Source organism: Calonectris borealis, chromosome 1, assembly GCF_964195595.1.
Source record: "Calonectris borealis chromosome 1, bCalBor7.hap1.2, whole genome shotgun sequence".
NCBI classification, from domain to species: Eukaryota; Metazoa; Chordata; class Aves; order Procellariiformes; family Procellariidae; genus Calonectris; species Calonectris borealis.
In genome coordinates this window covers 83914176-83975123 of record NC_134312.1, presented here as the reverse complement: position 1 = coordinate 83975123, position 60948 = coordinate 83914176, and the positions used below count along the sequence as shown (strand labels likewise).

General features: G+C 43.4%; 2 protein-coding genes and 1 long non-coding RNA gene across 4 annotated transcripts in view; 1 reads left to right on the top strand and 2 right to left on the bottom strand.

Moving 5' to 3' along the window:
* Positions 1-21666: 21666 nt before the first annotated feature.
* On the bottom strand, positions 21667-32310 carry LOC142089879 (uncharacterized). The gene is made up of 4 exons (XR_012676346.1): positions 32217-32310; positions 26650-26730; positions 23510-23653; positions 21667-22683 (listed from the first exon to the last, which is right to left on the bottom strand). It is a non-coding gene; the product is annotated as an uncharacterized LOC142089879 (long non-coding RNA).
* A 10684-nt stretch (positions 32311-42994) lies between these two features.
* Positions 42995-50908, bottom strand: LOC142088079 (C-type lectin domain family 2 member B-like). 2 transcript variants are annotated; one of them, XM_075163024.1, is made up of 5 exons: positions 50674-50908; positions 50215-50304; positions 49237-49400; positions 47557-47660; positions 42995-46624 (listed from the first exon to the last, which is right to left on the bottom strand). In XM_075163024.1, the coding sequence occupies exons 1-5, from the start codon at positions 50906-50908 to the stop codon at positions 46492-46494; spliced, it is 726 nt and encodes a 241-aa protein (XP_075019125.1). In that variant the 3' UTR covers positions 42995-46491. The 2 variants fall into 2 exon arrangements, with proteins under 2 accessions (XP_075019125.1, XP_075019133.1); XM_075163032.1 differs by lacking the exon at positions 50674-50908 and adding an exon at positions 50432-50614.
* The window catches only part of LOC142088091 (C-type lectin domain family 2 member B-like), a 10896-nt gene continuing 685 nt past the window's right edge, over positions 50738-60948 (top strand). The window contains exons 1-5 of the mRNA XM_075163046.1: positions 50738-51022; positions 53434-53590; positions 56275-56438; positions 58524-58627; positions 59542-60948. The exon at positions 59542-60948 is cut by the window's right edge and continues 685 nt beyond it. Of these exons, the coding sequence (XP_075019147.1) occupies positions 50990-51022; positions 53434-53590; positions 56275-56438; positions 58524-58627; positions 59542-59659 (576 nt within the window). The 5' untranslated portion in view covers positions 50738-50989 and the 3' untranslated portion in view covers positions 59660-60948. The remainder of the gene's footprint in view (positions 51023-53433; positions 53591-56274; positions 56439-58523; positions 58628-59541) is intronic.

Here is a 60948-nt window from a genome sequence, read left to right as displayed (position 1 = left end):
TTTGGCAAAATTATCTCACATTCAGTAAAATCATACTTGAACTCTCTTCCCTCTACCCGATCTGTCAGTGCAGAGTTCCTCCCTCCTGGGCCTGATTCACTCACATTTAAAAAGGGCTTCCTACCACAGTTTATACACTGTAAATTGCCCAGTCTGACGTTCACGAGTGTCAGAACTCATCAGAGTTGGTTCAATGGAATCGTATTCCCTGAGATACCATTTTGCTTGTTAGTTATGTTTGGTTTCTTTGGATGACAGCATCCTTTCTATCATCAAAGAAACTGCTACAGAATCGCTTCCACTGATAAATCCTTTTGACTCTGATTTCTTCCTATCACTGTTACCTGCTAGTACCTTCTATCACTGTTACATAGCTTGTTTTATGTGGTCGCCAGAAATATTCTCTTCCTGCAACTACAGCCTCCAGGTATAGACAGGAAATAATTGACTAGTTCGCTCCCTGGTCATCTTCTGCCGGATAGACCACCTTCTTCAGGGTGGTCCCTGAACACCCCAGCCAAGAGGGATCCTCTACACTTCTCACTTCCTATCTGTGCCTTTCACTAAATCCCATTTCATACACTCTGTAGCAGCTACAGTCTCTCTGTGCTGAGCCATGCTTCTACCAACTTTCGGGTTTGGTGGCACTTACATGCTTTGGATTTTGGATGACGCACGTTTTTTCTCCTCTCAGGTAAAAGACGAAACAAGCAAAAGCAGTTAGGCCCTTCTGCAACAGGCAGGTGACAGTAAGAGGTGAAATGAAGAAGTTGAGAGTCTGGGATGTGTTAAGCGATGCACCCAGAAGAAAAGGAATGACTTCTATCACTTGTCATCCTGCTGATCCACTTTCCTAGCTACCAAACCTTCCACATCCTAGATTAAACCTTCTCAACTACTCAAACCCTACAATCTAGTCCATCCAAGCCTCTGGACTTGGATGAGTCCTGTGAGTCTCAGGAAAATTTTCTCTTATATATATCCTGCAGCCTCAGTTCATAAATTCTTTGCCTGGGAATACTCAAGAGACAATCCAATGAGATTAGTGCTTGATTCCTGTAGGGCTTGAGAGCAACCTAATAAATTTAATGATGGGCTCAGTAAAACCCTACTCCCAGGTGTATCATCAGTTTTTCTAATGACTTGTATTTGTTGTGTTTAGAGGTTATCGCTGACTACACCGTGCCAGCTGAAGAATCAAGTGTATTTGGTAAGTCTTTTTCACTTCCATTTTTTTCCCTAATCTGTTATTGCTCAGCTGCTTTCTTTTGTCTTCAGTGACTCCCACTGCTTAGAACCCATGAGAATCATAGAAACCAGAGTCAGGATCAGCCAAACATGCTGCTTACCATCTTTTTCACTTCACACGCTGCAGTCCTGACATATACAAAAGTGCCATTGGCTTAAGGGGGGTCAGACTTACCTTGTAAAATGGTGCTTCTTGGCAGAAGATTGCCAAGTATCAATTCCACCTGGTGGTCCAAATTAGAGTCATGAATTGAGATGAGAAGGGTTGATCTTATGAGAAGGTCACAAGAAGTCATATCCTTGGGAATGATTCCCAACAGTATTTTCTGTTTTAACTTTTTTTCCCCTGGAAATGAAGAGACCCAGTGGATGCAGCCATACCTCTTCTCACTGAGAAGCCATCCAGAGATTTCACTGTCAAAGCCAGCTAGAAATAGTCAAACTCCAAATAATCAGACATGTTTTCTGCATCACATGTGCTTTCTTTCCTGAGATAATAACAGCATAAAAGAATGGATGCAAAACCAACCAGTAAGCATCTGTTTCCCTTCGTTTACCCTTATTCTGAAAGCTCTGAAATGATCGTCTTTTGGGAAGCAGAAATATGAATTACTGTTTAAAGAGATTCAGTCCAGGTCACCAGCATTTCATGAAGTTCTTCGCCTTGTGATCACTTTAACAACAGGTCTCCTGGCTGCAACAGCAAAGCCTGTGTTTTGCCCTTCTTTATGGCCCCACAGAGGACATCCATGTGGCCTTCCTAACAGGTCTCCCAAAAAATCCCTCCAGGTGACAAAACCACACGTGGCATCTGAAAGGCCTCAGGAGTCTGTCTTCAACACTGGGGAGGTCCAGCACCCACTTTTCCATCCCTGCTTCTTCCACAGTCTTCCTCCTTCCTCTCTTAAATGTTCAACCACGTCCCTGGAGATGGAGACTAAGAAGGAGACTACAAGTGTTGTGCAAATGCCTACTACACAATGTGTGAAACCTTACCTTCAGTCCATAGATACAGTCTAGAAGGAGCTATATGAGAACACTCTAGAGATCAGTTTGTCCTCTTAAGCCTCACGAGGAATTAATAAGCTGCTCATTTAAAATAAAGCAGTAGATAGAAAAAAAACCCAAACTATTAAAAAGCTCTGAATTTAAAGAACATTTTCCAAGTTGTGTGTTTACATGATGTTGTGAATGAACTCACACAATGCTGGCAACAAGGTGCCAGCTTTATAGTCCCTAGAAACTCTCTTTTGCCCCAAATAATTATAGAACCATTTGCTACTCAGCCACTTCTCCCAGGGGCTGAGGGGAATTTGACCTATTTTTTCATTGCTCTTTTTTTTGACAGGCAAAGATACAGCATATAGTGGTTTTCTTCTGTAATTTAGATACCTATTTAATCAAGAGTAAAGTGAGGCTTACTGCTTCACAGCCAAAGGAACGCCAGACAGGAATTGAAAACCAAGAGCTGAAAACTTTCTAAATTTCTTAAAAAAAAAAATCATTACTGCCCTGTACTAACAAGCCTTTAGTGGTCTTACAGCTCAAATGCATCTTTATTTACATTAACTATACTTCTCAGCTCACATTAGAAATGAGGAAAAGGGTTTGCTGTCTCTAAAAGCACTCTTTCTCAGGATATGGTTTCAAACATTCAGCTGGACAAGAGGCAAGGAGAATAGCTAAGGGCAGTCTCTGAAAAACACCTTCACTTCTGTTCTTGCACTGAAACTGGTGCCTTCGGTTTCTTTGCAACTACAGTAAGGAGCCTAAATATACAGAGGTTTCAGCCAGTGGAGGCCAGCAGCAGCTGTGCCTTAACACAACAATAGTTATTTGAAAATTGGCTGAAAAATCTTTAGAATTTGCAATTCAGCCTCAGGACACTGAGAAATAGATTAGTACAGTGAATGATTATTTTAAAATCTGTTTATGTTTCTAATTTATTAACAACGATGATAGTAACAGATTTCAAGTAAAGAGAAAGACCAACCTAGCAAAAATACTAATAAAGACAAGAACCCGAGTTCCAAATAATTTTTGGCACCCGACAGAGACTTGCAATTACAATAACAAATGTCAATAATGCCATCAGGCGTGGGAGAACAGATCCAAGGCTACATCAGTGAAAAAAATATAGACATTCTGAGCAGTCTTTGACATAGCTGCATGTTGTGGTTTAACCCCAGCCAGCAACTAAGCACCACGCAGCCGCTCGCACACTCTCCCCACAATGGGATGGGGGAGAGAATCGGAACGGTAAAAGTGAGAAAACTTGTGGGTTGAGATAAAGACAGTTTAATAGGGAAAGCAAAAGCCGCGCGCGCAAGCAAAGCAAAACAAGGAATTCATTGCTTCCCATCGGCAGGCAGGTGTTCAGCCATTCCCAGGAAAGCAGGGCTCCATCACGCGTAACGGTTACTTGGGAAGACAAACACCATCACTCTGAACATCCCCCCTCCTCCTTCTTCACCCAGCTTTATATACTGAGCATGACGTCATATGGTATGGAATAGCCCATTGGCCAGCTGGGCCAGCCGTCCCAGCCATGCTCCCTCCCAGCCCCCCCGCGCACCTGGCAGGGCATGGGAAGATGAAAAGTCCTTGACTACATAAACACTACTCAGTAACAACTAAAGCATCAGTCTCTTATCACCATTATTCTCACACTACATCCGAAACACAGCACTATACCAGTTAATGGGAAGAAAATCAACTCCATCCCAGCTGAAACCAGGACACTGCAGTAAAATGCGATTCTTCAAGTACTCCCATGTCGAGTGGGTAAATGCCACAGTGGAACACAAAGCTGGGACTGATATTTCAGACACCCTAGTGGCTGCTTCTTCCAATGCATCATGGAAACCACAAGGTGGAAAAAAACATCTGCAATTTTGAGAAATGCTCAGGACATTGCTCAAACAAACTATCACCACTATCATCACTCTTCCACCAGAGTGGAAGAGCCACTCTAGAATAATGACCATAGTGTACTCAAATTCAGCATTGCTCCAAAATCCTCTACATTGATGTTAACTTTCAGGAAGAACTGCATAGAGGGGGTACAATAAAATTAACACCATCAACTAAACTGATTATATACTTCAAAAGCAGCACGGACATTGTTAAAAAGCAATCAAGGCAAGGCTCAAGGAAAATACTTCAAAAAGTAACTCCTAATTTTTTCCTTCCTAAAGTCTGGAAGGCCAAGCACCCCAGTAAAGTAGAAATAAACAATAAGCAAGAATAATGATTACAATAAAAATAATAACAACAAATCCTGTGAAAAGTTTAAAACCTGTCCAAGCAAAAAAAGTAGAAAAGAACACATACTTTGGCAAATACGTTACAAAACCCCAATTAAAATCTGGAGGGAGAAAAATTCAGGAAAACTTTCCCCATAGCCTAGGAATTACCGGATGATTTTTTCTTCAAGTTTAAAAGCCAGGAATCCTACCTGAAGGTCTGTAGGGCCAATTGATTACGCTTTTTTAAAGAAAACATTCAAAAAAAGACAAAAGTGTGGCAAAAAAAAAAGAAAAGAAACTCTTGGCCAGTACTGCAGAGAAGGTTGAGGCGGCTTCTACAGCAGAATTTTTCTTAATGAGGGAGGCAACAGGAGACCTGTCTCAAACTGAAGCATTAGTTGATGAGATTTTAATATGATGTAGGGGGAAAAGGTAACATGGACTTTTAACAAGGGCAATCATGGCTCATCAATGTGCTGGAACTCTGTATATAGGCAAGGGTGATCTGATTTACATAATATTTTTGGATGTTTTCGAATGTTTACAAGGAAATCTCTCGGAGTGCTCCAAAGAACAGAAAAATGCTAAAAAAGGGCTTTTTCTGTATTGTTGTCTAGTTAAGAAATGAAGAGGAGAAATAAATTGTTCACTTTCACAAAAGGCGAAGGTGACCATTTATGTCCTACAAGGAACTTTGCTATAGCCTGTTGTGTTTTATATACTCATGAATGATCTCGAAAAATGGGGACACATGGGGGTGCAAAATCTACTGATACTGAATTCTTTAGGACCATAAAACCAAAAGCAGACTTGTGAAAAGTTGAGAAATACTAAGTAACTAGACAATAAACCAGCAGATATTTATTAACTCTTTATTGGAAAATGCACAGATGCACATCAAGAAAAACAATCATACACTGATCAGCTCTGAACTAGCTGTGGCCAGCTGGAAAAAAGATACAGGTCTAAAACCACCTGTATTGTAGGGACAATATAGGACATTTCTGGTTAGCAATTCTAGCATATATTAATTCATCCGGTGGCAGGGCCAAAATAAACAAGAGCAGGAACTTTTCCCATGTTGTTAAATTAAATTGTCAAACACATGGTTACAGGATGTTGTACAACCCCAAAACTTACATTCACACAAGAGAATTAGATAAATTCCTGAAACTCCTTGGAGGATTAGTAGACACTAATATGCAAATCTTGATATGGAAAGTCACTAATTAACAGATTGCTGAGAGCTGGGAGGTAAGATCAGAGGCAGTATCAGTGCATAATTGCCCCATCCTTATTTTCTTCCCTCTGTACCTGCTTTTGGCCACTAAGTGAGAGAGCACACCAACAGGGTAGGTAGATGTACTATTTGCCCTTCTACACAGCCTGCTGTATAGCAAAAGTACATTACCGCTGATAGATCGAGCAGTTTGGTGACAACGCAGCCCTAAATGAGGAACATCACCAGCTCAGACCAGAAATGAGCCCCATCCAAAAGAGACTTTTTCTAACTTTTAATTAAAATCTATCCAAGTTGATGGCAGTCAATTTGTGAAGTAGTTTGACCCTCATTTTACAGAGGGACAGCAAGACCCGGAGCATATGAAAGCCTGAGTTCTAGAAATGCTTACATCACAGATTCAGGGGGCATTTTTGGTGATTTGCACATCCGAAAACAAAGCCAACAGATCTGCCACAGAACCTGTGACAGCCTTTACTCACAGCCACCAGACCACCATGTAGTGTAGCAGCATCTTGGCATCTTAAAAGATTTTACTATCTTCTTCCATACTCTATCTGCCTACCCATTCCTCTTCTGTTGCTATTCCTAAAGAGGATGAAATTCTCTCACGGCTTGACACACCTACTTTTGCAGCCTACAGCCCCAAAGGCTTTCTCTTTATCTGCGTAATCTCCTTTAATCCTTTTTGCGATCTAGAACCACAATTCAGTTCCTCCCCACATAGCTTTCAGCCTTGGATGGCGGCTAGGAATTGGTAGCAAAGAAAAGTAAGCCATACTAGAAAACCAAGTGAGATGAGGCACTGAAGAAGACAGGTCAGGCAATGCTCTTCAGGGTCCCCACACATTTAATCTGTGTCAGGAGAGCTGAAGCGATCGCTGTTTTTGGTAGTATACAAGCAGCCAGTTGTGCTGCATCAACCAGAGCTGCAGCTTTCCATGCCCATTTGTCTTTGACTTGCCAAGCCGGCCAGAAAAGGAACGTTGAGACAGACTAAAAAATGAAGCGGTATTCTGAAGGCTTTCCACAGAGCTTTCAAAAGTGATTTTTGTTTTGTTTTTGCTAGTTTATTTTATTTATATGTAGGGCTTTATATGGTCCATTTTGTTGCTCTTCAAGAATCAGCAGAAATATTTCCAGCCCACACACACTGTTATCACACCTAGCAAGGACAGAGCATCTTTTTCTGATGCAGGGAACTTGACCCCTAAGCCCAGCCAAGCAGCCAGGGTTCTCTATCTCTTGGTCCTCTTACTAAAGAATAAAATCAAGGCACTACAGCATGGCAGGGCAAACATGGATGCTGATTTATTGCAATCCAGATTCTAACAATAACACAAAGAGGATTCAAAGCAAATTTTACAAAAGGATTCCTACCCTACAAAACCAATTCTGTACTTTAGGAATCAGATGTTCCTGTGACGAAGCTGAAATCACCAGCTGATGAGCAGGTTTCTTCACTCTGTGCATCTCTTTCTATATGGGAAGAGAAGAAAAGAGTTAGGTATCAAATCATGAGGTCCTGAGGTAGCTCTCAACTGTCCCAGCATAATGGAACACTAAGGGACTGATCCATCTGTTGGGAGACACTGTAGGTATCTACTAATCCCCTTTGCCTTACTATCTCATAACACAGGTTCTTTAAAAAAATGTGCCAATAAAATGCATAGTTATCTGAGTTTGGATGCCTACAGAAAGTGTTCACTTACAAGGCTGATCTTTTCCTCTGGCATTTTCCTCGCCACAGACGGATCCCTCTGTAACAAGACATCAGAAGGGTCACGCTGCTGGACCTTACAACCCCACACCCCGTGAAGATAATACAGTCCCATGCCTTGATCTGCCAAGCAGGACCCAGTGATGCCCGAGGGGCTTGGCACACGTCAGGGTAGTCACGAGAGAACACTGAAGGGGAAGCATAAAAATAGGATGCTCTGGAAGAGCCCAGGCTGCCTTTTCAACTAAAAGGGTTTATTACCTAAAAAAGCAGCCATGCAACAAGCAATCCTAGGTAATTTTAATCCACCCAAAGACACCTCAGCTTATGCTTTTCTTTCCATCCAAAGAAATCACCCTCAGAAGCAGACATAACCCTACATTTTAAAACGAAGATTTAGAACCAGTTCCAGATCTAGACGTGTCCGATCAGATATGGCAGACTGAGCCCAATCTGTAATGAGCCAGGACCCAGATATGAACCTGAGGTAACAACTTCTGCCCTTCCTCGTGCACACACAACTTCATAAACTTGTAGCTGTGGGAGAAAGTTGCTTTTTTTTTTTTTTTAAATCGGGCAACAGAGCACTGTGTCCAGATCATGAAGATCTGGGATCTCCAGGTTGATCAAGACCCTGAAGCATACAGATTAGGTAACATCCGTATAAGAAGAAGAGCAGGATTTTTGCTGTAGAAGAGCAGAAAAAAAGAAAAAAAGGAGCAGAAAGGAAAACTCACATGGACCCCCAGTCACAGATCCTTCACTCAAACTGATGCTGCGCTCAACTGCTGGCATAAGAAAAAGATATTAAAAAAAAAAAAGACAAGCAAAAAACCCAAAGCAGTAAAGCCTTTTGTATCAGTAAAGCCTTTATCAGTAAAGCCTTTTATATTTTTTAACAACGTCCTCTACAATTCGTTTGGTCTTTTTCCTTCCCAACTTGATATGAGGAACCCAAAAGAAGGTTATCCAGAAGCCAGGCAGCATTGGCAACTGGCACACAGCATGGACCACCTGGCATTGGCATGCAGGACTTGGTGCCTCTCCAACTAGGCTGTGTTTGCAGGGAAGAAGGAAGACGCAGCTATGATGTCCTATAATGGTAAAATCAGGAATCCTAGGATTGCTGTGCATCGGCCACATCCTTTGCAACATACATTTCTTTGGAGATAACCCACACTGTAATTGTTGATGCTTTATGGATGGTTTCCTTGTCCTGAATTTAGATCAGAATCCTAGCACAGCCAGGAGATCTCCATATGTGACATTAAGACAATTGCTTATTATTTGTATTACCAGAATATCTGGGTACACTCATCATGAACCATGGGACTATTCTATTAGGCACTGTTGTTTAATGTCACAGCAAAAATACTTACCCTTACCATGTTTTCTTCAGACAAGAGTTACAGGCCTCATGCATATCTTTATCAAGTTATTGAGGCAAAACCTACTCTTGATGCTCCCTCAGTGTAAAGAAATTTCTGTAGATTTAAGAAAGTCCCCACAATCACAAGCCCCCTCTCCAGCATTTTCATGCTTATAGTTCTTTAAAATGTGCCTGAAAAAAAAAATTTTCACACAGTGTAATAAAGACAGAAACGTCACCATTTATAAGCTAAATAAAAACAAAGAGGAAACTTCTTACATGTTCTCTTCTGCACAAATTGCTCAGTGGAGATGATGCTGGGCTCACCTATAGAAAAAGAAAAATCAGTACTCTATAGAAATGTACATTTCCCATCCTTTTCAGCAAAACTCTTTCTAAATTGCCACCACGGGGTAGTGTAGGGCTGGCTGCGCTAAGCAGAGGAAGCAGAAATAGCAAGCTATCTGAATTTCCTGCACCCCTTCCCAGCAATATCAGTAACTGGTAGTTTTTCATGCAAAGCTGGCCGTTTATATCATACGTAAAACGGACTGTGCTATTTTTGCCTTCTTAAAATAAGTGCCCACAGATACTTTTTCCCTTTGCTTATGTGTTATACACATAACTTGTATCTGCTGAAGGCTTGAAGAATCTATGACAAAAATAAAAATTAGTAAAATACTGGCAATACAACTGACAAAAAATGAAAAATGTGCCAAATGAGAAGGGTATTTGGATACTGTTAAACAGGGGTTTGGGGTTCTGCTTACATTTATTTCATTTCCATAGTACATTCACAGCTGGAGAAAGGAAATGGATAAAAACTTAGCTATTTCTCCTATTTCCAGCGTAATATAGCATACTAAAAGTAACTACCTCCGCTCTGAGACCTCCAAGAAATTTTCTGACTAAACTAGGAGACCAGACATTAAATTTTTAGTCTTTTTAGAATGATGAAAAAGGCCGGAAAACAATAAAAACCTTCAGTCCTTCTGCCTCTCATTGCCAATATCCAGGCAATGACCATAAAATTTTCCTTCTTCTATCTACAGGCCATAACACACCGTAGGAACCCAAGGTGTGTGTGAGAGACGGTAACTGTGAGGCTGTTGGCTGAAGACATTTGCAGGCAGATGGGTAAAAGAAATGGTGCTCCATGTACATACCAGTCATGTAGTCTTCCTCTGTGATAGAGTCGTATTCAACTATTTAAAAAAAAAAATTATTAAAAATAATATTGGCATATTTTAAAAGGCAAAGATTTCTAAAGGCTTTAGAAAAAACCTCAGCCCATGAGAAACACATCGAGGTTCAAGAACCACTCAAGCCAGATGTAAGACAAAGATGAAGACAACAGGATCCTGATCCACCCACCTCTTCTCCCCATCATCCCAACCCCTCTTAAAATCCAGATTACCAAGGAAAGAGTATTAAGTATTTTACTTGCTACCAAGCAGATTGAAAAATAATATTGCTGGCGGGAGCTAAAACCTTCAGATTTCTCAACACTTTTGGCCAACTTCACAAGTGTTACATGACGAGACAGGGAAGCTGCGCTCCAGGTGGTCTCCTCCAGGTGCACATCCCACCAGAAGGCATTTGTTTCCCACAGCACAGAGAAGAAGCTGTGAGCATGCTGACCAACTGTGAATGTTTTGGATTTCCCCCGGACTGGGGATCCAGGACATGGAAGAAATTTTGGGGTTGTGCTACACAAGCACAAATGCAAGAGCAAGGGCAGGAGAGCCATAGTCAAGGGCTAGATGAGCAAGGTTTGGGCAGGCTGCATGAGAACGCAGATAAACATGAATTCCATGAAGCAGAAGAGCAACCACTGAAACATCAAGGTCATGGAAAAACTGAATTCAGAGCTATTTTTGTGGGCGTGGCAATTTGCCGAGTTCAATAACATGTTTGACCTATTTCATGTGGAATATTGTGTCTTCTTGGGGTGCTTTTTTAATCAGACGTTGAAAAGAAAGAAGATAACCAGTGGCAGAGGATGCCGCAGTAAGGGAGGTGTGGAGGGAGGACACAGCTGGCATGGCAAAGGGAATGCAAGTCAAAACTGGAGGGATATACTGCCAGTATTATTAAAGAAAGAAGACTTAATAGCAATAAGGCCTTCAAAATTAAGCACAGAGGACTCTGGTGGTAAAGAGAGAAAGCAATTCAAAGAGCATTAATCGGTGACTTGGGTTGAAGCTGTCTTTCCCACAATTTTCTGGTATGAAGGCAAGGCTTGGGGTCCCAAAGCAAAATCTACGCACCTTTAACAGTCTGGGTCTTACTCCCTCTGCGGCCCCTGCAACTTCCCATACAACGGGAACTACAGCCTTTCATGCAGGAATCGCAAGGATATATGTCACAGTAACAAGAGTTAGGTACTTTAAAAGTAGCAAGACTAACTTACTGTATTCACTCCTCCGACCTCTGCTTCCACTGGTGGTCCCTTCACCTGCAGCAATGAATACAAGGGAGTACATTTAGGCAGCCATGCTCTACCAGCTGCTCTCCAACACCTACAAACCCTTAGACACATGCGGCCAGCTGCTGGGCTGCGCGCCTAGGAAGCAAGGTCAAAAGGGAAAACATGACATCCAAGAGATGCTCCGCTGCATCGCTGGTATTGCAGCAGCAATGCCAGTTTGTGCAAGCTGTTACCTCTGCAGTAAGTTTTGGCTCTTTCTTGTTCTGTACCAGAAAAAGTTCACCTTTCAGTCGTGACGACTGAATTATCTGAGACACTGTGCTGTGAGCCCAGGCCAGAGAACTGATCCAAATAGGAAAAAAAAAAAACGCAAAAAGGAAAGCTGGGGTTGCAGCTGATGCTCCAATAATCAATCCAGAGCTTTAAAGAATCAGTCACAGACCATGGCTAACAGGTAGCCCCTTTCTGAAAACAGAAGGGTCTAATACAGCACACCAAAAGAAAAAATAGAACATGAAAGAAATATTTAAGTTGCAGGATATTCACTGAGCTTATCTCCATTTGGGTCAAAGGTGAGTTCAGCTAGACAAAAAGAAAACATTACAAATACATATTGCCCAGAATAACTGTTGATTACTGCTATTCTTTTATGTTGGATACCTTTTTCTTAAAAATGCTTTAAAATCATCTGCTAAGGAAGCATTTCAGTGTAACACGCCATCTCAGACTAACCTGTAACCACACCAAAAGCCAGAATGGAACAACTGCTGCAGGGTAGAAGTAAAGTGTGTCAGCACAGCAACACAAAGCATTAAAAAAAAGACCTAAAACTGCCCTGGAACATACTGAAATGTATAAATAAAGCTGTGGGGGGAGTCCTGGGCTGGGCTAGGAGTGGGGCTTCAGGGCGGGAGTGCAAAGCCCTGGCAGAGGTATGTGGAAACAAAATTAAAATAGAAATTATGTCTTATTTTAGGATCACTGGACTCGATGCATATATTCTTCACCCTTTAATACCACACTTTAAAACTGAACTAATACGCTTTAAAGTAATTTTAATTTACTCCTTAGACCACTGGCAAACAGAAGAAGGCTTACACTTTTTGAAAAAAATTCAGTTTGTCTAACTTCTAACGATTGATCAGGTAGAGATAACAGATATCAAGGTTAAGCAGGGTTTTGAAGAAAAGAAGGATGACACTAATTCACCTGTTGCCTTTCCAGCTGTCTTCATTGTGAAAGGTGATATTTAGGAAAGCTAATTAAAGCAGACAAATTAGTTACATTTCTTCTAGTCTTGCAGTCAGTACACTTGCCAGTGTTAGTCGAAGAGCAAAATATGAAAGAGACCCAGACTTCACAAAAAGACTTCTCCCTGTTGTTTTAAAGATTATTTTTAAATGCTTGCAAATATTTTTTTATATTTCCTTATTTTTTCCTGACAATTTCTCTAATGTAGTCATTGACAATGAACATAACAGATAGAGACACAGCTACAGGAAGCTGCTTTTTCTTTCCCTGTGTAGATTTAGAGAAAGTCTTTGATAAAAATTTATTTCCAAAAAAATGAGCAATGTCCCGGTGGACAGCTGAACCACAACAATGTCATCTCTAAAAGAACAAATTTCCTGACAGTACGGAAGATGCAGTGTACAGTTTGATTAAACCAAAGGAAAAAGGAATGTAATTACCTATAGCAAACCACCAGAGGGTAATGGAAAATTTTCTTAGAAAAAAAGAAGTAGAAGCAGCATTACCAGAGAAATGCATATTGCTATTAATGAATATGTTACAGGTTAGGAATTGAACTACTGCATTTTTAGAAAAGAATTAGGACAGCTCAGATATGGAGTCGCGCCTTTTTTTCTGTGCTTATTTCTTCTACAGAAGAGCTGAAATGCAGGATAAACAAAACTAGCTTTCATTAAAAACCTGTAATACATGTTGGAGAACTGGGAAAAAAGTCTTTTATTCAAAAACTCACTTCTGTAATAGTGGAAATTCATTATTCCTAAGTGCAAGATTTTAACGTTCTTTTTCCAAACAGGGAAAGGAGAAGATCCATCATTTCATAGCTGTGCTTCTCCTTTAATATCACTAACATTGGGATATTTTAGAGGCATTAGCATGCTTCCATGGGATCCCGTGTTTCTAGGAAATTAAGTAATGTTGTCATTTAGGTGGAAACTCACCAAATATCTTTGTTATTCCTTCCTCAGTAAAAGATTGGGTGAAACCTGGTGAAACAAAGAAAGACTCACCAACAGTTGGAAACATTTTAGAAAAAAATCATTAAATTTATCTTAATTACGTCTATCAGACATTTCATACTCTCGTCATGTGTGGTGAGTACTAAATGAGATGAAATGAACACAGGGAAATTTTGCCTATGAACCTATTTCTAAAGAGTTAGTTTCTAGTGACAGCATTCCTCTGGGAAGTGGTGTGATTTACATTACTCAAGTCTCTTGATCTATATTAAGTGACAGCACACCTTGTATGAATCAATCCTGCAAAGACCACAGTGGGATCAAACCATACGCAATCAAATCTCTTACATATCCAATTTCTAGAATACCGTGTTGCTTCTTTTGAGCATTTTTAAAGACTTTTAACTACACTGGATACTATAAAATGTAAACCAAAGTAAAACAAGACTCAGCATGTCTAGGATGTTGCTTCCACTATATAAGAAGAAATCCACACAGCTGCCCACTACACTCATGAGATGCAGTTGAGACCTGGAGCCAATTTCAATGTCACATAAAAGGTAGTGAAGCCCAAGCAAAATCTAGAAAGGAAAAGAAGTCAAGAAACTCCTTGGATGGGTCTAGGCATAAAGTTCCATATACTAAAGAAGTAAAACCGTATTTTATGAATTTATGTGTAACTACATATCATTATTTTCATCTTCCCCAGCAAGCTGGTTCCTTCTCTTCAGTCACAGTCTTATCTGCTGACTTCAGTAATTAATATTTATTTGTTTTAACTCCTATGGGCTTTACAGAGCAGATGGTTAGAGCCCTGGTGTAGAATCTGGAAGAAGTAAGTTCCAGTGCCCGTTTTGTCACTGAATTCCTGAGTGACTCTTGGCAAGATATAAAGCCTTTGTGTGCACGAGTACCCATGTGCAAAATGAGTGTTGATGAATATATTAAAAATTGTATGACAGTGATGCAGGGCATGTGAGTAGCCTGGATTAAAAGCAAGCAGGGCTCAGAGAGGGAGCTGCATCCCATTTTTTGAATGTTAAGAATCAGTTCTGAAGTTTCTGTCAATAATATCCATTCAAACTCATTGAAATATATGCCCTGAGGGCTGACATATGCTAGAAAGCATTCTAGTTATCAGTTGTCCCCATTTTTAGGGTTAATTTTCTCAGGAAGTTTACACTGCTTAAAGAGGGGTTTTAAGCAGTGTCATGCGAGCCAGCATGCAATGCCATACATAAACCACCCCTCTGCATGGCTTCCTAGGGGCTCCTGGTCTGGGTGTCCATTCCTTCTGTAGTTTGTTACAGGTTATGGGGAAAAAAAAACTCACCAGTAGCTACTGCAGTTGCGCCTTCCAGGTAAGAAGCTGTGATATCTGGAGACAATAATTAGGAGAAATAATTAAATATCTCCTGTACACTCAGAGGACATGAAACACTTTCTGGAAGTTTTAATCTCCACAGCAAATATCATGTATCTGAGTAACCCAGCACGCTCCACTGTCTTGAAAGACTTTCAGCTGTGGGTCCCTAAAAGCCATTTTGATCTCCAGAGGTCGCAGGCACGCACAGTGGTGAGACCCGCTGAGTACTCCATCATTGCTTCCCAACAGCATCCTGGGTCTCTGCACTGCACTTGTGTTATCATAGAATCATAGGATGGTTTGGGTTGGGAGAGACCTTTAAAGGTCATCCAGTCCAACCCCCCTGCAATAAGCAGGGACCTTTTCAACTCCATCAGGTTGCTCAGAGCCCCGTCCAGCCTGACCTTGCTCAGAGCTGCTTTCAGCACCTGGTAAGTGCACTAGAAAAAACTCCTGCGCAGATTTCATCTTAGGAAACAGGATTCAGCTTTTGCAACATTTATCTCAACTGAGGGGTGGGAGGGCAGAGCTCAGCAGGCCACAACCTGCAAGCAAAACCGTGAAGATGGAGATTCCACGGAAGAGCCCCTAGCAAAAACATGGTCTAAGGCTGTGAGCCCCCCCCCAAATACGGTTGTCTGGGGAAAGATGCTCTACCCAAACAAAACCCATCACGCTGGACGGACAGCACGCCCTTGCCTTGCTGCCTGCACACACACCGGCGAGGCTGCTGGCTACACGCCTGCCTGCCTCTACCCAAATGGCGGGCTGCCCCTCAGCTGCATGCCGGCCGGGGTCCCCCCCGCGCCACCCCGGCCCACCCGGCAGGGACGGTCCCCCGTTACCTGGTGCCGCGGTGGGGAAGGCCAGCAGCGGGGCCAGCCAGGCCAGGAGGAGCAGGGCTTCGCTCGGCATGGTCCGCGGCCTACCGGCTGCGGGAGCCCGGCAGGGGAGCGCGGCCCCGCCGCTACTTGAGGAGCAGCCGGGGGATGGGGGCGGGGGGGCGGAGGGGGGACAGGCTGAGCACGCCGGGGACACCCAGGAACGCATTCCCGCCTTCTACGGGCAGTGGAAAACTCCCGTCTTTCGCCGTTCACTGCTTTGCAAAAGCGTAGCCCGGGGCAGCGCTCCGCCCCCGCCGGCCCCACAGGCCCTCTCCCCCCGGGGTGCGGGGCCGCGCCCTTCTGAAACGGGAGGGCGGCGAGAGCCGGGTGTACCGGGCCCGGCTGGGCCTGCCCGTGGCGGGCAGCCCGCCGCCTCGGGCCGGCCCGCGGGAGCTGCTCTCGGCTGGGTCTCGGCTTTGGTGCGCCCAGCCTCTGCGCCAGGCCCGAAGAAGGGCCAGCATCCCTCAAAGCACGGATAGGGATTTTTTTGCGTGCTGTAAGCTCCTCCAGCAGAATTTAATACGTTTCTGTATAATCCCAGTTTGGGAGGACGTGTGAAGTTTTATGGACGGTTCTTTATTTTTAGTAATTCTTTTGCACATTATTATATTGGCCTGAAATCAAACTAGGGTTTTTTTTTTTGTTGTTGTTATTTTCTAGAGGAAAAGGAAGAAGTCAGCCTTCATCACACTACAATTCCAGACTTCCTTCCCATTTCTTTTAAAGAGCCTGTCTAGATCATCCAGGTTTGATCCTTCTGCCTTTACGTTCATGAGCAGCCCCATTGAATTCAGTGGAATTGCTCATAGATATTCTATGATTCTATGACTGTCTTCCCAAACTGTGAACATCTCAGGAGTCATCTGCTGCGGTGTGACTACACCCCCTATTAGACATCCGTGAATCCACACAGGTGAGCACCTTCAGAGAACTACCTTCTAATTCTCATCAGGAAGGAATTGTCTCTCTGCCTTGGGAAAAGCAACTGCTAGAAATCAAGTGACTTATCTTAATTAACAGCATAACATGCTTTTCAATGTGGCAGACTTTGCCTGCATGAGACACTATGGGTGATTAAAATGTCTTAATTAAAGGCTAGGTATTCTTTAGAAGACACCTTTTCCTGGTCTAGACAGGGTGAGGTGATAGTTGTGTGGTCATTAATACCAAACCCGGGCCCTGCAGGGTTAGGGAGCAGTTCAGAGTTGTGCACATTCTGATGAATCCACCTGGGACAGCATTTAAGCTGGTGTTTTTTTCCAGCTGTCAGAGGTCAGATAATGACTGATCTGGCATCAGGTCCTGCGGTACAAAATTAAGCCTTCAATATTTGTAAGAGGTTTCAAACAGCACAAAGTAAGGATATTTTGATGTGACACTAGAAGACCTCAGGGCAGATTTACTGTGATGCCAAAGCCTGGTTTTGGTTTCTTTGCTTACCAGAAAGCGTCTCTTCTTCATGCTCTGTAACGGACTACAAGGCCTGTTTGCTCAACTCTTAGGAAAAGAAACAAACCCCCAAAACCTGGATGCTGGATTAACCACACAGAAGTTCTGAAGCATTTTAATGGAAATCCAAAATAAGGAGACACTAGTAAACAGCAGTATCTGCAGACTATGGCTTCAAACTGGAATCTGATAGACCCTGTGCAAGCTCTGTTGTGGATACCACAGAGTGCTCAGCACAGCCTGTGTCAGAGGGGCCATGGGCTTCAGCTAGCGTGCGCCGCGGCGAATGAAAAGGTGAGCAATCTAGTGTTTCTCGGTGAGACTCTGAGCAGACATGGTGTCCTTGACCCCCAGCTTTTCTGTCATGTAACTGATGCAGTCCCAGAGGGGAAGCAGTGAAAAAAAGAAAGGAATTTCCTCTGGGGAGAAAGGAGATGAAATTATGAAGGGAGAATTAAACGGAGTGGAAATGCATGTTTATTAACCCCCAGTGTCCTTCCTCACTGAAACCACTTCTCTACTAAGCTTCTCCACTAAGGTCCCCTTTTGGTTTTCCAGATTCCAAGACACCAGATTCCCCTGGAGAAACAAAGAGGAATGCAAACATTCATGTATAAGTGCTTACAACAAACAAAATGAGGTGATATTTCTCCCCCATAACACTGTTCTCTTCTTTGATGCTTTGTTCAGCTCCTAAATCATTTGGGATTACAGAATAAAGTATATCGAAATTGTGTGATGTTCTGGTTTTCTTCATCATCCTCTAGCACACCCATGGGATCTAGTGTTGGTTTTCCTCACCCTTGTGTCAAAACCGCATTTGGAAACATTAGAGCTAAAAGCACTAGGAGACTGTCTCCCTCCTCCCACCTCCTGAGGAGTACAGTAACATGCAAGACAGTGCATGCTTTACTTGCAAACGAGGATCATCTCGAACTTGCACCCCCAGATGTAGGACTAGCTTATGCAATTAGGAAAAAGGAAAAAAAAAATCATATGGACTGTTGAAGGAGATATACACCCACAGAACTGGTCCCCAGCTTGTCCTCCGTAAAAGCAAAGGAAGCTCATCTGAATGGACCGGAACTGTAACACCGTGATGATACAGCTCAGAAAATTTCCTTTGAGTTCAAGCCCAGTCCAGACCTCAGGGGTCAGAGGTAGTTTTCTGTTCAGTACAGACAGAGGGTGACTTAGATTCACCAGAGCCATCATGAAGCAATGCAGACCAAGGTATATTTGAGACTTCAGCTATATTTCAGTGCTACCAACTTCCAGAAAGAAAACCTAGGTTTGATGAGTAAGGCATCTACGGCCTTCTGATTCTTGTCCATCATTGAGCATCTTGTACATCAACAGCCTGGTCATGCTAACAACTAACGACAATATTGCAGTCGCTGAACTTGCTGCTTTTGAATTTGCTGCTTTGGGAATGTGGACATTCTTGGCAGCTTTGAAGAAAAAAGGGTTCTAGGCGAAATCACTCCCCTGAAATGAACTTCAAAATGCGCTAAGATTACCTTGTGTTTGTATCAGAGAAGTCGTAAGGAAAACCAGCAGGATCACCACCTTTTCCAGTGTTATTGCTATCTTGAATGAAGCCCCTATCGCAGGCAGAGAATAGAGAGGATGTGTTTGAAGAAAGTTCTCCTCCCTAGTGAACCTTACTGTAGCAAAAAGAAGACTTTTCAGAATGCGCTAGTCAAGTCTTCGACATCACAGGAAGGTTGCTTATATGGACTGGAGAGCCCAGCTATGCAGATAGGTGGTTAGCTGATCTATTTCAAAGACAGTGGGCTATGGTATATCTTGGTCATTTAGGAGGAACTCTGTGAGTTTTACCATTGCAAGACACTTGAAGACCAAGAAGTGATGGAGTCTTTGGCTTATTGATGAACAGCAACACATCTCCAGCACGTGCACACCAAATACCCAGTTGCAGGCAAATAAGTCCTATGAGAAGGTACAAAATGAACCAATATAGCTCACAGAAGTTCCTCCATGTTCATGGCTTAGGGCCTAATCAGATCCTTGGTCTCCCAAGCATTTCCACTGGAAGACCTGCTGGGATGCACCATGTCTCCCTTGCTGCCCAAGCAGCCAAGGGGGGATGCACAGCTGTCTCCTATCTTCTGCCCACATGGAGGCAGGACACAACTGAGATCCGATCTCCCACCTTGAAGTTCTGCCTGTAAAGATGGCTTTGCTCTGGGACGATTTCCTACATAGGCAGGTAGAGAGCTTTTTCTAACCAACTTCTCACACTGGTGACTTGATGCTAGGTATTAGCCAGAACAGCTGTTGCTTTCCACATAAGTAGACTTTGTTACAATTTCTCTCAGAAATTAATGCAATGGTGAGAATTGCTAGGCAGAGTGAATATTGTGTGTTCTGCTAGCTCAGAATTTGGCTATCTAGGGAAGAACGTGTACAGGGTTGAAAAGATGAACCTCCTTCTGCAGATGAGCTCCTGTCCCTCCTATTCCCACACCGCAGGCTGTGCTGAATTTCCAAAGAAAATGGTTTGAAGCTATCCCTAGTTTAGGTTTTTAGTTGTTCTTTTTACAATTTTATATGCACCTTCATCAAGATCCTAAAATGTTTTCTCTAGCCTGTGCAATTTAATCAAGGCCACCCTTTTAATAGCTTGTTTGCGTTCTTTTAATTATCTCCTTCAGTCTTTACCCATGCATTGCTGTGTTCATGAATAAAAGGGATGGTGCTTATCAGCAAGGGCTGAGAGAATGGCTGAAAGGCCAGGAAAAAAAACGCCAAGCCAGAACAGCGGGAATGAGTGTCACTCATAGCTCCAGGATGTGCCTAAAGCCAGAAGGAGAGAGAATGCAATATAAGGAATTGGGGAAGCTCCAGGGAAAAGGAAGGGGACAGAAACAAAGGGGAGAGACGACTCCCTAGTGCTGGATTTAGTCACATATGATTTTTTAGATGTCATGTGTAATAAGTATAATGTCATATTTATAACCAATGACCAGGCAAACTTGTTTTAACAGTTCAGTAACAGATAGGCTATTTTCCTTTCAAGCAGTGTCTAAGAAGGATTTTGCCTTTATGTTTGAGAGCAGGAGGGTGTGAGCATGAAACAGATGGAAGGAGAGAGTAATTTTGCTTGCCCATGTCCTTAGTATTGTTAGGATGAGAAACCATCGCAAGCTGTCGCTGAGAGCAACCAGGCTGACGAAGCACAGAGCTGATCAGCTGGTGCAGCTCCACCGGCCAAGAAGTAACTAGAGCCCAGCAGGGATCTGCAAGAACTTGCTGCACACCTGCCCATCCATCATCCATAGCTTTCTGTCTGCCAAGAGCCATCAGCCGGGAAATACTTCCTGTCGACATTTCAGAGACACTAAATAGATCGTAAACATGGACAAACTCCCCCAAATTCAGTGAACACAATTATATTCTCTGCTTGCGAAGCATGAAACTCAGATTGAAGTTGTTAAACTTGCCTTAAATGCTATAGTGCATTGCCAAAACCACAGGCCAGTGTGCCAAATTCTCAGTAACCAGAAAAAAACAGTCGCTTCTGTTTTAGTTAACAAGTTCTTATTTTAGCCAGAGTACTTTCCCGCCTTCAGAGTTACCGGGCAGTATATGCATGCTTCTTAGCCAGTTGTCTACACAATGCAAATGGTTGCCTTTCAGATGCTAGGACCTGCCACTGAAATTCCTGGAGATCTGCCTGCAGCAACTGGAGACCTGGTTATCTGCGTGAGTCCCTGACGGGCTTATAATCAGTGATGATTTCTAAATGGTCCTGAAATGCCTTTCCCTTTGCTGTGTTTGCATACGCAGCATCTGGGTGGATGTGCGTTCAGCTCTTTGTTCTGAAATGAAGACTTTCTACTTGGTAGGGCATGTATGCCAGGAACTAATGACTGCTGCTGCTGCGTGTCCCTTTTCAATAACCTGCTATTATTGAACAAGTTATATATGCAAAACCACATCACTTTAGCTCTCAATGACTTCGGAATTTTTCTTGCTTCTAAAGAAAGCTGGAGCTAATTAATTTGGACTGGCAATTTCATTTGGTTGTAGGGGTTATCTGAGAGTCTGATGCAAAAGACAACTATCTTAAGAATGTTCCAGCTAAAATCAGATCAGGTTAGTGAATGATAACAACATGCAGGTCCACTTCAGGTCAAAATGTCACCTGCCACCTCTTCTTTCATTATCTCTGTTTTTTAAACATTTCATTCTCCACTGGTATTTGAAGACCTGGATTTATCCCAGAGCACCTGGCAAACAAAAGGATGATCTCAAGAAAAACGTAGCCATTTTCTTCTACTATTCCTTTGGTGCTCTGCTCTGTGGGGCAGGGATTCTGTCTTTAGACCGTACTTAGCAGAGCAGCAACCTGCTTCATGACAACAGCTCAGAGGTGTTACAGTCATACAAATACTAAATGTTATTTTTCTTCTAATCTGACTAACATAAGAACAAACACCAGCATGTCAAGAGCTTTACTGAATCTCTTTATTGATTTCTGGTGCATATGCTATAAAAATGTGGTGCATTATCAACAGCAACAACATGACTTAAGTCCAGATAAGCTTAGCTATAGAGAACAATTTTAGAAATAATTGCTATACAGATGCCTCCTACTCAGGGTCTGCAAATCATTGATATCAGCCTGTCCCAAAGGAGTTATAACATAACTGATGAGAACTAGAAAAAATATAAAAACAGACAGCAAAATATTAATTACAGACAAATGCATTTGAACCTGAGGTGGCTTAGTTCCAGTGGAGGACTGATTTAACTGAAGCTACAGCTTTTGGGAAAAAAAAAACCCAAACAAATACAAAATTAATTACTACCCTAAGACAGAAACGACATACTGTATCTCTGTGAGATACTCTTCTGGACAATTAGATCAGAATAATTTTATTCAAGCTAATGGGGGGATGAGACTGAGACTTCTCTACTAAACAAATATAGTTTCTTGCAACTTCAATACCCCTTTCATACAAATCACACTAAAGGTTGTCAGGAGAAGAAAAATCACATTCAAACCGGGGCTTCATAAAAACGTTCAGTGCAACCTTTCACAGTCCCTTCTCCATGATGTTTTGCACTTGCACATATGGAATCAAAAAGCTTACCTATATTGCAAATTATTGTAAAATCAAGTCAGATGTGAATTAAAAGTGATGCCTCAAACCGGTCCACCTGGTCATGGGTGTTGTCTAGACAAGACCCAAATCCAACTTTTGATGCAGCAGCTTGAGCCCATGCCTTGGTACACGCACTAATATAATTGGATGGTTGCTGGTATTACAGGATTAAGCTAATTCCAAATAAAACTAGTAATATATGTTTTGTCCATATATGGAGAGGTTAGAGGTTTAATGGAGATCCTGGAAGACGTAACTGAAGAGTGACCAGACTGATGGCATGTCTTCTTTCATAAAGGTATCTTCAGAGAAAATAATGTAAAAGTAAACAAGCATTATGTCTTGTTTTGTTGAAGAAGCAGAGCCTTCCTACGCCGAGTTATCTGAGAGTAAAAGAGACAAAAGCTAATAAAAGTAGAGTATCTTACTGATATTCAACCTGCTGTGAGTGTCCTGTGAGTAAAGAGAGGGCACCTGTATGCCATGAGGACCATGGCAAGATGTGCCGCACCTGGGGATGGAGGGGTGGTGGTGCACCTATGACTGGTGAGCTGCTCAGTGACACAGGCACTAGTTCTGGCACAGGATGGGACATGGTGTCTTCAGCATGGCCAGTGATGGCTTCCAGGGAGAGCAACCTGGAGGAGTGATTCAGCATGCTTTGTAGCTCTACAAGAAGCACTAGGTGTGGATGGCAAGGTTTTCCCTGGAAGGCTGTTCACTGCTATTCCTAGTCCGAATCAGACAACTGTTCTCCTGGTTTCCTTCAAATCCCAGACTGAACAACACAGCTTGCCTGTCTCCTGTCACTCTCAGTCCTGGCCTGGCTAGAGGTTATGGGAATCACCGCCAGCTGCACCCAGCCATGTGCTTGTTTCATGTTATGGTAGGCTTGTGGGGTTATTTCACTCCACAGCTGGGAGACACCTATGATTAAGTGATGGATTTTCTTGGAGTAAAAGCAGCAGAGCCCAATACTTGCTCTGGCAGGGGGTTCTGCCGAAGCTGCTGCATATTAAGACATGCTCCATTAAGTGCAGTATGCATCAGCAGCAGGGAGCTGGATGTTACCTAGCGTGACTGTGAATTGCTGGCTGGTTGAATTTGTGACGGTGACTGTAGCATTTGGTTTGGGACACTTCCTTGCACCTCCTCTGAGAAACGCAAACGTATTGTATGAAAATACAAACACGGCTAAAAATGGCTTACCCTGTAAGTCAGCAGGATGGCAGAATCCGCCTCAGAGGTGGTGACATTTCACTGCCAAGAGGATGACAGCGATGAGCAGAATCACTGCAGTGAAGTAGAGGGCGAGAGCAACGTAACACCAGTGCGAGTTCTCCAAGCAGGTCGCTGCCGAAGGGACAAGGGAGAGGGGTCTCACCACCGGCAGAAGCAAGCCAACCTTTGTTCTGAGTTATGGGAGTATGCAAAATCATTTTAGCTGGGCCTTCAGCAGGAATGTGTTGCTGTGTGTGCTATAGAACTAGCATCTGTGGAAACTGAACAGCAAGTTTATGAGGATACCCTCTGCTGCAGATGCAACTGAAAACATTCTGGGTTTTTTTTCAGCTACATGTACCTGTAGAAGCTAAATCTTGCTTTGGAAATTCTTCTCTTAACCAAAAATCACGTTCTTGAAAACTGGAAAGCTGTGGGTCCTAGCATTTTACTTATTAATTGAAAATAAAGCCTTCATGTATTTATATAGGTTTATTTGTATATAGATTTATATGTATATGTATATAAACCTGTATATATATATGTTTACATGTGAAACCACATTTTCAGGGTCAGAAGAACCCTTTTCCTGGCCAGTCCCAGTTTTTATCATCATAGCTGTTGAGAAGATGTCTAAAAATGTGACCTCTCGCCCTCTGTGCCAGCGCACAGCTTTGCCAACACTGCTGTGTCAACATTTTGCCATGCAGTTTCCCTGCAAAGCCCGCACAGCGCTGCCAGTGCTTCTCGCTCTGGAATGTGCCGTGCCTTTCCCTTGGAGAATGGCTTGCAATGGTCGTGCTGTCGTGGGTTATTTTTCTGAGGTTATACAATTGAAGACCCACAAGGAAATCCTGAAGTTCACATACAGGATTTAAAAAAAGGTTTTATAGGTAATTTGAAATTCTAGAGACTTCTTTTTCCTGATTATCATCCTTTTTAAGCACAACAAAGAAACACGTGTTTAATTAGTTGTTAAATCCCTGCCTTCATCATTTTCTGCTCCAACTGTAATCCTGTCCAGGACCTCTGTGTTCTTTCGATCCCCATTCCGTAACACTTCCCAGGCTGATCTCTATGGTAAAAAAACCCCAATCTAAACCAGAATTAGAACATCTGACTGCTGTGGTTTTAAAGAGGTTTCAGTGAAGAATGTGAAGGGACAGAGCTCACCTATAGCATTTGTCCATGTGTATAGCATATATGGATTTTGATATTCCTAGAACAAAATTCCGAAAACCTGGAAATACAGGCAGTGTAGGCAGAATCAGAGAAAGGACGGGAGGAATTGAGGACTGGGATATAAAAAGGCAGCCAACAAATAGATGGGCCGATGGCGATATATCAAAACTGCATTACGGACAATAATTTTCATGCTGCAGTCCAATCCTGGTTTCACTGGCATAAAATCAGAGGACATTTAAATGAAGCCAGTAAATCGGTTTTGCCTTTGTAACAGCAGGATCGAGATCTCCACTTGGCGCACTCTCTTGTCTGCCGGACTACCCCTTTTAATCAGAAGGACCGTCTGAAGCTTTTAGTTTCTTTTTCCTTGTGGTAAGACCAAACTAACCCACCAATGGAAACATTTGTTCTCACCTAGCATTTTCTGCAGCTAACATTTTTTCTATAAATACCTGAATTGTTTTTATGCATCAAACGAATGCAATTTTTTTTCCCTTCTCTTCTTCGTTTTCACCTCATACAAGAGAGTTAAAACTCATATCCAATGTATTATTTCACTTTGCAGCATAATTTACTTTCAAGACTGGTTACAGTTTGAGAAAATAGTTTAATGTACCTTAAAATTTTTACTTAAGAAAAGATAGACACAAGTTATCTGAACTTGTCAGATAACTGTTCAAAACCTAATTTTTGCTCCCTAGCTATCACTTTCTAAAAATTACTCAGTTTCTGTGCTTTAAATACCATTGCTGACCTGTTCAGTCACCCTAAATGCATTTGGAAATGAAAAACAATACATGGAAATTGTTGCTAAAAAGAACAGAAGAGTTTGCGAGTGTCTCCACTGCAGAATAAATTTTAACTGTGTGTTCTGAGCATCCCTCAGGAGTGGGGAGCAGGGGAAAATGGGTCAAAATCACCTGCAGCAAAGATAGAAAGTGATACTGTCCCATGCCCTGGAAAAAGTGTGCTATTTGGCTGCTGAACAGGTGGAGAGCTGCTGTGTTTTGTGTGGGTCTACTCACTAGAGGCACGGAATGGCAGTTTGTCCTGCTACCAGGTCCTGGTCCTCCAATGGACCACACTGCCTGCATGGTGCATGCTCATTTGCTTTTGGGATCCTTCTGGGATGAACTAATTGGTCCCTTCTCAGAAGAAAGTTGGTCGTATTTCAGAGAACCTTTTCCTTCCAACAGTGCAGACATGGGCAGTGCCAAATTTTACTTGCTCTGCCCAGAACTGATTTCCAGCAGCATCCCCAGTGAACATTCCTATGGCCTACATGAGACCCCTTATTATGTTCCCAGCAGCATATTGCAATGTTTTCTGTGCCATGCTATAAAAAAAAAACTACTTTGGCAAGGTGCAACACAGCCTTTAAAATTTATGAACCAAAACGCCACAACCAAACAAGTCTCATGGGGCCCAAAGGATGTAAGTGGCCGGGGGCTATGCTATGCAGAAGCAGCCTGTTTGCTCCAGAGATGCTTGCACTGAGAAGCCTGGACACAAATCCGTCTGCACCAACGGCTCCTGGGGCCACCCTCTGCTCCCAGGTGCAATCCATCCTGGCAGCATAGACGTAAGCCAAAGGCTTGCTAGACTGAGCCCCAGAGGCAAGGGACACCCAACGCTGTGAATCCTCACAGGCTTAGCTGCGGCTGAGGGACAAAAAGTTTAGCCTAATGCAAACCTGGGGCCCTGTGACTCTACCTGCTAACTTTGAAAACACTGTCACCAGCAGTCTTCAGGCACCCCCAGGTAAAACCAGCAGCTGGGAAAGGTTTTGAAGGTCTTTTAATTTGCCTAGATCATATCAACATCTCTTTGGGCACCTAGCCCTAAGCAACTCCTCCACTATATGTAAATATGTAACTATGATGGTGTACAAAGAGGATAAAATATAATGAGAAAATGTGAAGTGTCCTGCAGTATTGCAGTACCTGTATGTGTAGTCTCGGGTGTGCTGTCAGGTCTGTCAGATCTCCATTTCACATTCACCTCAGCGTATGTGGTTGGATCACCTGTAGAGACAAAAAGTGCTTCAATTAGAGAACCTGCCCAAGGCCAGCCCTTGCTATTCTCATTGCATCCAGCACCTTGCTGCACCAGACTGAGAAAATGGGAAGAGCAAGAACATGCAAGAGAGGTTGTTTTCTTTTTTTTTTTTTCTGATAAGACTTGCATGTCGCTGAATGAATGTGCCAAAAAGAAATTACTAGAAGAGTTCATGCAAATAATTATCATACTGTACAGTTTTCCAAAGAAATAAAAAAAAAGTTATTCAGTTATTAAATTTTAGAAAATTAAAAAAAAACCTCTAGGTGACTGTAGGTTATCACACACTGAGCTACTCTATTATTAATTCTATTTTTTTCTTATTATTCCATATCTTACACACACATGTATACATTCTGTCCATCTTTAAGCAAAAGTTAATCAATGGAAACTTTTTTGGCTACATCATTAATTTTTTTCCATTTACTTCTCAATAAACTTTTTCTTCCTGGTGAATTCATATCTTGTACATGGGTACGAAGCATGCCTGTTTGCTGCTGTTTTTTCTTTCACAGAGAGGAGCACAGTTCCTGTTGGAACAAAGCTAAGCTGTACTGCATGTGCATAGAGCAGAGACAAGCTATTTTTCAATCAATCACTTATGAATTAAACATAATTTTTAACAATTCAGAGTAAACCACCAAATGTAAAACATTATGCAAAATATAAACATACTATTTTCATTTCATCCACAGATTTTTATTCCTCAAGTTCATTCTTCCAAATATTTAAATGAGGTTTTAATTAAAGGTTGGTAAGCACCACTGCAGACAGAGCACAGATTTTCAGTACAAACCATTAATTCAACTTTCTCTACAAAAATGGGAAAGGAAAGCCTGTCTGCAGTTAATTCTCAGCCAGAATAGCCCAAAAGCAGTTCCCCCTCCCCCCGCCGCCCCACGTAGTTAATCACAGAAGACAGAAACTTGGGGAGAGAAGACTTAAAAATAGACTTATCTGAATCTTTATTGCCTCGCTAATTTATGACCATTCTCATTTGCTAGCAGAGGAGGCCCTCTCCTCCCTTACATCAGTGCCCTGGACAGATGCTTTCCGTGACTAAGAACCATTTGCAAGGGAAGCTTTCCATATTCAATATAGAGCTGGCGCGACCGCTCAAATTGCACCAGCCTTCACCTCCGCTGAGTCGAGACACCCATTCCTCCAGGCTTGGAAATCCCCATTTCGCAAACCAAGGCAACGGAGCAGGTCTTTCTCTCACTGTGAACGTTTACGCTGTTTGTTGTAATGAGGTCTAGAAACCACAGGGAACAACTGGTCTTCCTCCGGTCACCGCTTTCTTCTGTTTCTTCCAAGTGTTACTTGTCATGCTCCGTCCTGACTTTTTTCCCGTTTGTCAGCTGCTCATCAGGATAAAGATCTTCCCAGACCATCCCTGTTCTCAGATATGTTTTTAAGACTTATTTTGCAAAAAAAGCTCCTTTATCCTTACACTTGATCTGACTGCCTTTACACGCATCAGGAAGAAGTCTTTGTCAGATGCTCGTGCCTCAGAGCACGCACCCGTTCCCTCCGAAAACTACCTAGCATCTGCTTGGCTGCTTGGCGATATCGGCCTATGTAAATTATACCAGACTAAGACATGGCTGCACTGAAAGAACTGCCCTGAGACAAAGCACATTCAGGCAAAATAAACCATGGCTTTTTTATTACTGGGAGACATTCGAAGTGCAAAAGGATTGCCTGTTGCTATGCATGGAGCCTGTGGCAAGCACTCCAGCACTTTTTGTAGCACTGTCTCACATTAGGCTTTCAGACGTGGCATGGCAGAGATCAGTGCACATACTGGGGGCTACTGGAAATCTCCCCATTCCATATCTGGTGGTCAGTCAAGGGAAAACCCTCATATGCCCTGGTAACCACTAGCATGGTTGTGACACTCATGGTTGCAACCATTAAAAAAAATGTTTGCAGCATGTGTTACAAGATTTTTACAACTAATGGAGAGCATAAAAGATGTTGTCAGGGTGGGATTGCCTGGCAAACTCCACGTTCCCTGCCTTCCCAGCCTCAATAGGGGAGAATTCCCATCTGCTGCACTATCGGGAGTGCTTGATCAGGAGTGCTGGTGGATTCGCTAACAATAGTGCAAGCTGGGCTGGAAAAGGAACTGGCCACAGGAATTTCAGCAGCAGCCATTCGTTTTCCCAAGAAAGCGGGTGGTTTGCTGACATTGCTTTGCTTTAACACCAGGAGCTAAGCATTGCTCTCCTTATCTTTGGAGGCCTTGCCTACACCTGTCTGTTATTATGTATGGATGCTTACACTGGCCATCTGCATAACAGAAGAGATCTGTTTCACTATCACTGTAAAAGCAGCGCATGGCATCCTTTGGCTATTTAGTTCAGTGGCCAGTGCTAGATGTAAAGCTCAAGGAAGCCAAAGATGATGTTTAGGTACCTGACCTCTATTATGTAGTCAAGCTGAATGATGTAGGCAGTGCTTTCAAATTCATATACTTAAAGGTACGCCCAGAAGACATCTCCCTGCCCAGAGGGTCTCCACAGGACTATTGGCCCAAATCAGCAATATCGTACAATCAGAAAAGCTCACAGGGGAGAGGTACAAGTAGGAAGATGACTGCAGGTATAATAAGGTGGGGAACTGCCCTATGACACAGTTTCTCCTCCATCTTGTGATATTAAATCCGCAGATGAACCGTCAGAGTAGGAGGGAGAGGGAAAGTGGCGAGCGACGGGACATGCCTGACTGACCCCAGCAGCTTTTGGTAGGTGTGGCAAGTGGAAGGAAGGAAGGAAGAAGCTGTATTTTTATATCAACTGCAACACACCACCTTGTAGGTTGCCTGCTTTGCATGTTTTGCCTCATTTCCCAGGAGCTACTTACATCAAATTTGCTTGCTGATAGTGTATGAAATAAGATGGGTTTTTTTCTTAAGAGAGAAACCAAACAGATTTTGCTCCGAAGTGCCATGGGGAAGACAAACAAATGCAAACTTCAGCAGTGCAAAATGTAGGAGAAGTCCAGGAACATGGATCAGTTGCCCTATCCACCACATGCAAAACTCAAGGAAGCGGTGCAGGCGAGGAGGGGGGGCAAAAGGAGAGGAGAAGCAGAGTGTGGAGTCGGGGATGGGCATAGTGGCCATGGGGAAGCAGACCAAACTTAGAGCTATGTAATCAGATAAGACAGCACATACTTTGAAGTCTGTAACTCAAAAAAATGCTCGGAGGCAGGGAGGTATGAAACCCCTTTTCTTTGCTGGCCTAGGCTATTATTCCTGTCTCACAGGAGCAACTTTGGCCTTTTCCAAGTCTTGCTCTATCAAACATCTAATGTAAAATATGCTTGGAGTAAGACAGCAACTGCTTCCTTTGAGCTTTTTCAGGCAGGTGGGTCATAGCTAACTCAACTGCTCTGAACTCACTGTTGCATGGCAAATACCAAGCCAAGACAAGCAACGTCCTGAGGGTGCCAGAGCTGCTGAGATCTGCCTTAGACTTACGAAAAATGTCGAATCTAAACCATTTTTAGTACCAAGCATTATCAAATCCCTGTTGTGTTGAACGCAGCATCTCTCTTGCGCAGCAGCCAAGGAGTCAGAACAGTTAACAGTGTTTGGCAGAAGATGAGGACCACGGTTTCCTGCACTCATGCTCTCAACTATGAAAGCAATGGAGCACATGTAGAAATCGAAGAGAGAGATTGTAAGAATGTATAATGGAAATTTATATATATAAGAACACAAAAAAATATTAATTATATAGATAGGTGTTTTTTCATTATATCTCGCTAGGACGCACTGACAATATAAATAGGTGGCAAATTCAAGATTGATTTAAATTATTTCTTCATGCAAGGTATTAGAATCAGCCTGTAGAAGTCATTGTTTTAGGATGTTATTAAAGTAAAGCAGTTATTAGGACACCAAAAGGGATGAGAGATTCACAGAAGTGACAAGAATATCGGTGTTACAATTGAAAAGATTTTTCACAAAGATTATGACAGGGTAAACACCATACTCTAAAGCACAAGCCATCATACTCTAAAGCACAAGAAAAAACATTTTGCCTGAAATTTGCTTACTTAATTAGCCTCATAATTGGCCATCAGAATTTTTTAGGCACTGTCTTTCCAAGCACCTCATACTGGCAACTTTCAGAAGTACGTTATTGGGTTAGAGAGTTCTCAGGATAACTTAGAGCAGCAATTTCTAAGCATAATTCACCGAAGCATATTAAAAGCTGTGTGAAAGCACTTAAAACTATAAAATATAACTGGAAATCTAAAGGATAGTCTCAGGTGACGAAATAAAAAAAAAATTAGGTGGAACAGACTTCTATGCTGTCAAATTTTGAAACATTTTGTACAGATGGTTGTAGTGGGCATGTGTGTGCATCTCCAATAAGTACTTATGGGGTAGTTCTACACTGGGGTACCAAAGATTGTCCTGGCAATGCAGCTCTTCTACAGTGAACTGATCCCACAATCTAAGGGGCAGACTCAGTTAACACATAAGAGACAAAGACATCATACCCTTACAGATGCTTTAGTACTGTGTCCCAAGGAGCGAATCTACAAAACTTACTTTTATAGAATAAATGTTGCTTTGCTAGCATATTCAGGACACATTTTTCTTTCTTACTGTGACCTCTGAATATTATAATTTTAAATAATTTTTCCATGCTATAGTCTTATAACTAGCAAAGATCTTTTTTTAAATCAGAATCTAAAAAATATAACTTGATACGTTTGTTTTAAAAACATGAATTATTTCCTACTTATATCCATTAATAGCTATCTTTTGCACTTCATTTCTTGAAAATAAATTTTTAAAGTAATGCAGTTTTATAGTTGAAGACATCAGTAGGTCATACACAAATTGTAGACTAACAGTTTTCAAAATTATAGAAACCTCTATTGATTCTTGACTTTTAGAAGAGAAAGAATGAGACAGAAAGAGAGAGAGAGAGAGAAAGAAAGAAAGAAAGAAAAAAAAGATAAACAGACCTATCGTTTTACAATTTAAAAATATTTCCGGTGTCTATGAAAATGAATCAAATTAAAATATAAAATGTAAATGTACTGCAGGAGAGAGAAGTCCATTCAGTGTCATCAGTGTACTGTAACTGCCAATGAGTTTCTAATAATCTGTGTTAGTATCTTCAATGTCTGATCATTAATGTGTTTCAGAAACAGCACATTTCAGCCATGCTACTGAAATCCAGAATGGGATTTTAAAGGTCATTCTTTACTTTTCCTAGAATTCAGTATTCCTTCTATTAATAAACATGAATTTGCCAAGAAAATAGATATATAATAAGCAGAGGTGGATACTAATAGTTATAAAAACGCTTTCAACATGCCTTCAGCTTCGTAGGAATGCTTTGATTTAAGAAAGAATGAAAGTTACAAGAATGTGTCACTGAGCAAAGGAAAAGTAAGTAATATTAAGATGACCATTTTTTACCTGTATCTGAAGTTTGTGAAGTAAAATGCACTCTTTCCTTGGGCGATACCTCTGCATAAACCACCTCACTTGCCATTTTGAAAAGATGCTTTCAGATCTGCAATCAAAATGGACTCATTGAAGAAGTAGTACCCCGTATTACATCCTTTCTGGCTTCCCCCCCCCCCATCACACCACATTAGGTCAAAAGAAATGTTTAGATGTCTGTAAAACGGAAGGAAACTAGATACTTTATTTTTTTTTTCAAATGTAAATTCTCACCTTGTAGCTTTCGATAAACAGTTCTTAATTCTTAGTCCCTTCTGTTGGTGTATGTTCTATTAAAAACAGTATATGCGATTTTTATCAACTTCTCATAAATTGTGACCTTCAACACACGCATAATTTTCATTTGGAACCTGAGCTGGCAACATGCCAAATATGTACATTTTCTCCTCGAACCAACCAGACACTAAAACATATTTCAACAGAATACTCAGATTGTGATTATTAGATTGCTTTGGTTTGTGATTATTAGATCACTTCCTCCTAAACTTCATTAGTTTAGGGTTGAAACCAGAAAGCAATGATGATGAGAGGAATGGAGGGAATATCTGACATTGCTGAAAGATCTCGTTTCAAGACTTCTGAGATAATTTTTTCCTGTATTTTTAATTATTTTTTTTATTTATTTCATACTGAATAAAAGTAATTTTTAAAGGTGGATTTGAAACAAAATGTTGCTATTAGGCCAACATTCTTTTTCCTTCAGATTTTCCTCTATATAGAAATTTCTGAATTTTTTTTGTTTTATGGTAACTTAAAATGATGCCAAAACTTTGAATTCTTCTCCCAGAGGAATTTCTGCTCTTCAGCCAGCTCTAGTCCATGTGCCAATCCTCACATCCCAGGGGATTATTAAGCTCAGAATTAAACCAGGGCTGAGTCTGACCTGTGACTGCTCTGCGTGTTGATCATCACGTGTTCTCATTAAAGGTAGACAACATGCTTCTTTTTTTTTTCCTCTAGTAGAGGTGTTAGTTCAAGATGAAGTCAATGTAGTTATCATGGTGGCAAGTCAAGAAGTGCAATATTTTGCTCTCCTGGGACCAGCCATGGAAGTAAGATGAATAACATTTTGGCTTTTTCAGCTTAAGTCATTAAACTCTTTCGAGAATGGGCTGGCACAATCCTGGTAGCTAAAAGGCTCTGTATAATTCCTTCTTCTTCCAGGGAAGGGTTTGAGGTGAGATGATGTGCTACAGTCTTATCTGCTAAGGCCAAGCTCTTTATGCAGCCTGCCAAACCATATACTTGGAACAGAAAAAGAGGACAAGTTAAGGCAAAGCTTTTTTTCTTCTACTCCAATGATTTGGGGTAAATATACTGGAGGACTTGCTGAAAACTGTCAAGTTGAAAGTGGAAAAACAATGATAATCATAGAGATGATTTCCCAGAAAGAGAAAAAAAGAAGAAGGAAAAAAAACAAGGAAGGCAGAAAAATAGCCATTTCAGAGACAAAAAGAAGAAACTGAAAGTCCCTAGATGAGACATATGCTATGGGGCCAGCATAACAACAGCACTGGTACATAATGCAACTACTTTTTGTTTGAAGGATCTTTAGGAAACTGTTGTACATGTGCCTCAATAAATATATATACATTTAATACATGTGTAAATTAAGCACATATTCCTATATAATGACATGGTAACACAGAGTAAGTTTTCAACCTTTTTATTAACGGTGCCAGAGAATGAGCCCTCGCCTGCAGGCCAGGCCTCCAGCTGCCTGCTGGCACTGTAGGCATGCCTACACCATTCAAGGACAACCACTCTGGAGGCACCAGGATGTATGCACGCTGTATATTAGTTGGTGAAACTGTATCCCACATGCTTCTCCAGCATGTACTACACTAACAATTCACCTGTGCCATGCACAAACACCGCTGTGCTACCATGCTCCTTATCTGGGTGGTATGCACTGCACAAGACCACAAGCACTCATAGCAAATACATGACCTCTGCTTTTGGTCAAGCTATGTAGTAGCACATCGTTGCCTGGGACTGTTGGAACATGTGGTTCATGCAATAGGATGATTGCAGGTGAGTTTGCATTTGACGTCGTGCCATCCTTGAGCACTCTGTAGGGAATGGAAGAATTTGCTTGCTAAGGGCGTTTTTAGTAGCTCTGGCCCATCATGAGCAGCCTGGTTCATGTTCATGATTCAGGACAGTCATCCTCGGTAGAGAGGAGGGTCCTGGCAAGGGAGACAAGCACCATCAGGTTGCCCTGCATTATTTTATGCACCTGAGATGACAAGTGGTGGAGAGGTCACGCTCAAAGCACATACCTTGGAGCCAGGTCCTGCCCTTCAGCAGCAGCTCGGGACACTGTGGGAACAGAGGACATACCTCCTCCTGGTGCCTCCTTCGCCTAGTCTGTCCTGTCGGGGGACACTCAGGGACCATTCCTCTGACCTTTCAGAATAAGATCATAGGATCCTGGAGATACCTATTTCTCTCTGCTGACTGGAAAGTAAGAGTAAGTAAACAGTTTTAGACACGCACCCTTAGGCACCTAAATGAGCAAGCAGAAGATCTCAGGATTAAAGCATTTCTGGCCAAAGGAACATAGAATCATAGAATCACAGAATCATAGAATGGTTTGGGTTGGAAGGGACCTTAAAGATTATCTAGATCCAACCCCCTTCTTATTCCAACATCCTTCCCCTTCTAGTTCCAACATCCTCCCCTTCCCTTAGCAGGCAGGTGATGATTCAGTTGGAAAAGACATTTGCTGCCTGACTTTGCAGCCAAGATGTTCTAAGGCAGATTCTTTACTTCAGCAAAATAACACGAGGAAAGGATTTGTATTGGCACTTTGGCACTAAACTGTGCCAGGGTTGCAAAGCTAGACTGGCTTTACTAGCATCACTCTGGATTTGCTGTAGAGTCCAAGGCCTTTGAAGACACCTGGGGAAAGGAGAAAAGAGGCTCTGGGGGCACGGAAGCCAGTGATGTTTGATCTCTGTTTTCCATCCTACATATTACTAGTTGCACAGAACTGGCAAAATTATTTTGTCAGTGAATTTGGGGAGAGCATGTAAAGATGTACCTGTTACTAGAACGATATTTCAAGGGTTTGGAAGAGGTCTTTTGCCCTCTTACATTAATTCTTTGCATTTTAATAACACAAAATAGTCACTAGATGTCTCTACTGCACCATAAAATATATCAGAAATTCTATTCCATTTAAACTGAAGACAATTTTATATGCTTATGTAGCCTTTTTTAAAAGTTTTATGAATTGCATAAAATAACTTGTCAGAGATAGCTAGAGTCTGAAGGAGAAAAAAGGGGTGGATGAGGTGAGTATTGGCTATAAATTCCCGAAGCGCAGACGACTTAGCAGTAAGCTTTTCCTAACCAAGACCAACACAGTAAAGTATTGTAGAGATACTGGGATATAACTGCACCTCTGTAACTGGAGGATAAGCTTAAGCAGTTTAAACCAATCCTGATGTGGGACAGAAGTGTGGGGGAAATGAGGAGCCAGTATTGTGGACAACCGTGCAATAGCCATATCCTGTGACGAGTGACGATGGTAGCAGAGGTGGAGGAGGGTGTCGAAGACCACAGTGCATGTCTCAAGATCTTTGGCTAAACAGACCATGAAGGGTTGTTGTTCCATGAAGGGCAGAGTAGGAACAGGACAGTCTATGGAAATCCTTTCTCAACTTTTTCTTTTCATGATTTTTTAAATTAATTTTTTCATGGTTTTGAACTCTTCATGATGGAAAATAAATTCATATGATTTATATCCAAAACAAGTACATAACATGTATCTAAATCTCCACAGATATAACCTACTGTCTCACTTTAAGTTTTCAACTTCTGAGCATAAGCAGAAGAGCTGACTAGAGCTGAACAAGCAAAATAACAGTCCCTGAGATTAATTTAAGAGAGTCTTTTTTTTTTTTCTTTTTTTCTTTTAAGCAATCTGTGTGAGGTGGCAGATGCAAACCATATGCCTGGGAAATAAATCCTATATTTTCAGGAGGATGGAGGACCTGCCATCTCATAATTAGCCACCATTTCCCTTAAGAATTCTATGTTTTCCTAGAAAGGGAATAGGGAAATACTTTTACTATTGCTTCTGACCAACATTTCTCTTAAGAATGCATTCAAAAGTAGTGGAAAGTTTTTTTACTATTATTTATTAGACTGTCCACAACTTGATTTTTGTCTCACACAAGTACTTAGTGAAAAGACTAAGACCAAGTACGATGCTGTACTGCAACACATTCAGGTAAAATTCATTCTTTTTGTAGTAATCAGAGGCAAGGGAAGTGTTAATGCATGGACTTTTCTCTGTTTAGTTCTCTGCCAGCTCCTGCTGATTTTTAGTACGAGCAACAACAGCCTGGGTGTGGAGAGTGTTTTGAGTGGATTCCCAGTGTGATTGGGAGACTAGAGACACAATACTGTTTCCTTCTGTAGTTATCAGGAGAAAGCTTCAGGCAAGACTGCATGTGACAAACCTTATTTCAAACATTTTAAGATCTTCCAAAGTCTAAGTAGAGCAGTCTGCCTGAGTGTATATCATAAATGGCACTAATGTCAAGGACATGACACTGGGTTGAAATTAATAATCAGCTGCCTCTGCCAAAAAGTAATGCAGTATTTTATACACAATGTTTAAAAAAGCCTTGATTTTAAAGGTTTTGTGATTCATTAAAAAAACTCAACTGTTGTGAAATACCACTAGAAGCAGTGGTACTTCAGACAAAATTCCTAGGAAAATATATTAACGAAATTTTGAATAGGCAAACTGAAAGCTCTAATACTGCTGTGTTATTCTTGCAGGAAACACAGCAGTTGGTTCTTATTCTTATTCTTATTCTTATTCTTATTCTTATTCTTATTCTTATTCTTATTCTTATTCTTATTCTTATTCTTATTCTTATTCCATGCTCTCCTAGTTTGGATATGGGATTAAAAAGGCAAACTGTAGGAGAAGATCAGGTACGAGACCATCTAAGGAACCTAAGGAAGGTGCACAAGTCCATGGGACCTGATGGGATCCATCCGCGGGTCCTGAGGAAACTAGCAGATGAAGTTGCTAAGCCACTATCCATCGTATTTGAGAAGTCGTGGCAGGCCGGTGAAGTTCCTGCTGACTGGAAAAGGGGAAACATAACCCCCATTTTTAAAAAGGGAAAAAAGGAAGACCTGGGGAACTACAGGCCAGTCAGTCTCACCTCTGTGCCTGGGAAGATCATGGAACAGATCCTCCTGGGAGCTATGCTAAGGCACATGGAGGACAGGGAGGTGATTCGAGATAGCCAGCATGGCTTCACCAAGGGCAAGTCCTGCCTGACCACCCTAGTGGCCTTCTATGATGGAGTGACTACATCAGTGGACGTGGCAAGGGCTACAGATGTCGTTTATCTGGACTTCTGTAAGGCCTTTTACATGGTCTCCCACAACATCCTTCTCTCTAAACTGGAGAGATATGGATTTGATGGGTGGACTGTCCAGAGGGTGAGGAATTGGTTGGATGGACACATCCAGAGGGTAGTGGTCAATGGCTCAATGTCCAGATGGAGATCGGTGACAGGTGGTGTCCCTCAGGGGTCCATACTGGGACCAGTACTGTTTAATATCTTCATCAGTGACATAGACAGTGGGATCGAGTGCACCCTCAGCAAGTTTGCAGATGACACCAAGCTGAGTGGTGCAGTTGACACGCCAGAGGGACCTGGACAAGCTCGAGAAGTGGGCCCGTATGAACCTCCTGGGGTTCGACAAGGCCAAGTACAAGGTCCTGCACCTGGGTTGGGGCAACCCCCGGTATCAATACAGGCTGGGGGATGAAGGGATTGAGAACAGCCCTGCCGAGAAGGACTTGGGGGAACTGGTTGATGAAAAGCTGGACATGAGCCAGCAATGTGCGCTCACAGCCCAGAAGGCCAACCGTACCCTGGGCTCCATCGAAAGAAGCGTGGCCAGCAGGTCGAGGGAGGTGATTCTGCTCTGCTCTGGTGAGACCCCACCTGCAGTACTGCGTCCAGCTCTGGAGCCCTCAGCGTGGGAAAGACATGGACCTGTTGGAGCAGGTCCAGAGGAGGGCCACGAAAATGATGAGGGGGATGGAATGCCTCTCCTATGAAGAAAGGCTGAGACAGCTGGGGTTTTTCAGCCTGGAGAAGAGAAGGCTTTGGGGAGACCTTATTGCAGCCTTTCAGTACTTAAAGGGGGCTTATAAGAAAGATGGGGACAAACTTTTTAGCAGGGCCTGTTGCAACAGGACAAGGGGGAATGGTTTTGAACTAAAAGAGGGTAGATTCAGACTAGATATAAGGAAGACATTTTTTACAATGAGGGTGGTGAAGCACTGGAACAGGTTGCCCAGAGAGGTGGTAGATGCCCCATCCCTGGAAACATTGAAGGTCAGGTTGGACGGGGCTCTGAGCAACCTGATCTAGCTGAAGATGTCCTGCTCACTGCAGGGGAATTGGACTAGGTGACCTTTAAAGGTCCCTTCCAACCCAAACAATTCTATGATTCTATTAGAAAATGTGAAACCTAAGCCTGACATAAATGGTATAGAATAAGGGGTGGATACTGTCCTGGTTTCGGCTGGGATAGAGTTAAATTTCTTCCTAGTGCTGTGTTTTGGATTTAGTATGAGAAGAATGTTGATAACACAGTGATGTTTTCAGTTGTTGCTAAGTACCCTGCTGGTCAAGGACATTCAGCTTTAAAAACAAACAAACAAACAAACAAGCATTGGGAGGGAGCACAGCCCAGCTGGCTAACGTGGTATTCCATATATGTATATATTCAGTATATGAATAGCAGGCATGTTCCAGGAAGTAGTGATCGCTACTTGGTTATCGGTCAGTGCGAGTGGTGAGCAATTGCATTGTGCATCACTCATTTTGTATATTCTATGATGATGATGATGATGATGATTCTTATTATTATTTTCCCTTTTCTGTTCTGTTAAACTGTCTTTATCTCAACCCACAAATTTTTCTCACTCTTACCCTTCCAATTCTCTCCCTGTCCCGCTGGGGGGAGGAGGGGAGTGAGCGAGCAGCTGCGCGGTATTTGGCTGCCTGCCAGGTTAAATCATGACATATGAATTCTGTTCCGTCCTATGCTCAGCTCACCTAAACTATCATTTGCAAGCTTGGATAACTTATTTTTGATTGTATAATTTTGAACAAGTATTATTTACATATTAAGGAATTAAAAGAGATAAAACTGTAATTCTACAATGAATAAAGCCCCCTATTGTTTCAGGGGTTGCTGTCCTTCTGTTTCAATCAACTAAAGCGTGAATGGCTCCAATAGCTTAGAAGAAAGCACTTAGATATACATATTCCATAAATGTTAAGAAACACCAAAAGTGAATTTGTTGAGAAAGACAGCTACTCCTACCTTTCCCTGTATTTCCTTCCTTTGCTAATGCTGGCTAATTTCCCATGGTATCTGGAAAGGCGTGCGCAAAATAGTTAAAGACAGTGAACCAGCTGAGCAACCACTTTTGTTCCCCTGTCCTCTGCTCTGAGGCCTGCCCTGGATGTGACATCCTTGGTCTGGCCAAGTCCTTTGGGGAGCCCAAGTCATGGAGGGAGGGAAACTTCATTGACTGAATTAGACATTTATTCTGCTTCAATTGTTCAAGATAGGCGCAGCAAATTTGCTTTGCTGGTGTAGTACATCATCTCATCTCCTGAGGAGGGCGGCAAGGCCACAGCAAGGGACACAGCACGTGCTGTGCAAGCCATAGCTGGTGATCAGCGTCCAGATTTCAGCCAGGCAAATGCACACTGTGCAACCTTGTTCAGCTGTGCAGGGGCACCTGAACGATATGAAGGCACTATCGGGATCCATATATGTCGCTTCCTGGCCAGGGCAGCGCAGTATGGAGACAGGAGAGGGAATACGCTCCCTGTACCTATCTGCCCGAGACCAGCTGCAGGGGCAGAGCTTCTCTTCTCCCCCATGGATTAATTGAATAGTTGGGAGGTTTCAACTCAACCAGGGTATCCACTGTGGACAGAGTATCCACCAATCCACAGCATCTCCAGCTGTCAGTTGCCCAGCACTGGGCTGACCGGCCATAGGCAGCTGAGGTGACCACTAAGGGTCACCGGTTTCCAAAGGTAATTAACGGCTACTTTCCTTTCCACAGTGAATGGTGAGCATACACGGGACGCTACCTTGGCAGCTGTGTCGTGAGTTCAGCCCAGACTTCTTAAAGGTCACCTTGCACATCAACCATGCCTGAAGTACAAACCTTTCTCCATCTCAACTGGAAGCAGCAAGTCCTTCATCAAGCCTTTCATGGCACCCTTACTTTAATCCTTCCCTGTCAGACTGTGAAGATCTGTCCTTCCTCCTCCTCCTCATCACTGGTACTTAAAGCCTCTTTTCTCTCCCCGCAGCCTGGAAAAGGAAGCAGAAGTGACTGGAAGCAGTTGCTAAAGAGGTTGGTGTGGAAACGGCTGTGCAGAAGCAGGGCCCAGCCTGTCTGGGGACGATGGAGAGGAGAAGTGGACTCCAGCCAGCCTGACTCAGGGAATGGCCACGAGGAGTATGAGTCCCCCCTGCCTAGAGACAGCTGCATCACTGGTATCTCCTGCCTTGTGGAGATACTGTAGAGCATCCAAGGGTTCAAGAGCTGTCCTGGACCAAGAGGCATCCAGTCCAGCAGCTCTGCAGGTGGGACAGGCATGGCTGAAGCCAGGAGTGATTTTACTCGGTAAAGCTCCATATTGCAGGTCTGCCTTGTGCACCCTGCTCTCTCCCTGCCTCTTTCTCCCCAGTAAGGGCTAAGGAGAAGCAGCAGCAAGAGACAGATGCTTTTTTCTGGGTGGTGTTTTGGCAGACTTCACACCCAATCAGGCTGTGCATGTCCATGCCGCGGTACCTTTCCACTGGGTTAGATTTCCCACAAGCACGAAGCCAGCGTAAACACTTGTGCGTGTGGTTTGCAACTTGAGAGGTGTAAAAGCAAGATACTCATGCCTCGCCCGAGACAAAGTTGGGCCAGGCATGATGAAATACAACAGTATCTATACCAGTGCAGACCTGGCCTTAACATGGTGCGAGATCATGGTATAATGGTTTTGGCAGGAGCAAAAGATAAATCCTGAGGGGTGAGGGGGGAAGGGGAGGAAGGGAAGGGCCTCAGTGAGATGAAAAAGTGGGAAAAAATTCAGGTTAAATAAAACATTCCGTAGATGTAGAACTTTCTTCTGTCATATTTTGGTATTTTTGCCCACTTATTGTGAGTAACTGTATCTATTTTTTAAGACAGTACAGCATTTTAAACAAGATGGAGATACACTTTTGATCTGGATCAGTATGCACAAATGGGGGGGGGAAAGCACCCAGACAATTATTTGCTTTAACATTTAATCTCTGCGTTATTTTTTAAAAGTGTATTTTTAACTCTCTTTTGCATGAGAAGGTAGTAGGGCAGCCACAGCTTCATCCAGAACAGTTCAAGGGTTTTCAATGAAACCTTCAAACTCACGAAACCTGCCACCTAGTCCTGCTGAAACGGAGACTGACTTTATTTTAGACTTGCTGTTGGAAGAGGCCACGGATTTGCAGGGCAGGAAATTAAGCTCGCACAAACTTCTGCTCTTCCTCTGGAGTTCAGCATTGTGCAAAACTTCCGACTACTGACTATTTCTCACCAGCTGGGTTTATTTGCCTGTACCAGTCAATTCTTTTGAATGAAAATCTTCACTTTTCCATCAGTTACAGAATTAGGGCTAGCATGAATCCATTGGGAATTGACAATGTTCACAGCATGTCCAAGCGTGGTAGGGAAGCGCAAGGGAATCACAGGGGAATTTCATACTTTGCGAGCTGGAAAATGTTATTTGGTGAATTGGGAAACTACTTTTGAAAATGCATGTAATTTAATTGTTATAACAAATCTAATTACTATTGTATTAATTGATCACAGACAAGTATGTTGGATTCTGTGCAGATCATCCAGTGAAAACTCATCTGCCTGCCAGAGCTCACTACACAAGAAGTTTATAACCTAGAAGAGCAAGATATAAAGTACCCATCCAGCCCATTTCAATTTTAACCACAGTGGTTAAATAATCCAGCACATGTACACAGCAATTATATTTATCCAAGCCTTATTTTAAACTTCTGTTTTTGTGGGTTGCTACTCTCATTGAAAGCTTAAAAGGAAACTGCATTCAGCAATTCACCCGTTGGAGTGCATTACAGAATCACTTCTTGTATGACTTTGTTGCCATGTTCCTCACCTAACTTCGCCTGAGAAGCTCAGAACACTGGTACAAGTTTTCCTTGACAAAAAAAGCTTAAAACAAGGGGACATTCACATGGGTTTTAGTTTTCTTGAAGCTATTTTAATTAGCTATTAGCAATTAGTTGTAATTTAGCTGCCATGTGAGACTTTTAATGCAAGCAGGGAAGATGCATTCAGTAGCCTGGCTCAGCCAAGCATCCAGATGATCAGGACAGGTCCGAGGTCAAGCCGGGAAATCAACGGATCCATTGAGACGAAATGGGGTCCTTCAGAGTCAGTCAGGCTCGTGATGAACTCACAGACCGCATCATGGTCCTACACAGAGTTTGTGAATTTCACTGTTGAAAAATGTTCTGAGCTCACCTTCTGACAGTAACTAAACACCCGTAAGGAAGTAGGTATCCTAAGCTAAACAACGCAGTCTTGGACCACCACAAACCTAAAGCAGAGGAGGAAACTCAACCGAAAACAGAGACCCAAAGCATTGCAGGGAGCAATTGCTGGAAGTATTTATTGGCATATTTACAAGGCAATTTAAATTGTAAAAGGCAATTTAAATTTACAAGGCAATTGCTTTCAATTTACAAATTTACAAGAGAGACATCAAAACGGACTTCTCACCCTGTCTAGTACTTCATGCTGACTCTTTTAACTGCACTTTTGGTGGGAAATAGGTCCCTACCCTGGCAATCTGAGCCCTGTCCACGGTTCCTTACAAGGTGCTGCCCCGTCTGTTCTCGTGCTTTCTTGGGGAACTATCATGGGGAATGAAGATATATTGAATACTCTGTTCTAGTTTCTTGTCTCACCTACTTCTTTCCCTCCAAAGGAGTACCTCTTCTGGATAAATACCAAGTGCAGTATTTATAGCAATTTGCAATTTCTTCTTCCCATTTCTTTGAAGATCAATATGGCAGACTCTTCATCTTCCCCATGAGCTTCTCTGAGCTTAACTCGGTATTGTTGCCGGACTAGAACATTTTCCTACCTTAAAAGGCCTTTCTTCTGGTTACACATTTTTAAAGGCAATAACCACCCATTGTAAATCATGTACCTTGGGAAGTAGTCACTGTACAGGTATCTGCTGAACCTAAGAGTGACCTGACAGGCACCAACCACAGATCTTCCAGGTTAGCCTCCCATGCCCCCACTGCCATTTTCAGGTCGTCATACCATGAATTTAAACAGATTAATTCAGGGTGCTATGCTATTTAGCTCTAGTGCATCTATCCCATGGACTGTTAAACTATCCTTGCCCATACAAGTCATTTGATAAAATAGCCATGCTGGAGACAATAAAAGCTTTTTTTCCCCCTGCACAGGCAAACAGATAAACACCACAGCACCTCACTTTAAGCTGCCCTAGAACCCTTTCCATGCTAGATATACATGTCTCTCCCCTTCTAAATCCAGATGACTTCGTCAGCCCTCCCAAAACGACAGTTGTCCGTGATTCAGTCTGGGAGCTTTCCTATTGCAGCCACATATTCAGGGAAGTTTTGGAAGTAGCAGTCATGTTTCCAGATCAGTCCAGAGGGACAGAGAAGAATATTTGTAATCTGTCCCACTCTATATGCCCCATAACAGCAGTGCCATTTGCTAGAAGACCTAGTTGTTATCTGCCTTCCTGGTTTACAAAGCTCCCATTTATATCCTTGGATATTACATACCAATCACATTTGAAAACCCCATGGAAAAAGAATGGGAGGGAAGTCAAAACACCTTATGAAATCTGACCCACTTACCACACAGACAAACTGAAAGTTCTCAGACAAAGAATTACCGAGTTCCATAGAAAACAGGAAAAAACCACATAGAATCACAGAATCATTAAGGTTGGAAAAGACCTGCAAGATCATCAAGTCCAACCACCATGGCCACTAAACCATGTCCCCAAGTGCCTCATCTACACATCTTTTAAATACTTCCAGGGATGGTGACTCAGCCACGTCCCTGGGCAGCCTGTTGCAATGTTTGACCACTCTTTCAGTAAAGAATTTTTTCCTAATGTCCAGTCTAAACCTCTCTTGGCGCAACTTGAGGCCATTTCCTCTCGTCCTATCGCTGGTTACTTGGGAGAAGAGACTGACCCCCACCTCATTACAACCTCCTTTCAGGTAGTTGTAGAGATGAGGTCTCCCCTCAGCCTCCTCTTCTCCAGACTAAACAACCCCAGTTCCCTCAGCCGCTCCTCATAAGACTTGTGCTCCAGGCCCTTCACCAGCTTTGTTGCCCTTCTCTGGACACGCTCCAGCACCTCCATGTCCTTCTTGTAGTGAGGGGCCCAGAACTGAACACAGGATTCGAAGTGCGGCCTCACCAGTGCCGAGTACAGGGGCACGATCACCTCCCTACTCCTGCTGGCCATGCTATTTCTGATACAGGCCAGGATGCCGTTGGCCTTCTTGGCCACCTGGGCACACTGCTGGCTCATGTTCAGCTGGCTGTAACTCAGCACCCCCAGGTCCTTTTCCTCTGGGCAGCTTTCCAGCCACTCTTCCCCAAGCCTGTAGCGTTGCATGGGGTTGTTGTGGCCCAAGTGCAGGACCCGGCACTTGGCCTTGTTGAACCTCATACAGTTGGCCTCAGCCCATCGATCCAGCCTGTCCAGATGCCTCTGCAGAGCCTTCCTACCCTCGAGCAGATCAACACTCCCACCCAACTTGATGTCGTCTGCAAACTTACTGAGGGAGCACTCGATCCCCTCATCCAGATCGTTGATAAAGATATTGAACAAGACCGGCCCCAAAATGGAGCCCTGGGGAACACGGCTCGTGACCGGCCACCAACTGGATTTAACTCCGTTCACCACAACTCTCTGGGCCCGGCCATCCAGCCAGTTTTTTACCCAGCGAAGAGTGCACCTGTCTAGGCTGTGAGCCGCCAGCTTCTCTAGGAGAATGCTGTGGGAGACAGTGTCAAAGGCTTTACTGAACTCCAGGTAGACCACATCCACAGCCTTTCCCTCATCCACCAGGCGGGTCACCTGGTCATAGAAGGAGATCAGGTTGGTCAAGCAGGACCTGCCTTCCATGAACCCGTGCTGGCTGGGCCTGATCCCCTGGTTGTCCCGCACACAGCTTGTGAGCGCCCTCAAGACGAACCGCTCCATGATCTTCCCCAGCACCGAGGTCGGGCTGACCGGCCTGTAGTTCCCCGGATCCTCCTTCGGCCCTTCTTGTACATGGGCGTCACATTGGCGAGCCTCCAGTCGTCTGGGACCTCCCCTGTTAACCAGGACTGCTGGTAAATGATGGAGAGCGGCTCGGCAAGCTCCTCCACCAGCTCCCTCAGTACCCTCTGGTGGATCCCATCCGGCCCCATAGACTTGTGAGCGTCCGGGTGGCGTAGCAGGTTGTTAACTGCTTCCTCTTGGATTATGGGGGGTTTATCCTGCTCGCCGTCCCTGTCTTCCAGCTCAGGGGGCTGAATACCCTGAGGATAACTGGGCTGACTGAGGCAAAGAAGGCATTAAGTACCTCAGCCTTATCCTCGTCCTCGGTAGCAATGTTTCCCCCCCGCTTCCAAGAAAGGATGGAACATTATAGTGAACAACATAGTGACCATCATTGGGTTCACTATGCATTGCATTTTCAGTAAGACCTTCATGTCCATCTAACAATGTTTTTAGCTGCCCTAAAAAATTGTTTTGCAATTGTGAAGAGTTCTCAAGAAAAGTATCCATTGCCACGTCCTTCAGCAGTTTCAGCAATGAAACTGTATTACCAAGAAGCAGCTTCTGTTCCTTGCAACAGCCGTTGTATCCTCGTTTTGCCTCGGTACTGCCACTTCTTAACCAATTACCTCTTTCTCATGGAGTCACTATTACTCCCTGTAATGCTTCTCTTGGAGAAGTTTGGATATGATCCTCGCCACAGCACCTCTTGCCCCTCTGGACCTCCTACAGCAAGGACTTTCGGTATTTTGAATTCCAGCTTCTCGTGGAGAAAGTCTCTGTATTTACACAGCCAGCTGTTCCTATTAAGAGCTTGTCTTGGGATTAAACTGACCAATGGTGCAAAGCCAGTTCCTGAGTGAGGAGCACCTTCTGGTAGAGATGACGGCTGAATCTATATGGACACAGTCTCCATCATTTGTTATATTGACGTGAAATCTAAAACACCAAGAGAAAAATAAAAATTAGAGCAGAACTTCGGTCTAAAAATTAGAAGACCTATTTATTTTTCTTTGTAAAACTGGGTCTTAAAGACTGCAGAGGACAAACTGGAGAACGATTTAAAATGAGCCCTGCTTCTCGCTGGGAGGATCAGAATTCACGTGCACGTGAAATGCATGGTGATGCTCTGATGCACCTTCTATTAAAACAAGCTGCTTTGATCCCCACAGAGATGTACCACATGTACTTGTACTTCACAGTCTATAATGTGTTGTGAGCACAAAAGGCACAATTCTCCAGAGCAGGAGAAAGAGGATCCCAGAGGGACCCATGGCAGCAGTACTCCTCCAGTACGGAGTGGGGCCCTGCCACTTCTTCTCACTAATTTTGCTGAGTCTCTGCAGAATACACAGGATGGGGCTGTAAAGAAAGCCAGTCTCCGGGATATAAAGTGGGCAAAAGCGATGCCTCCTGAGGCACAACCACCCAGCCCAGTGACCTTCCAACATGGTCCTGAGCACCTCAGTTGGTCTTAAGAGGCCCTGTCTATACTGGCTGAGTGTTGAACCCTGCAAGACCAACAGAGCAAGCTAATTCAAACAATTCGTAATGTCTAACATTGGTAATTCTTCCTAATAAGGCAAATGTTATCCATCTCATATGGTGGGATTGTACAGAAACAAGTTACTCTAGGCATAACCTAACAGCTGCATGAAAAAGCAGGCAATGATGCCCCTTCCTCACTTCTCTGGAGACATAACTAGTTTTATTAGGATAGCATTAGCATTTTTACAGCCATAGAACAGCCCTCATTTGGTAATATATGCCAGTTTATTTATAGTGGAATAGGTAACACAGAATAACCTTTCTACCTGGACAAAAAAGCTACTGACTCTCCAACTGCATAGTGTATTTGAAAGAAAACTCACAAGTTTGTGTCAAATGATTCTCCATTCACCCACAAGAATTTGTTTCCTTTACTGCGCAGCCCAATCCAGAAGTCTGTTATGCGTATTCGATACATGATGAAGTTCTAGACAAAACACAGAATAAAACAACATATGGCTATTAGATTTTTTTATGATTATGGTTATATAGTATAAAAACTGCACAGATATAAACTGTGTCACAGAATATGCAATAGTGGACTTTTTTTTCCACAGGTTACTGATATTTTACCGCTAAATTTAATTAGATGAAATACTAAAGGAAGCCCTAGATCCATTACTAATAGTCAGTGAGGTCCCAGCTATTTAGCTGGTAGTCATGCAATGTTACTGACCATCCACCTATACCCTGTCCCACCCTGTCATTAAAAACATCCACATATGTCATTAGACATACCATATCACATTACACACTAGTACAATGGTTTCACTGTATCACCAGGAGAATGACGTTTCAGTACGAGGACTTGTATTTAGCGGGGACACAGTGCCTGACTCGGCACAGGTTGCCTTGACTGTGTTATATCACCATAATTCCTTGAGTGTCAGTTACGTTGCATCTCTCTCAAATTCAAGTCACACATTTAAAATCCCCCAACTTCCCCATTTTCACACTTTTACTCTTGACACTAATCGTATCGTAAGTATATGAGTTCGTTCTGTTTTCCTGTTCCTTATATTCCTGACTGTAAAGTCAGTTGGGACTACCTAAACCCAAACTCCAGGACGTTCGAGGGCACACATGTAGTTTACCATCTGCAGTACGAATAAAATACTTTCTCAATTCTTTCCTTATGATCCTACAGTCACCTCTGACAACACATTTGCTATAGTGCTATTTTCTTTTGTTTTTCTGAGCCATACAGAACACCCTGAATTGGTAGGACACTACGGGAGATTTAAAGAACATAGTAAAAAGAAAAATGGTTTGAAAACAACAAAAAACACAGGTAGAACTTACTGCACGAACCCGGTATTTTCAATACCATGGGTCCCAGCATCATATAACCACAGCCTGTCTTCGCCTTTTGTGGAAACAGAGAAATTGACTATTTTGCACAGAACTAACAACACATTTCTATTCCTCAGTTGGCCACTAAACCATTTGTTATGCTAAAGAAAGCACCCTTTAAAAGAACTGTGTCCTTAAAGAGTTTCAAGAAGATAAAACACATACATGTGCATCAGTGGTCTGTAAACTCAAAATCAGTTTAGAGGTTATATTTTGCATGGGAATTGCTGTTGACTGTACTTTTGGGTACCCTGGAGAGGGAATGAACATCAAGAGGGTGTGAGGGGAGAGTACAAGACAAATTGCCTAGCTGAAAATGCACACATAAATTGCCAGTTCAAAAAAATAACCACACCTTATTAATAATTAGGAGTCACAACTCCATGTTTATATTCTTTCAAACTTTACTTTTAATTTGTACATAGTTTGCCTTTTAAATTTCTGAAATACCCTCTAAGATAATAACAGAATTTCTACGGCGGATTTTAGTGAACAGACCACGTCACGCTGAAAAAGTCTGTAGGTTGTACCGACTCGCCACAAACAAGTCTGCCAGACAGTATGCTGGGTTTTAAGCTATACAAGGGAACAAGTGATGGAGTTACAGGGCAGCAGACATAACACCGAATTCAAGATGCTGGACACCTTACCAGCTCTTGGTGGCTGTCAATCACTGCAAGGGAAGCTCCGTAGGCAGAGCAGGACTCCTGACTGGAATGCCAATCTGCCATGGCTCCTGAATGATAGTAACACTTCTTCTTGTAATACAGCCAGTCATCAGGGCACGGCTCCAGCTGTGGTAATTTACGTAGATCTTTTGTTCAAATGAAGAAATGAAGAGAAAGTCACTTACTCATCATTACATATTTAAAATACAATTGTATACACATTTACAAATTCTGGACCTGCTTCCTTCAGCTTAAAAATATCTGCGACTTGCACTGAATTAAGCGGGAGATGGGTGAACATAATACAACTGAAGGGTTGTGCTCAGTCATAGTTTTTTCCAGTTATACCAGCTACGGTGTGTCCAGTAATCCCTGATTACATGCTCACACGCTGGGTATGTGCCAGCAAACCGACTCCGGCACGTGCAAGCGCAAAGCTCCAGCTACACCGGAGACACCACGGGCGAGAACGTCAGGGCAGAAGGCTGTCTTTGACAAAGAGTGCAAACATAGACACTAGTTATCGACTGTGAAGCAGCTAAAATTTGATCCGAAACTGGTTCTGGTTCAATGTACTCAGCTGTAAAAATAACTCTACAGGCCACAGCCAAGCCAAGTTAAGAAGTCAGTACTGCCTCCCTAACTCCGCTTACGGCTTTGTCATTCCTCAGCATTTTGCCATGCTGCAGTACAACAAAATCCTGCAGAAAATTTTAAAAATTAAGTCAGTTTAATGCTACCAGAAGCAACTAAGGACAAGCCGTAGCACAATGTAGTTTCACTTTCCTTTTCTGGATGCTAATCTCTCTGTAACAGCCGCCATGACAGTGTGGCTGGGGGAGAGCTGAAAACCAGCGGAAATACCTCTTGCCCCTCAGCAACGAAGAGGCAGCACAACGAAAGAGAGGCGTACTGAATTTCTCTTTCCAGAGCTAGGTTTTTTGAAAAAAATGCACTCACTTAAGGTAATCCACGCTAAGAGTAAAATCACAGCAACAGCAATGGCAATTCCTGCAATTCTTTTCTGGAACGAGAGGTGGGAACGCGTATCTACGGAGAGAAATAAATATTAACGCACGTCAGGGAATACAGCACATGTAAGGAACTGAAGACTCAGGCCAAAAAAACCCCATGTAGAGATACATTAACTTCATTAAGATTTTCCAAACACTCGCACCTACCACCCCTGAAACGACTGCACACCTCGGAGCTTCTGTACTTCTAAAACTCGACTCCATTTTCAAAGGTACTAAATTGCCAAATCCCACAGAAATACTCGCAGAATACCGCCCCTCCGAGTGCTTCATGCCCTCGGTAGCGCCCAGGGGGGACGACCGGTGCCCCGCCCCATCCCATCCCGCGCCTCCCGGGCACGGCCGGCGCTTCGCCGCAGCTCCCGTCCCCTCCCGCCTGACTCACGGGGCCGCGCTTCGCGTCTCCGGTGAGCCGCCACCGTCCCGAGGCGCCGCCATCCCTTCCGCATCGGCCCCATCGGCACCACCGACGGCCGGGCCGCGGGGGACCCGTCCCCGGGCGGCAGCCGGGCCAGCAGCGGGTCGGCGAAGAACCGCCGCCGCAGCCGCCGCAGCCGCCGCAGCTCATCCCGGCGCCAGGACGGGGAACACCAGACCTCGCCGCCGCCTGCTCCCTCCATCGCCGCCGCGGGACGGAAGCCCGCCGCTCCCTTTCGGTTTCACCCGCGGGAGGTGCCTGCAGCCAAGCAGGGCGCGGCGCCATGCAGGGCGCCGGCCTCGACGGGACGGGGCCGGTAAGGGGCGGGTGGGGACCCGGGCAGCGGGGTGGGGAAGGGCCAAGCGGGCGCAGAAGCAGCGGGAAGGGCCGGGCCGGGCTGGCGGCGGCGGAGGCCGGTTTCGTGCTAGGTACTAAATTACCAAAGGTACTAAATTGCCAGATCCCACAGAAATACTCGCAGAATACCGCCCCTCCGAGTGCTTCATGCCCACGGTAGCGCCCAGGGGAGACGACCGGTGCCCCGCCCCATCCCACCCCGCGCCTCCCGGGCACGGCCGGCGCTTCGCCGCAGCTCCCGTCCCCTCCCGTCCCCTCCCGCCTGACTCACGCGGCCGCGCTTCGCGTCTCCGGTGAGCCGCCGCCGTCCCGAGCCGCCGCCATCCCTTCCGCATCGGCCCCATCGGCACCACCGACGGCCGGGCCGCGGGGGACCCGTCCCCGGGCGGCAGCCGGGCCAGCAGCGGGTCGGCGAAGAACCGCCGCCGCAGCCGCCGCAGCCGCCGCAGCTCATCCCGGCGCCAGGACGGGGAACACCAGACCTCGCCGCCGCCTGCTCCCTCCATCGCCGCCGCGGGACGGAAGCCCGCCGCTCCCTTTCGGTTTCACCCGCGGGAGGTGCCTGCAGCCGAGCAGGCGCGGCGCCATGCAGGGCGCCGGCCTCGACGGGACGGGGCCGGTAAGGGGCGGGTGGGGACCCGGGCAGCGGGGTGGGGAAGGGCCAAGCGGGCGCAGAAGCAGCGGGAAGGGCCGGGCCGGCCTGGCGGCGGCGGAGGCCGGTTTCGTGCCCGCGGGGCGGCCGGCGGGGCCGCTGGTTCCCCGCACGCATGCGGCGGCGGTGGCCGGCATCCGGAGGCCTCCTGCCCGCAGCGCCGGGCGAAGGTGGGGGGCTGCTCCTGCGGCGGCTCGGTCCCCTGTGCACCCCCCGCCGACGGTGAAGCCGAAGCGGAGGAAGATGAGGAGTAAAGCTTGTTCAAAGCGGGGGGGGGGTGGCGGCTTGGGTCGCCGTGGTTCACTTGCAGTTGTCTTGTGGCCTAGAACAGAGCTCCCATCGTGTTTCCTCCAAAGGAAAAAGTTGGTCGGGAAAAAGTGAGAGGAAACTTCTTTAGCTAAATAAGCTCTCAGAAATGGAAATATTTTTTGTGGCTCAGTGAGAAATTGCTGACTGCATGTTTTTCTTCAGTCTTCCAAACGGTCTTTGAAGCGCTTTTGCCAGCATCTGCCTTCAAGAAATGCCCAGTGTTACAGAGAGGGGTAGCTCACCTGTACCCCAGCTGGCTGCGTTGCTCACTGTTCCGTCCCAAAAGCCAAGGCTAGGGAATAGGCTTTTTCCCTAGCGTGGATGAGAAGGCTCAGGAGAAAGTCCTCTGTGGCTGGAGTCAAAACCAGTGCTTTTTCGGTACAGTAACAAGTGTAGCATGCTCGCTGGAGGCAAGAGGCGCAGCCCATGAGCAAACATACATTAATGTACCCAAACAATGAATATCCAGGCACTAAAATGGACAGAGTGTTTTGGGGATGTGTTCGGGGCAATCAGAAAGAGTCTCTGGGGAAGGAGCACCTTCTTGGAGAATGTAATGCCAAGCCTTAGTTTCCTTCTGCTTTTGTAGGATGGACCAAGCGCAGGTGGAATCTGATTCTTAGAAATATTTAGGCACCTAATTACTGTTATGAATTTGTGGAGTTGAGGAGGCATCTTAGGCATGTGCCAATTAACATAAATAATAACAACAGTAATGAAAGTAAAGGTGTTGAAGCCTTTTCTAAAGAGGAGTGGTTTTTTTTTCCCCCCTATTATAAGCTAACTCATGAAGATGAATTGACATTTCTGCACTGACACAATAATGTTTATAGCTGCATATTCTTTTCTGGGTGACTTTTTCTGTTAAATTTATGTCATTGAAAGTGGGATTTAAGAAAAACTGTGAGGAAAACATCACTCATTGGAGTGAGCATAAAAGGGTACAGTGAACTTCCCTCTGCAGACCAGGTTCAAGCCTCACTTGGGAAATTGCCCGAACTTTGCATGCAGACAAAACTACTTTAAGCTCCCTAGTGGTGAAGCAGAAAGCTCTGTCTTTTGCAGCCTTTCCCTCCTGCCTTGATATGCCCCATCCCTTCCCTATCACATTGTTCCCATCTGCTCTGGCCTTTCCCTTTCCCTCCACTAACAGTCCTCATTCCCCATCGCCCCCCTCCCTGGGAAGGAGGAGACGTGCAACTTATCTGAGGCCCACCTTCTCCTTTCGGTGGGCCTCAGATATGTTGCACAAGCTCCACGTTTTCGATTTGTTTCCTCATTTCTCCGTCTACCCTGCCCTCATCCCCTCAGGTACATCTAAGGTAGCTTTGGGTTTTCTACTATTTCCACTCGTTTATAGAAAGTAGGGGAAGCACTCATTAAACATAGCTTCTTTCTTTGTTTCCCAGTTGGAGAGGGAGTCTGAAGATGAACAGGAGGCTGAGACCACCCGGATGGTACAAGTAGCTGTTGGGAACGTAGACTCCACTACTGTCAAACAAGAAGTGGCAGCCTGGTTGCGGAGGATGGGGAGGCGCTGTAAAGCGTGGTTATTGCAGCCAAAATGTAAGATTTCTTTCTTTGGTGTTCGATAAGACACCTTCCTGCAGGAAGTCTGAAGTCTAGCTCCAAATCTAATTCCAGGTCCCCTGGCTTGGACAAGACAAAACCTGGGAGTTTACTTCTAGGCAAAGCTGTCACAAAAATTAAGATAACTGTTAGGTTTGATCCAAGTGTGAACTGTTTATGTTTGATCCTTTTGTGTGAAAACAGGCATTTTTCCATGTGGTAGTTTACCTGTATGAGATACTCTTGGATAAGATGTAGGAAGTGAAGCCAAACCTCGTTAGAGAAAATAGCTTGTGCCTTTACAACAGATGAGCTTACATATCTGCATTGAAATTTGTGTGTGAAGGGCAGCTTGTGACAAAGAGAAAATACATTTGATTCAAGACTGCAGCCATACTCTGAATCTCAACCTTTAATGTTAGAATTGCATGAGAACATTGTCCTGTTTTCCAAACATGGATGTAACTTGATTGGGGTTAGTGATGACCTACGAGTTTTCGGCCTCCAGGGGTTATTGCTAAGAGGTCTACAAAACATAGAAGAGATGATAAACTTGGGACTGGAAGGTTTAAATTTGCTATACAGGGATCTGCACATATGTAGAAAACTTTAGGGTGTATATGGATCAAAAAAAAGGTGAATTAGGTGATAGTTGGCCATTTTATTGAACTGTCCAGTTACATAAATGTCAATTCAGGGTGCCTTGTTTGACTTCCGTAGTGCTTTGTATTTACGTACTTGGAGCTTAAATGAAAGGCTATCCTGCTGCTGTGTCACTTAATACTGAAATACAGTCTGAGCCTAAGTGCTCATATATACAAAACCATTAATGATCTTCTTTTTCACAGTCTGTTGGCTACTTGTTGGAATTGTGCTGCTGGTCATCATCATCATCATCGCCACCATTGTACCTTGTAAGTTTTTGGAACATTTTCCATTTGAGATAAGTTTCCTCTGACTATTGGGCTCGAGGATCACAGCAGTCAAGCGCACCAATGTTAGTACTCTGCAGTGCCTGCAGAGTCTCAAAACCTGGGACTTTCATCACTATTTCAGTTGTTTTGATGTCAGTATAAGGTTGAATAACCTCCAGGCAGAATTTAAAAGGAGAGAGAATTCTCCCTATGGATAAAATCCAGATGATTCAGCTGTAAACTTTTTTGTTTTCTTTTTGCTGCATCCTCACTACTCTTAAGAGTGTTTCTTGCCTGACCATGCATGTGGCGTATGCATGTCTGTGCTTATCACCAGTAACTTACCTGATTATACCAGCTAGTGCACTAAGTCAGCATTGCATCTCCAGGCATAGACTCCAGGCTTATTGTGTGGGCTGCTCGTATATCTGGTCTTGAAGGCTCCTTTATTGTCATACGGGGAACACAACTACGTAATACAGCTAGCTTATCTTTTTCACAAATAGTCTTTGGGGATCATTCTGCCTTTTTGTTTTTAAAAATCCACTTCTGTTGCATGCTGTATTTTTAAGAAGAAGTCAGCCCTACCTCCCACTGGCACAGTGGAGGCCAGATGGCTCCCGCTGTCCCATGCAGAACTCTTCTATAGGAGCAAAGGCTGTGCTGCCTGCAGTATTACCTGAGGTATCCAAGTCACTGGGTGCACGTGTATCTCAATGGAGCCTCCACAGCCCCGCCTGCACAGGGAGCTCTTGAATCTCTGCGTTAAATATGTCTTTGGTCTGCCCCCTGCAACAGCATCAGGTATAGTAGTGAGGTCCTCTGCACACATGTGGAAATGAATGGAGGACGGTAGTGACATCTGTCCCTGTTGATTTTCTTTTGCTTTGTTAGGCTTTTATTTAAATGGAATCAGTCACATATTCTTGGAGGGGCTGAGGGCAGTGCTCACAGGTGACTTGCTAAGGGGTGTCCAATTATATATAGCAAAGAGAGTAGCTGATTAGAAACCTCTTCATTACCTTTTCATTAACAGAGAAATTTCATTAGCATCATATCATAGAATCATAGAATCATTAAGGTTGGAAAAGACCTCTAAGATCATCGAGTCCAACCGTCAATCCCACATGACCATGCCCACTAAACCATGTCCCTAAGCGCCTCATCCACACGTCTTTTAAATACTTCCAGGGATGGTGACTCAACCACTTCCCTGGGCAGCCTGTTCCAAGGCCTGACCACTCATTCAGTAAAGAAATTTTTCCTAATGTCCAATCTAACATCAACACCTAATTTCCTTATCTTCACACAGATTTATCAAACACTTAAAGGTCTGATACAAAATCAAATCAACTTGTCTTCATGAAATATCTCACCAGTTGTAGATATTCAAGCAACTTCATTACTTAAAATGAATTTGATCAATAAATTAACAGTGTGAGGTTTATTACTGGATTTAAAATGTGTCGAGTATAAATCTTCAATTGTCAATGCCTCTAATTCTCTAAAATTCAGGAGTGTTTTCCAAAGCCTACTTATTTTCTACTGATCGTAATAATTAGGCTGCAGCCCCCAACTTTCACATTTCTCAGCTGAAGACGGTGCCTGAAAGGCAGGGAAGATCAGGACCCTTGCCCTTCCTTTGGCTTCTCTTCTGGCATCTAGTGTGGCATTGGCTTTCAAAAAATCTACATTTTAGGTTGAGTTATGCTGATGAATGCTAAGATTTTACCAGGTAGAAATTTTGTTCTCTCTTTTCCTTTGTAGTAAAACTCTGGACATTTCCTTCTGAACACTGCCCCAGCGAGTGGATAGGTTACAAAAAGAAATGTTATTTCATCTCAGAGGAAGAAAAAAACTGGACATCTAGTCGGACCTTCTGCGCTAAGAATGAATCCTTTCTAGCTGTTTTTGAAAACCCGGAAGAAATGGTAATGGGAAGAAGAAACACAGAACAGAACACACTTCTGTATCTCTCTTTCCTTGACAAAGCTTTCGTTTTTTTGCAAGGAATACTTATTCTTTAAATCTTTGTAAAGTAAGGAAGCTATGTGAATTTAGGTAGTGGAAGAGTACCTGCTTTGTCACTGTAAGTAGCTGGCTGGCTGCAGCAGGTGCAGCAGCAGTACCAGCTGCCCCACACTGCTTTGGTGCCTGGATTTAACTTGAATGACTGTGAAAAGCTCTTTGTTATGAATCAGTTTGCCTAGTTTTACTTTTCTGTCCTATGGACCTTCATCTTCAAAGCAGGTATGAATCTGTCCAACTCCCAGTACAGACAAAGAAATGGATACTTTGGTTTCTGAAAGAAACCAAACATTTAAAACCATTTCTCAGCATAGTGGAAATTACCCATCTTTATTGGCTTGCATCTGTTTTTAGATATGGCTTAGTGCCTCTTGGAGAAGCATGCTTATACCGGTGGTGGGAATATACCCCGGCTGAAGCTGGTTTGGACATTTTCTCATGCTAATAAGTTTGTTAAAATATTTTGATTTGCCTGTATTATGGTCCAGTTGCATTGAGTTGGTGAATGCTAGTGACGTCTTACTACTGCATGCTACTAAAACCGTAAATATGCTTTTACAGATCTGCTGTCTTTTGAGTATTGTCAATGAGAAACTAGTTTCATCAAAAGTTAGTTTTTAGATAGATTGACATTTGAACGGTATCGTTGCTGTGGTTGTTGAATAGAGGTCAAAAGGCTGCTTTTCCAGTTGACTGGTACATATTAGTGGTGTAGCAGATACTGAAATGGAGGAAACCTCAGTGAGATTACACAGATTAAATCACATCTGAATTTGACTTGAGCTAATAAATATTTTTACAGCGACAAGAATTTCAACAATGAGAAAGATGCAGAGTGTAGTTCCTTCTTCACGTGTGAGTCCCTTCCTGAATGTGGTCTCTCATTTTATCCCATCATCAGACCCCTTTCTTTGCCAATAATTCCAACCATATTTACCAGCTTTGCCTTCTCCACAAGCCGCTTCTGTATTGCTGCCCTGTGAGTGATCACCTCTTACCAAATTTGTAAATGCCTCTCTTCCTTACGCATCTAAAAGCTTCACTTTCTAGTTTGGTGCCTGTGATATTCAGCCAATAATTGGCTAGGCAGAAATTGGTGTTATTTAAGCGTAAAAACCTTATACCTACAAACTGTAAACCCAACTTATGAAAGAAAAGCACAGGAATGCAGACATTGGCCTACCGGGTCAGATTAGCGCTCTGTGGTATGCGTTGTCTGGTCTCCAGCACTGGATAGCATGAGCCACACCAGAAGAAGGTACATCAAAATTTGTAGAAATGGCATTGGGACCATACGGAGACAGTTTCTTCTGGACTTTATTGAACTGAAGATGCTAGGGGAGAATGGAGGAGTGTAAGGGTTCAGTCTTTCCATGTCCATTACAGTCCATGCTGACAGCTAATATGTATATAATTTTTAAGTTCACTGAGTTTAATGATAGCTTGTTGCAGGGAGTTCTGTCATATTAACCCATTGCAAGTGCTGTTCCTGTTATCTTCCATCATTCTTTGCTGTGTTTGATACAGGTTGTTGCAAACTTCTGGAGCAGTGAGCTGTCTTTTACTCTCTTTATCTGTACATCCACAGATAAAAACCTTTAAATTTAAATTATTTAATTAATAATTGGGAAGGGGAGGAGTTCCCATATGCCCATCTGAAATGCAGGAAACACCTGTACGTACCAGCCTATTTAGACCAAGTTGCATATGTAGAGATTGATAAACATATATAAACTGACTCAACCAATACATGGTGTTTGGGTATTTTTGGGTGTAGTTTTCAAGGGTATAGATTTCAATAACTTCGTTGAAGTTTATGATAACTATAAGGGTCGATTCAAAGGCAGAATTAGGCTGTTAATTCTCAATGAAATGCTTATGAAAGTGTTCTAGATGACAGAGTGATGAACTGTCCTCAAAAGGCACAGGAGGGATTTGCTTCTCCTTATGAGAGCTCATGTTGACAAAAATGCCTTTTTTTTTTTTAGCATTCTTTAGCTAAGCTTTTGAAGATAGATGACTCCTGGATTGGATTGCGCAAGAAAGGTGAAAGCTTCTACTGGGAGAATGGTATTGCCTTGAAGGTGGACATGTAAGTTCCTTGTGATTGTCTAACACGTACTTAAGAAAATGTAGAATTAGGGTTTACAGCACAATGTTATTTCTGTCAGGATTAGTTTCTTCCCTGTGATTTATAATTATGACTTTGAAAATGAACTCTTTGCAGTTATTACTGATCTAACTCCAATAGCATTAATGTAGAGAAGTCCCTGATTAAAGAATGGTTTTTTAGTAGCTCAGCACATCAAGATATTGTTATTGATCATCCCTATTTACCTTAGTTTGAACGTATATTTCAGTACGTAGCATAGACATTTCAGTCTCTTCTCAGATCTTCGAATTCTTGGTTTCCAATGTGATCCTTGTGCTTGTCTTCCTGAAATACACAATATCTAGCAAATACACATACATGTTTTAGGGATGAAAGAGAATGAAGTGACAGGTATGAGGAAATAATCATCTTCAGGTGGATTAAGCAGCTTCCTAAGAAAAATCATACCTGCTTTAGTGAGTTTGTCACAACCTGCAGACAACCCAGATTTTCCCCCTATTTATATTAGAAAATGTGTGGGCTACAACAGCTCTGCATCAGGCCCATCAAACAGCAGTTCCCCTTGTCTCGCTCTCCAGAGCATTTATGACCTCAGTAATTCTAGACAGGATATATCATAAGCTGTCTTTTGTCTTTCCTCCTGTTATTGTGTGATACCTGGTATGGGCCATTCATACAACAGAGATTCATGCAACACTGCATGAGCTAAACAGGCTTTTCTAACATGATTTATCACTCACCTTGCTTTTAGCAGCTGAAACTACTATATCACAAGGGACCAAAGTCAACTGGAAACTACTTCAGCATAAGTTTTGTTTTACAGCAGGCTAAAAGATTTGGCTCAGTAGTAGAAATTATTTAGTAATCACTGTTTTCTTCCTGTATTTTTTCAGGTTCCAGATACGGAATCACTCTGAGTGTGCCTACTTGAATGCCTTCACTATTTTTACATCAGCATGCTCTTTGCCCAGGCGCTGGATCTGTGTCCGCTTCCCTAAAGAGATGACTTAGATCTTCATTTGATATTGACAGTGAAGACATATCCATTGTACGGTCACTTTGGATAGATGGCAGGCCTGCTGCGGCCACGCTGTCTCAGACCATATGGAAGCCTAAATCGGAGAGAAGAGGATTTGTCTCGGCTTCCAAAATGTGTTTCTAGGTCTTGTGTCCTATGATAGAAGAGGAACGTGCTTAGTCCAGTTTACAGATGACCTGCAATGGAGTCTACCAGTGCTGGCTGACGAAGCTAAAGGTTCAATGGGATTCCTGCTAGTCTTCTGATAATAAGTATCTCTTTCGTGTTCACCTTCCTCTCAGCACGTGGGGATACACAGCAGCCAGAGACACCAGCCAGCCAGGAGCAGACTTACAGAAACAGTCAACTCAGGGCTTTTTGGTTTCTCTGAAAATGCCTTGTGCTCTTTGCTGAACTTTGCACTGACTATTTCACTACAACATTTCCCTATCTGCTAGTCTTCTGACCTCGCCTTTAGCCCCCATTTGTCCCTCTTACCTCCTTTTATTTCTGCCCTGACCTGTTAATCTTATGTTTTTCCATTAAACTTGTGTTCTTTCAGGTAAACAAATATACTTCGTTTGCACCCAGTCTGTGGCCATCAGTGTTATCAACACTTCCTATGAAGTGACGGGAAGTTTAGTATTTATCAAAGGAAGGGGCTCGCAAAGTCTCTCCTACTCCGCTTGGTTTTTGTGTGAGCTTTCATATTAATGTTTACCAGGTTTGTTCGTGCTAAGGTTTGAACTTGTTCAAAAAAGCAGTAGCAGGATTGTTTGCGGCCAGTTGCATTATCTGTACATCCAGTGCACAGTAATCTGAGGAAAAGGGCATGTTCAGGTTGTTTTTGTCCCCCTCGGAAGCAGTGTTTTGTCTGTGCAAAAAAATCTCCTGCCACTGGAAAGAGTGTGGCATTTACTGATCACAAAGTGCAGGAAAAAAATGTTCTGAGCAGGCAGCTGTGGCAGACGGGGACATGAGAGCTGCAACTGTTTGCTGGTGCCCCTCTGCTGAAGCTTCCTATGCATCGTCAGCACAACCCCTCAGCTGCTCCATTCCTGGGGTGGGTGTGAGGGGTCTACATTAGCTTCTCATATTTGTGCAGTGTTGCAGAAATCTCCAGCAGACGGGTAGAGCAGATAGCTGGGGGCAGTAACTTACCTCAGCGAGATCTGCTGGGATTTCTGTTGGAGCCTTCAGTTGGCTGGTTACTGAAAGGACATCAGCAGCGGGTTGTGCATTTCCCTACCACTTGCATCTTACCTGCTAATGATGATAGAGT

Excerpts from the sequence above, each read along its gene's own strand:
- LOC142088079 (XM_075163024.1), bottom strand. The coding sequence starts at position 50,908 with ATGGAGGGAGCAGGCGGCGGCGAGGTCTGGTGTTCCCCGTCCTGGCGC. Across the intron at positions 49,401-50,214 it reads CTTAGCGTGGATTACCTTAA|ATCTACGTAAATTACCACAG; the intron begins GTGAGTGCATTT and ends TTTGAACAAAAG. Across the intron at positions 46,625-47,556 it reads GAATCATTTGACACAAACTT|ATTTCACGTCAATATAACAA; the intron begins GTGAGTTTTCTT and ends TTGGTGTTTTAG.